Here is a 72,089-nt window from a genome sequence, read left to right on the forward strand (position 1 = left end):
CTGCCGCAGTGCCACCCTTCCACACACACATGCACAGACTGCATCAGTGCGTGCTTCCCCCGCACCCTGAACACCATAGCACTGCCACCCTTCCACACACACACGCACAGACTGCAGCAGTGCGTGCTTCCCCCGCACCCTTAATACGCACAGCACTGCCACCCTTCCACACACACACGCACATACTGCAGCATTGCATGCTTCCCCCGCACCCTGAACACGCACAGCACAGGCAGCAGCAGTGCCACCCTTCCGCACACGCACAGACTGCAGAAATGCGTGCTTCCCCCGCACCTTGACGACCACAGCACTGCCACACTTCCACACACACACAGACTGCCGCAGTGCCACCCTTCCACACACACATGCACAGACTGCATCAGTGCGTGCTTCCCCCGCACCCTGAACACCATAGCACTGCCACCCTTCCACACACACACGCACAGACTGCAGCAGTGCGTGCTTCCCCCGCACCCTTAATACGCACAGCACTGCCACCCTTCCACACACACACGCACATACTGCAGCATTGCATGCTTCCCCCGCACCCTGAACACGCACAGCACAGGCAGCAGCAGTGCCACCCTTCCGCACACGCACAGACTGCAGAAATGCGTGCTTCCCCCGCACCCTGAACACCACAGCACTGCCACCTTTCCACTCACGCACAGACTGCCGCAGTGCCACCCTTCCACACACACATGCACAGACTGCATCAGTGCGTGCTTCCCCCGCACCCTGAACACCATAGCACTGCCACCCTTCCACACACACACGCACAGACTGCAGCAGTGCGTGCTTCCCCCGCACCCTTAATACGCACAGCACTGCCACCCTTCCACACACACACGCACATACTGCAGCATTGCATGCTTCCCCTGCACCCTGAACACGCACAGCACAGGCAGCAGCAGTGCCACCCTTCCACACACACACACACAGACTGCCGCAGTGCATGCTTCCCCCGACACTGAACACCACAGCACTGCCACCCTTCCACATGCACATGCTCAGACTGCAGCAGTGCGTGCTTCCCCCGCACCCTGAACACGCACAGCACAGGCAGCAGCAGTGCCACCCTTCCGCACACGCACAGACTGCAGCAGTGCATGCTTCCCCCGCACCCTGAACACCACAGCACAGGCAGCAGCAGTGCCACCCTTCCACACACACACACGCACAGACTGCCGCAGTGCGTGATTCCCCGCACCCTGAACATGCACAGCACAGGCAGCAGCAGTGCCACCCTTCCACACACACACACAGACTGCAGCAGGGCGTGCTTCCCCCGCACCCTGAACACGCACAGCACAGGCAGCAGCATTGCCACCCTTCCACACACACACACGCACAGACTGCCACAGAGCGTGCTTCCCCCGCAGCTTGAACAAGCACAGCACAGGCAGCAGCAGTGCCACCCTTCCACACACACACGCACAGACTGCCGCAGTGCGTTCTTTCCCCGCACACCACAGTACTGAACACCACAGTACAGCCACCGTTCCACACACACATGCACAGACTGCTGCAGTGCGTGCTTCCCCCGCACCCTGAACACCACAGTACTGCCACCCTTCCACACACAAACGCTCAGACTGCTGCAGTGCGTGCTTCCCCTGCACCTTGAACACGCACAGCACAGGCAGCAGCACTGCCACCCTTCCACACACGCACAGACTGCAGCAGTGCGTGCTTCCCCCGCACCCTGAACACCACAGCACAGGCAGCAGCAGTGCCACCCTTCCACACACACACGCACAGACTGCCGCAGTGCGTTCTTTCCCCGCACCCTGAACACCACAGTACTGCCACCCTTCCACACACACATGCACAGACTGCTGCAGTGCGTGCTTCCCCCGCACCCTGAACACCACAGTACTGCCACCCTTCCACACACAAACGCTCAGACTGCTGCAGTGCGTGCTTCCCCTGCACCTTGAACACGCACAGCACAGGCAGCAGCACTGCCACCCTTCCACACACGCACAGACTGCAGCAGTGCGTGCTTCCCCCGCACCCTGAACACCACAGCACAGGCAGCAGCAGTGCCACCCTTCCACACACACACGCACAGACTGCCGCAGTGCGTTCTTTCCCTGCACCCTGAACACCACAGTACTGCCACCCTTCCACACACACATGCACAGACTGCAGCAGTGCGTGCTTCCCCCGCACCCTGAACACCACAGCACAGGCAGCAGCAGTGCCACCCTTCCACACACACACGCACAGACTGCCGCAGTGCGTTCTTTCCCCGCACCCTGAACACCACAGTACTGCCACCCTTCCACACACACATGCACAGACTGCAGCAGTGCGTGCTTCCCCCGCACACTGAACACCACAGCACTGCCACCCTTCCACACACACACGCACAGACTGCCGCAGAGCGTGCTTCCCCCGCAGCCTGAACAAGCACAGCACAGGCAGCAGCAGTGCCACCCTTCCACACACACACGCACAGACTGCCGCAGTGCGTTCTTTCCCCGCACCCTGAACACCACAGTACTGCCACCCTTCCACACACAGATGCACAGACTGCAGCAGTGCGTGCTTCCCCCGCACCCTGAACACCACAGCACTGCCACCCTTCCCCACACACACGCACAGACTACAGCAGTGCGTGCTTCCCCTGCACCCTGAACACCCACAGCACTGCCACCCTTCCACACACACACGCACAGACTGCAGCAGTGCATGCTTCCCCCGCACCCTGAACACGCACAGCACAGGCAGCAGCAGTGCCACCCTTCCACACACACGCACCGACTGCAGCAGTGCATGCTTCCCCCGTACCCTGAACACCACAGCACAGGCAGCAGCAGTGCCACCCTTCCACTCACACGCACAGACTGCAGCAGTGCATGCTTCCCCCGCACCCTGAACACCACAGCACTGCCACCCTTCCACACACACACGCACAGACTGCAGCAGTGCGTGCTTCCCCCGCACCCTGAACACCACAGCACTGCCACCCTTCCACACACACACGCACAGACTGCAGCAGTGCGTGCTTCCCTCGCACCCTGAACACCACAGCACAGGCAGCAGCAGTTCCACCCTTCCACACACACGCACAGACTGCAGCAGTGCGTGCTTCCCCCGCACCCTGAACACCACAGCACTGCCACCCTTCCACACACACACGCACAGACTGCAGCAGTGCGTGCTTCCCCCGCACCCTGAACACCACAGCACAGGCAGCAGCAGTGCCACCCTTCCACACACGCACAGACTGCAGCAGTGCATGCTTCCCCCGCACTCTGAACACGCACAGCAGTGCCACCCTTCCACACACACACGCACAGACTGCAGCAGTGCGTGCTTCCCCCGCACCCTGAACACGCACAGCACAGGCAGCAGCAGTGCCACCCTTCCGTACACACACGCACAGACTGCTGCAGTGCGTGCTTCCCCCACACCCTGAACACCACAGCACTGCCACCCTTCCACACACACACGCACAGACTGCCGCAGTGCGTGCTTCCCCTGCACCCTGAACATGCACAGCACAGGCAGCAGCAGTACCACCCTTCCACACACACACGCTCAGACTGCAGCAGTGCGTGCTTCCCCTGCACCTTGAACACGCACAGCACAGGCAGCAGCAGTGCCACCCTTCCACACACGCACAGACTGCAGCAGTGCGTGCTTCCCCCGCACCCTGAACACCACAGCACAGGCAGCAGCAGTGCCACCCTTCCACACACACACGCACAGACTGCCGCAGTGCATGATTCCCCGCACCCTGAACACGCACAGCACAGGCAGCAGCAGTGCCACCCTTCCACACACACGCACGCACTGGCGCAGTGCATGCTTCCCCCACACCCTGAACATGCACAGCACAGGCAATAGCAGTGCCACCCTTCCACACACACACACGCACAGACTGCCGCAGTGCGTGCTTCCCCCGCACCCTGAACAAGCACAGCACAGGCAGCAGCAGTGCCACCCTTCCACACACACACGCACAGACTGCCGCAGTGCGTGCTTTCCCCACACCCTGAACACCACAACACTGCCACCCTTCCACACACACATGCACAGACTGCAGCAGTGCATGCTTTCCCCGCACCTTGAACACCACAGCACTGCCACCCTTCCACACACACACGCACATACTGCAGCAGTGCGTGCTTCCCCCGCACCCTGAACAAGCACAGCACAGGCAATAGCAGTGCCACCCTTCCACACACACACACGCGCACAGACTGCCGCAGTGCGTGCTTCCCCCGCACCCTGAACAAGCACAGCACAGGCAGCAGCAGTGCCACCCTTCCACACACACATGCACAGACTGCAGCAGTGCGTGCTTTCCCCGCACCTTGAACACCACAGCACTGCCACCCTTCCACACACACACGCACAGACTGCAGCAGTGCGTGCTTCCCCGCACCCTGAACACGCACAGCACAGGCAGCAGCAGTTCCACCCTTCCACACACACACGCACAGACTGCAGCAGTGCATGCTTCCCCCGCACCCTGAACACGACAGCACAGGCAGCAGCAGTGCCACCCTTCCACACACACGCACAGACTTCAGCAGTGCGTGCTTCCCCCGCACCCTGAACACCACAGCACTGCCACCCTTCCACACACACACGCACAGACTGAAGCAGTGCGTGCTTCTCCCGCACCCTGAACACGCACAGCACAGGCAGCAGCAGTGCCACCCTTCCACACACACACACACACGCACCGACTACATCAGGGCGTGCTTCCCCCGCACCCTGAACATGCACAGCACAGGCAGCAGCAGTGCCAAACTTCCGCACACACACAGACTGCAGCAGTGCATGCTTTTCCCGCACCCTGAACACCACAGCACTGCCACCTTTCCACTCACGCACAGACTGCCGCAGTGCCACCCTTCCACACACACATGCACAGACTGCATCAGTGCGTGCTTCCCCCGCACCCTGAACACCATAGCACTGCCACCCTTCCACACACACACGCACAGACTGCAGCAGTGCGTGCTTCCCCCGCACCCTTAATACGCACAGCACTGCCACCCTTCCACACACACACGCACATACTGCAGCATTGCATGCTTCCCCCGCACCCTGAACACGCACAGCACAGGCAGCAGCAGTGCCACCCTTCCGCACACGCACAGACTGCAGAAATGCGTGCTTCCCCCGCACCTTGACCACCACAGCACTGCCACACTTCCACACACACACGCACAGACTGCAGCATTGCGTGCTTCCCCCGCACCCTGGACACGCACAGCACAGGCAGCAGCAGTGCCACCTTTCTGCACACGCACAGACTGCAGCATTGCATGCTTCCCCCGCACCCTGAACACGCACAGCACAGGCAGCAGCAGTGCCACCCTTCCGCACACGCACAGACAGCAGAAATGCGTGCTTCCCCCGCACCTTGACCACCACAGCACTGCCACCCTTCCACACACACACTCACAGACTGCAGCAGTGCGTGCTTCCCCCGCACCCTGGACACGCACAGCACAGGCAGCAGCAGTGCCACCTTTCTGCACACGCACAGACTGCCGCAGTGCGTGCTTCCCCCGCAACCTGAACACGCACAGGGAGCAGCAGTGCCACCTTTCCGCACACACATGCACAGACTGCCGCAGTGCGTGCTTCCCCACACCCTGAACACCACAGCAGTCCTCCCTTCCACACACACATGCACAGACTGCCACAGTGCGTGCTTCCCCTGCACCCTGAACACGCACAGCACAGGCAGCAGCAGTGCCACCCTTCCACACACACACGCACAGACTGCCGCAGTGCATGATTCCCCGCACCCTGAACACGCACAGCACAGGCAGCAGCAGTGCCACCCTTCCACACACACGCACAGACTGGCGCAGTGCATGCTTCCCCCACACCCTGAACATGCACAGCACAGGCAATAGCAGTGCCACCCTTCCACACACACACACACGCACAGACTGCCGCAGTGCGTGCTTCCCCCGCACCCTGAACAAGCACAGCACAGGCAGCAGCGGTGCCACCCTTCCACACACACACGCACAGACTGCCGCAGTACGTGCTTTCCCCGCACCCTGAACACCACAACACTGCCACCCTTCCACACACACATGCACAGATTGCAGCAGTGTGTGCTTTCCCCGCACCCTGAACACCACAGCACTGCCACCCTTCCACACACACACGCACAGACTGCAGCAGTGCGTGCTTCCCCCGCACCCTGAACACGCACAGCACAGGCAGCAGCAGTTCCACCCTCCACACACACAAGCACAGACTGCAGCAGTGCATGCTTCCCCCGCACCCCGAACACCACAGCACAGGCAGCAGCAGTGCCACCCTTCCACACACACGCACAGACTTCATCAGTGCGTGCTTCCCCCGCACCCTGAACACCACAGAACTGCCACCCTTCCACACACACATGCACAGACTGCAGCAGTGCGTGCTTCCCCCGCACCCTGAACACGCACAGCACAGGCAGCAGCAGTGCCACCCTTCCACACACACACACACGCACCGACTGCATCAGGGCATGCTTCCCCTGCACCCTGAACATGCACAGCACAGGCAGCAGCAGTGCCAAGCTTCCGCACACACACAGACCGCAGCAGTGCATGCTTCTCCCGCACCCTGAACACCACAGCACTGCCACCTTTCCACACACACAAACACACGCACAGACTGCCGCAGTGCCACCCTTCCACACACACACGCACAGACTGCAGCAGTGCGTGCTTCCCCCGCACCCTTAACACCATAGCACTGCCACCCTTCCACACACACACGCGCAGACTGCAGCAGTGCGTGCTTCCCCCGCACCCTGAATACGCACAGCACTGCCACCCTTCCACACACACACACGCACAGACTGCAGCATTGCATGCTTCCCCCGCACCCTGAACACGCACAGCACAGGCAGCAGCAGTGCCACCCTTCCGCACATGCACAGACTGCAGAAATGCGTGCTTCCCCCGCACATTGAACACCACAGCACTGCCACCCTTCCACACACACACGCACAGACTGCAGCAGTGCGTGCTTCCCCCGCACCCTGAACACGCACAGCACAGGCAGCAGCAGTGCCACCCTTCTGCACACGCACAGACTGCAGCAGTGCATGCTTCCCCCGCACCCTGAACACGCACAGCACAGGCAGCAGCAGTGCCACCCTTCTGCACACACACGCACAGACTGCCGCAGTGCGTGCTTCCCCCGCACCCTGAACACGCACAGCACAGGCAGCAGCAGTGCCACCTTTCCGCATACACACGCACAGACTGCCGCAGTGCGTGCTTCCCCCGCACCCTGAACACCATAGCAGTGCCACCCTTCAGCACACACACGCACAGACTGCCGCAGTGCGTGCTTCCCCACACCCTGAACACCACAGCAGTGCCACCCTTCCACACACACATGCACAGACTGCCGCAGTGCGTGCTTCCCCTGCACCCTGAACACGCACAGCACAGGCAGCAGCAGTGCCACCCTTCCACACACACACACACAGACTGCCGCAGTGCATGCTTCCCCCGACACTGAACACCACAGCACTGCCACCCTTCCACATGCACATGCTCAGACTGCAGCAGTGCGTGCTTCCCCCGCACCCTGAACACGCACAGCACAGGCAGCAGCAGTGCCACCCTTCCGCACACGCACAGACTGCAGCAGTGCATGCTTCCCCCGCACCCTGAACACCACAGCACAGGCAGCAGCAGTGCCACCCTTCCACACACACACACGCACAGACTGCCGCAGTGCGTGATTCCCCGCACCCTGAACATGCACAGCACAGGCAGCAGCAGTGCCACCCTTCCACACACACACACAGACTGCAGCAGGGCGTGCTTCCCCCGCACCCTGAACACGCACAGCACAGGCAGCAGCATTGCCACCCTTCCACACACACACACGCACAGACTGCCACAGAGCGTGCTTCCCCCGCAGCTTGAACAAGCACAGCACAGGCAGCAGCAGTGCCACCCTTCCACACACACACGCACAGACTGCCGCAGTGCGTTCTTTCCCCGCACACCACAGTACTGAACACCACAGTACAGCCACCGTTCCACACACACATGCACAGACTGCTGCAGTGCGTGCTTCCCCCGCACCCTGAACACCACAGTACTGCCACCCTTCCACACACAAACGCTCAGACTGCTGCAGTGCGTGCTTCCCCTGCACCTTGAACACGCACAGCACAGGCAGCAGCACTGCCACCCTTCCACACACGCACAGACTGCAGCAGTGCGTGCTTCCCCCGCACCCTGAACACCACAGCACAGGCAGCAGCAGTGCCACCCTTCCACACACACACGCACAGACTGCAGCAGTGCGTTCTTTCCCCGCACCCTGAACACCACAGTACTGCCACCCTTCCACACACACATGCACAGACTGCTGCAGTGCGTGCTTCCCCCGCACCCTGAACACCACAGTACTGCCACCCTTCCACACACAAACGCTCAGACTGCTGCAGTGCGTGCTTCCCCTGCACCTTGAACACGCACAGCACAGGCAGCAGCACTGCCACCCTTCCACACACGCACAGACTGCAGCAGTGCGTGCTTCCCCCGCACCCTGAACACCACAGCACAGGCAGCAGCAGTGCCACCCTTCCACACACACACGCACAGACTGCCGCAGTGCGTTCTTTCCCTGCACCCTGAACACCACAGTACTGCCACCCTTCCACACACACATGCACAGACTGCTGCAGTGCGTGCTTCCCCCGCACCCTGAACACCACAGTACTGCCACCCTTCCACACACAAACGCTCAGACTGCTGCAGTGCGTGCTTCCCCTGCACCTTGAACACGCACAGCACAGGCAGCAGCACTGCCACCCTTCCACACACGCACAGACTGCAGCAGTGCGTGCTTCCCCCGCACCCTGAACACCACAGCACAGGCAGCAGCAGTGCCACCCTTCCACACACACACGCACAGACTGCCGCAGTGCGTTCTTTCCCCGCACCCTGAACACCACAGTACTGCCACCCTTCCACACACACATGCACAGACTGCAGCAGTGCGTGCTTCCCCCGCACACTGAACACCACAGCACTGCCACCCTTCCACACACACACGCACAGACTGCCGCAGAGCGTGCTTCCCCCGCAGCCTGAACAAGCACAGCACAGGCAGCAGCAGTGCCACCCTTCCACACACACACGCACAGACTGCCGCAGTGCGTTCTTTCCCCGCACCCTGAACACCACAGTACTGCCACCCTTCCACACACAGATGCACAGACTGCAGCAGTGCGTGCTTCCCCCGCACCCTGAACACCACAGCACTGCCACCCTTCCCCACACACACGCACAGACTACAGCAGTGCGTGCTTCCCCTGCACCCTGAACACCCACAGCACTGCCACCCTTCCACACACACACGCACAGACTGCAGCAGTGCATGCTTCCCCCGCACCCTGAACACGCACAGCACAGGCAGCAGCAGTGCCACCCTTCCACACACACGCACCGACTGCAGCAGTGCATGCTTCCCCCGTACCCTGAACACCACAGCACAGGCAGCAGCAGTGCCACCCTTCCACTCACACGCACAGACTGCAGCAGTGCATGCTTCCCCCGCACCCTGAACACCACAGCACTGCCACCCTTCCACACACACACGCACAGACTGCAGCAGTGCGTGCTTCCCCCGCACCCTGAACACCACAGCACTGCCACCCTTCCACACACACACGCACAGACTGCAGCAGTGCGTGCTTCCCTCGCACCCTGAACACCACAGCACAGGCAGCAGCAGTGCCACCCTTCCACACACACGCACAGACTGCAGCAGTGCGTGCTTCCCCCGCACCCTGAACACCACAGCACTGCCACCCTTCCACACACACACGCACAGACTGCAGCAGTGCGTGCTTCCCCCGCACCCTGAACACCACAGCACAGGCAGCAGCAGTGCCACCCTTCCACACACGCACAGACTGCAGCAGTGCATGCTTCCCCCGCACTCTGAACACGCACAGCAGTGCCACCCTTCCACACACACACGCACAGACTGCAGCAGTGCGTGCTTCCCCCGCACCCTGAACACGCACAGCACAGGCAGCAGCAGTGCCACCCTTCCGTACACACACGCACAGACTGCTGCAGTGCGTGCTTCCCCCACACCCTGAACACCACAGCACTGCCACCCTTCCACACACACACGCACAGACTGCCGCAGTGCGTGCTTCCCCTGCACCCTGAACATGCACAGCACAGGCAGCAGCAGTACCACCCTTCCACACACACACGCTCAGACTGCAGCAGTGCGTGCTTCCCCTGCACCTTGAACACGCACAGCACAGGCAGCAGCAGTGCCACCCTTCCACACACGCACAGACTGCAGCAGTGCGTGCTTCCCCCGCACCCTGAACACCACAGCACAGGCAGCAGCAGTGCCACCCTTCCACACACACACGCACAGACTGCCGCAGTGCATGATTCCCCGCACCCTGAACACGCACAGCACAGGCAGCAGCAGTGCCACCCTTCCACACACACGCACGCACTGGCGCAGTGCATGCTTCCCCCACACCCTGAACATGCACAGCACAGGCAATAGCAGTGCCACCCTTCCACACACACACACGCACAGACTGCCGCAGTGCGTGCTTCCCCCGCACCCTGAACAAGCACAGCACAGGCAGCAGCAGTGCCACCCTTCCACACACACACGCACAGACTGCCGCAGTGCGTGCTTTCCCCACACCCTGAACACCACAACACTGCCACCCTTCCACACACACATGCACAGACTGCAGCAGTGCATGCTTTCCCCGCACCTTGAACACCACAGCACTGCCACCCTTCCACACACACACGCACATACTGCAGCAGTGCGTGCTTCCCCCGCACCCTGAACAAGCACAGCACAGGCAATAGCAGTGCCACCCTTCCACACACACACACGCGCACAGACTGCCGCAGTGCGTGCTTCCCCCGCACCCTGAACAAGCACAGCACAGGCAGCAGCAGTGCCACCCTTCCACACACACATGCACAGACTGCAGCAGTGCGTGCTTTCCCCGCACCTTGAACACCACAGCACTGCCACCCTTCCACACACACACGCACAGACTGCAGCAGTGCGTGCTTCCCCGCACCCTGAACACGCACAGCACAGGCAGCAGCAGTTCCACCCTTCCACACACACACGCACAGACTGCAGCAGTGCATGCTTCCCCCGCACCCTGAACACGACAGCACAGGCAGCAGCAGTGCCACCCTTCCACACACACGCACAGACTTCAGCAGTGCGTGCTTCCCCCGCACCCTGAACACCACAGCACTGCCACCCTTCCACACACACACGCACAGACTGAAGCAGTGCGTGCTTCTCCCGCACCCTGAACACGCACAGCACAGGCAGCAGCAGTGCCACCCTTCCACACACACACACACACGCACCGACTACATCAGGGCGTGCTTCCCCCGCACCCTGAACATGCACAGCACAGGCAGCAGCAGTGCCAAACTTCCGCACACACACAGACTGCAGCAGTGCATGCTTTTCCCGCACCCTGAACACCACAGCACTGCCACCTTTCCACTCACGCACAGACTGCCGCAGTGCCACCCTTCCACACACACATGCACAGACTGCATCAGTGCGTGCTTCCCCCGCACCCTGAACACCATAGCACTGCCACCCTTCCACACACACACACACACAGACTGCAGCAGTGCGTGCTTCCCCCGCACCCTTAATACGCACAGCACTGCCACCCTTCCACACACACACGCATATACTGCAGCATTGCATGCTTCCCCCGCACCCTGAACACGCACAGCACAGGCAGCAGCAGTGCCACCCTTCCGCACACGCACAGACTGCAGAAATGCGTGCTTCCCCCGCACCTTGACCACCACAGCACTGCCACACTTCCACACACACACGCACAGACTGCAGCATTGCGTGCTTCCCCCGCACCCTGGACACGCACAGCACAGGCAGCAGCAGTGCCACCTTTCTGCACACGCACAGACTGCAGCATTGCATGCTTCCCCCGCACCCTGAACACGCACAGCACAGGCAGCAGCAGTGCCACCCTTCCGCACACGCACAGACAGCAGAAATGCGTGCTTCCCCCGCACCTTGACCACCACAGCACTGCCACCCTTCCACACACACACTCACAGACTGCAGCAGTGCGTGCTTCCCCCGCACCCTGGACACGCACAGCACAGGCAGCAGCAGTGCCACCTTTCTGCACACGCACAGACTGCCGCAGTGCGTGCTTCCCCCGCAACCTGAACACGCACAGGGAGCAGCAGTGCCACCTTTCCGCACACACATGCACAGACTGCCGCAGTGCGTGCTTCCCCACACCCTGAACACCACAGCAGTCCTCCCTTCCACACACACATGCACAGACTGCCACAGTGCGTGCTTCCCCTGCACCCTGAACACGCACAGCACAGGCAGCAGCAGTGCCACCCTTCCACACACACACGCACAGACTGCCGCAGTGCATGATTCCCCGCACCCTGAACACGCACAGCACAGGCAGCAGCAGTGCCACCCTTCCACACACACGCACAGACTGGCGCAGTGCATGCTTCCCCCACACCCTGAACATGCACAGCACAGGCAATAGCAGTGCCACCCTTCCACACACACACACACGCACAGACTGCCGCAGTGCGTGCTTCCCCCGCACCCTGAACAAGCACAGCACAGGCAGCAGCGGTGCCACCCTTCCACACACACACGCACAGACTGCCGCAGTACGTGCTTTCCCCGCACCCTGAACACCACAACACTGCCACCCTTCCACACACACATGCACAGATTGCAGCAGTGTGTGCTTTCCCCGCACCCTGAACACCACAGCACTGCCACCCTTCCACACACACACGCACAGACTGCAGCAGTGCGTGCTTCCCCCGCACCCTGAACACGCACAGCACAGGCAGCAGCAGTTCCACCCTCCACACACACAAGCACAGACTGCAGCAGTGCATGCTTCCCCCGCACCCCGAACACCACAGCACAGGCAGCAGCAGTGCCACCCTTCCACACACACGCACAGACTTCATCAGTGCGTGCTTCCCCCGCACCCTGAACACCACAGAACTGCCACCCTTCCACACACACATGCACAGACTGCAGCAGTGCGTGCTTCCCCCGCACCCTGAACACGCACAGCACAGGCAGCAGCAGTGCCACCCTTCCACACACACACACACGCACCGACTGCATCAGGGCATGCTTCCCCTGCACCCTGAACATGCACAGCACAGGCAGCAGCAGTGCCAAGCTTCCGCACACACACAGACCGCAGCAGTGCATGCTTCTCCCGCACCCTGAACACCACAGCACTGCCACCTTTCCACACACACAAACACACGCACAGACTGCCGCAGTGCCACCCTTCCACACACACACGCACAGACTGCAGCAGTGCGTGCTTCCCCCGCACCCTTAACACCATAGCACTGCCACCCTTCCACACACACACGCGCAGACTGCAGCAGTGCGTGCTTCCCCCGCACCCTGAATACGCACAGCACTGCCACCCTTCCACACACACACACGCACAGACTGCAGCATTGCATGCTTCCCCTGCACCCTGAACACGCACAGCACAGGCAGCAGCAGTGCCACCCTTCCGCACACGCACAGACTGCAGAAATGCGTGCTTCCCCCGCACATTGAACACCACAGCACTGCCACCCTTCCACACACACACGCACAGACTGCAGCAGTGCGTGCTTCCCCCGCACCCTGAACACGCACAGCACAGGCAGCAGCAGTGCCACCCTTCTGCACACGCACAGACTGCAGCAGTGCATGCTTCCCCCGCACCCTGAACACGCACAGCACAGGCAGCAGCAGTGCCACCCTTCTGCACACACACGCACAGACTGCCGCAGTGCGTGCTTCCCCCGCACCCTGAACACGCACAGCACAGGCAGCAGCAGTGCCACCTTTCCGCATACACACGCACAGACTGCCGCAGTGCGTGCTTCCCCCGCACCCTGAACACCATAGCAGTGCCACCCTTCAGCACACACACGCACAGACTGCCGCAGTGCGTGCTTCCCCACACCCTGAACACCACAGCAGTGCCACCCTTCCACACACACATGCACAGACTGCCGCAGTGCGTGCTTCCCCTGCACCCTGAACACGCACAGCACAGGCAGCAGCAGTGCCACCCTTCCACACACACACACACAGACTGCCGCAGTGCATGCTTCCCCCGACACTGAACACCACAGCACTGCCACCCTTCCACATGCACATGCTCAGACTGCAGCAGTGCGTGCTTCCCCCGCACCCTGAACACGCACAGCACAGGCAGCAGCAGTGCCACCCTTCCGCACACGCACAGACTGCAGCAGTGCATGCTTCCCCCGCACCCTGAACACCACAGCACAGGCAGCAGCAGTGCCACCCTTCCACACACACACACGCACAGACTGCCGCAGTGCGTGATTCCCCGCACCCTGAACATGCACAGCACAGGCAGCAGCAGTGCCACCCTTCCACACACACACACAGACTGCAGCAGGGCGTGCTTCCCCCGCACCCTGAACACGCACAGCACAGGCAGCAGCATTGCCACCCTTCCACACACACACACGCACAGACTGCCACAGAGCGTGCTTCCCCCGCAGCTTGAACAAGCACAGCACAGGCAGCAGCAGTGCCACCCTTCCACACACACACGCACAGACTGCCGCAGTGCGTTCTTTCCCCGCACACCACAGTACTGAACACCACAGTACTGCCACCGTTCCACACACACATGCACAGACTGCTGCAGTGCGTGCTTCCCCCGCACCCTGAACACCACAGTACTGCCACCCTTCCACACACACACGCTCAGACTGCTGCAGTGCGTGCTTCCCCTGCACCTTGAACAGCACAGCACAGGCAGCAGCACTGCCACCCTTCCACACATGCACAGACTGCAGCAGTGCGTGCTTCCCCCGCACCCTGAACACCACAGCACAGGCAGCAGCAGTGCCACCCTTCCCCACACACACGCACAGACTGCCGCAGTGCGTTCTTTCCCCGCACCCTGAACACCACAGTACTGCCACCCTTCCACACACACATGCACAGACTGCAGCAGTGCGTGCTTCCCCCGCACACTGAACACCACAGCACTGCCACCCTTCCACACACACACGCACAGACTGCCGCAGAGCGTGCTTCCCCCGCAGCCTGAACAAGCACAGCACAGGCAGCAGCAGTGCCACCCTTCCACACACACACGCACAGACTGCCGCAGTGCGTTCTTTCCCCCGCACCCTGAACACCACAGTACTGCCACCCTTCCACACACAGATGCACGGACTGCAGCAGTGCGTGCTTCCCCCGCACCCTGAACACCACAGCACTGCCACCCTTCCACACACACACGCACAGACTACAGCAGTGCGTGCTTCCCCTGCACCCTGAACACGCACAGCACTGCCACCCTTCCACACACACACGCACAGACTGCAGCAGTGCATGCTTCCCCCGCACCCAAAACACGCACAGCACAGGCAGCAGCAGTGCCACCCTTCCACACACATGCACCGACTGCAGCAGTGCGTGCTTCCCCCACACCCTGAACACCACAGCACAGGCAGCAGCAGTGCCACCCTTCCACTCACACGCACAGACTGCAGCAGTGCATGCTTCCCCCGCACCCTGAACACCACAGCACTGCCACCCTTCCACACACACACGCACAGACTGCAGCAGTGCGTGCTTCCCCCGCACCCTGAACACCACAGCACTGCCACCCTTCCACACACACACATGCACAGACTGCAGCAGTGCGTGCTTCCCTCGCACCCTGAACACCACAGCGCAGGCAGCAGCAGTGCCACCCTTCCACACACACGCACAGACTGCAGCAGTGCGTGCTTCCCCCGCACCCTGAACACCACAGCACTGCCACCCTTCCCCACACACACGCACAGACTGCAGCAGTGCGTGCTTCCCCCGCACCCTGAACACGCACAGCACAGGCAGCAGCAGTGCCACCCTTCCACACACACACACGCACAGACTGCAGCAGTGCGTGCTTCCCTCGCACCCTGAACACCACAGCGCAGGCAGCAGCAGTGCCACCCTTCCACACACACGCACAGACTGCAGCAGTGCGTGCTTCCCCCGCACCCTGAACACCACAGCACTGCCACCCTTCCACACACACACGCACAGACTGCAGCAGTGCGTGCTTCCCCCGCACCCTGAACACGCACAGCACAGGCAGCAGCAGTGCCACCCTTCCACACACACACACGCACAGACTGCAGCAGTGCATGCTTCCCCCGCACTCTGAACACGCACAGCAGTGCCACCCTTCCACACACACAAACGCACAGACTGCAGCAGTGCATGCTTCCCCCGCACCCTGAACACCACAGCACAGGCAGCAGCAGTGCCACCCTTCCACACACACGCACAGACTTCAGCAGTGCGTGCTTCCCCCGCACCCTGAACACCACAGCACTGCCACCCTTCCACACACACACGCACAGACTGCAGCAGTGCGTGCTTCTCCCGCACCCTGAACACGCACAGCACAGGCAGCAGCAGTGCCACCCTTCCACACACACACACACGCACCGACTACATCAGGGCGTGCTTCCCCCGCACCCTGAACATGCACAGCACAGGCAGCAGCAGTGCCAAACTTCCGCACACACACAGACTGCAGCAGTGCATGCTTTTCCCGCACCCTGAACACCACAGCACTGCCACCTTTCTACACACGCACAGACTGCCGCAGTGCCACCCTTCCACACACACACACACAGACTGCAGCAGTGCGTGCTTCCCCCGCACCCTGAACACCATAGCACTGCCACCCTTCCACACACACACGCACAGACTGCAGCAGTGCGTGCTTCCCCCGCACCCTTAATACGCACAGCACTGCCACCCTTCCACACACACACGCACATACTTCAGCATTGCATGCTTCCCCCGCACCCTGAACACGCACAGCACAGGCAGCAGCAGTGCCACCCTTCCGCACACGCACAGACAGCAGAAATGCGTGCTTCCCCCGCACCTTGACCACCACAGCACTGCCAACCTTCCACACACACACTCACAGACTGCAGCAGTGCGTGCTTCCCCCGCACCCTGGACACGCACAGCACAGGCAGCAGCAGTGCCACCTTTCTGCACACGCACAGACTGCCGCAGTCCGTGCTTCCCCCGCAACCTGAACACGCACAGGCAGCAGCAGTGCCAACTTTCCGCACACACACGCACAGACTGCCGCAGTGCGTGCTTTCCCCGCACCCTGAACACCACAGCAGTGCCACCCTTCCGCACACACATGCACAGACTGCCACAGTGCGTGCTTCCCCTGCACCCTGAACACGCACAGCACAGGCAGCAGCAGTGCCACCCTTCCACACACACATGCACAGACTGCAGCAGTGCATGCTTCCCCGCACCATGAACACGCACAGCACAGGCAGCAGCAGTGCCACCCTTCCACACACACACGCACAGACTGCCACAGTGCATGATTCCCCGCACCCTGAACACGCACAGCACAGGCAGCAGCAGTGCCACCCTTCCACACACACGCACAGACTGGCGCAGTGCATGCTTCCCCCACACCCTAAACATGCACAGCACAGGCAATAGCAGTGCCACCCTTCCACACACACACACGCACAGACTGCCGCAGTGCGTGCTTCCCCCGCACCCTGAACAAGCACAGCACAGGCAGCGGCGGTGCCACCCTTCCACACACACACGCACAGACTGCCGCAGTGCGTGCTTTCCCCACACCCTGAACACCACAACACTGCCACCCTTCCACACACACATGCACAGATTGCAGCAGTGTGTGCTTTCCCCGCACCCTGAACACCACAGCACTGCCACCCTTCCACACACACACGCACAGACTGCAGCAGTGCGTGCTTCCCCCGCACCCTGAACACGCACAGCACAGGCAGCAGCAGTTCCACCCTCCACACACACAAGCACAGACTGCAGCAGTGCATGCTTCCCCCGCACCCCGAACACCACAGCACAGGCAGCAGCAGTGCCACCCTTCCACACACACGCACAGACTTCAGCAGTGCGTGCTTCCCCCGCACCTTGAACACCACAGAACTGCCACCCTTCCACACACACATGCACAGACTGCAGCAGTCCGTGCTTCCCCCGCACCCTGAACACGCACAGCACAGGCAGCAGCAGTGCCACCCTTCCACACACACACACACGCACCGACTGCATCAGGGCGTGCTTCCCCCGCACCCTGAACACGCACAGCACAGGCAGCAGCAGTGCCAAGCTTCCGCACACACACAGACCGCAGCAGTGCATGCTTCTCCCGCACCCTGAACACCACAGCACTGCCACCTTTCCACACACACACACACGCACAGACTGCCGCAGTGCCACCCTTCCACACACACACGCACAGACTGCAGCAGTGCGTGCTTCCCCCGCACCCTTAACACCATAGCAATTCCACCCTTCCACACACACACGCGCAGACTGCAGCAGTGCGTGCTTCCCCTGCACCCTGAATACGCACAGCACTGCCACCCTTCCACACACACACACGCACAGACTGCAGCATTGCATGCTTCCCCCGCACCCTGAACACGCACAGCACAGGCAGCAGCAGTGCCACCCTTCCGCACACGCACAGACTGCAGAAATGCGTGCTTCCCCCGCACATTGAACACCACAGCACTGCCACCCTTCCACACACACACGCACAGACTGCAGCAGTGCGTGCTTCCCCCGCACCCTGAACACGCACAGCACAGGCAGCAGCAGTGCCACCCTTCTGCACACGCACAGACTGCAGCAGTGCATGCTTCCCCCGCACCCTGAACACGCACAGCACAGGCAGCAGCAGTGCCACCCTTCTGCACACACATGCACAGACTGCCGAAGTGCGTGCTTCCCCCGCACCCTGAACACGCACAGCACAGGCAGCAGCAGTGCCACCTTTCCGCATACACACGCACAGGCTGCCGCAGTGCGTGCTTCCCCCGCACCCTGAACACCACAGCAGTGCCACCCTTCAGCACACACATGCACAGACTGCCGCAGTGCGTGCTTCCCCACACCCTGAACACCACAGCAGTGCCACCCTTCCACACACACATGCACAGACTGCCGCCGTGCGTGCTTCCCCTGCACCCTGAACACGCACAGCACAGGCAGCAGCAGTGCCACCCTTCCACACACACACGCACAGACTGCCGCAGTGCGTGCTTCCCCCGCACCCTGAACACCACAGCACTGCCACCCTACCACACACACACGCACAGACTGCAGCAGTGCGTGCTTCCCCTGCACCCTGAACACCACAGCAGTGCCACCCTTCCGCACACACACGCACAGACTGCCGCAGTGCGTGCTTCCCCCACACCCTGAACACCACAGCACTGCCACCCTTCCACACACACACGCTCAGACTGCAGCAGTGCACGCTTCCCCCGCACCCTGAACACGCACAGCACAGGCAGCAGCAGTACCACCCTTCCACACACACACGCACAGACTGCCGCAGTGCGTGCTTCCCCCGCACCCTAACACCACAGCACTGCCTCCCTACCACACACACACGCACAGACTGCATTAGTGCGTGCTTCCCCCGCACCCTGAACACCACAGCATTGCCACCCTTCCACACACACACACACAGACTGCAGCAGTGCGTGCTTCCCCCGCACCCTGAACACGCACAGCACAGGCAGCAGCAGTGCCACCCTTCTGCACATGCACAGACTGCAGCAGTGCGTGCTTCCCCCGCACCCTGAACACGCACAGGCAGCAGCAGTGCCACCCTTCTGCACTCACACGCACAGACTGCCGCAGTGCGTGCTTCCCCCACACCCTGAACACGCACAGCACAGGCAGCAGCAGTGCCACCTTTCCGCATACACACGCACAGACTGCCGCAGTGCGTGCTTCCCCCGCACCCTGAACAGGCACAGCACAGGCAGCTGCAGTGCCACCCTTCCACTCACACGCACAGACTGCAGCAGTGTGTGCTTCGCCCGCACCCTGAACACCACAGCACTGCCACCCTTCCACACACACACACGCACAGACTGCAGCAGTGCGTGCTTCCCCCGCACCCTGAACACGCACAGCACAGGCAGCAGCAGTGCCACCCTTCCACACACACGCACAGACTGCAGCAGGGCGTGCTTCCCCCGCACCCTGAACACGCACAGCACAGGCAGCAGCAGTGCCACCCTTCCACACACACGCACAGACTGCAGCAGGGCGTGCTTCCCCCGCACCCTGATCACGCACAGCACTGCCACCCTTCCACACACACACACACGCACAGACTGCAGCAGTGCGTGCTTCCCCCGCACCCTGAACACGCACAGCACAGGCAGCAGCAGTGCCACCCTTCCACACACATGCACAGACTGCAGCAGGGCGTGCTTCCCCCGCACCCTGAACACGCACAGCACAGGCAGCAGCAGTGCCACCCTTCCACACACACGCACAGACTGCAGCAGTGCATGCTTCCCCTGCACCCTGAACACGCACAGCAGTGCCACCCTTCCACACACACACGCACAGACTGCAGCAGTGCATGCTTCCCCCGCACCCTGAACACGCACAGCACAGGCAGCAGCAGTGCCACCCTTCCGTACACACACGCACAGACTGCTGCAGTGCGTGCTTCCCCCACTCCCTGAACACCACAGCACTGCCACCCTTCCACACACACACACACACAGACTGCCGCAGTGCGTGCTTCCCCTGCACCCTGAACATGCACAGCACAGGCAGCAGCAGTGCCACCCTTCCACACACACACGCACACACTGCAGCAGTGCGTGCTTCCCCCACACCCTGAACACGCACAGCACAGGCAGCAGCAGTGCCACCCTTCCGCACACACACGCACAGACTGCCGCAGTGCGTGCTTCCCATGCACCTTGAACACGCACAGCACAGGCAGCAGCAGTGCCACCCTTCCGCACACGCACAGACTGCAGCAGTGCGTGCTTCCCCCCCCACCCTGAACACCACAGCACAGGCAGCAGCAGTGCCACCCTTCCACACACACACGCACAGACTGCCGCAGTGCATGATTCCCCGCACCCTGAACACGCACAGCACAGGCAGCAGCAGTGCCACCCTTCCACACACACATGCACAGGCTGCCGCAGTGCGTGCTTTCCCCGCACCCTGAACACCACAACACTGCCACCCTTCCACACACACATGCACAGACTGCAGCAGTGCGTGCTTCCCCCGCACGCTGAACACCACCGCACTGCCACCCTTCCACACACACACGCACAGACTGCAGCAGTGCGTACTTCCCCCGCACCATGAACACGCACAGCACAGGCAGCAGCAGTGCCACTCTTCCGCACACGCACAGACTGCAGCAGTGCATGCTTCTCCCGCACCCTGAACACCCACAGCACAGGCAGCAGCAGTGCCACCCTTCTGCACACGCATGCACAGGCTGCCGCAGTGCGTGCTTTCCCCGCACCCTGAACACCACAACACTGCCACCCTTCCACACACACATGCACAGACTGCAGCAGTGCGTGCTTCCCCCACACCCTGACACCACAGCACTGCCACCCTTCCACACACACACGCACAGACTGTAGCAGTGCGTGCTTCCCCGCACCCTGAACACGCACAGCACAGTCAGCAGCATTGCCACCCTTCTGCACACACACGCACAGACTGCCGCAGTGCGTGCTTCCCCCGCACCCTGAACACCACAGCAGTGCCACCCTTCCACACACACACGCAAAGACTGCCGCAGTGCGTGCTTCCCCTGCACCCTGAACACCACAGCAGTGCCAACCTTCCGCACACACATGCACAGACTGCCGCAGTGTGTGCTTCACCCGCACCCTGAACACCACAGCACTGCCACCCTTCCACACACACACGCTCAGACTGCAGCAGTGCGTGCTTCCCCTGCACCCTGAACACCACAGCAGTACCACCCTTCCATACACACACGCACAGACTGCCGCAGTGCGTGCTTCCCCAGCACCCTGAACACCACAGCACTGCCACCCTACCACACACACACGCACAGACTGCAGCAGTGCATTCTTCCCCCGCACCCTGAACACCACAGCATTGACACCCTTCCACACACACACACACAGACTGCCGCAGTGCATGCTTCCCCCGCACCCTGAACACGCACAGCATAGGCAGCAGCAGTGCCACTCTTCCGCACATGCACAGACTGCAGCAGTGCGTGCTTCCCCCGCACCCTGAATACTCAGAGCACAGGCAGCAGGAGTGCCACCCTTCGGCACATGCACAGGCTGCAGCAGTGCGTGCTTCCCCCGCACCCTGAATACGCACAGCATTGCCACCCTTCCACACACACACGCACAGACTGCAGCATTGCATGCTTCCCCCGCACCCTGAACACGCACAGCACAGGCAGCAGCAGTGCCACCTTTCCGCATACACACGCACAGACTGCCGCAGTGTGTGCTTCCCCCGCACCCTGAACACCACAGCAGTGCCACCCTTCAGCACACACACGCACAGACTGCCGCAGTGCGTGCTTCCCCACACCCTGAACACCACAGCAGTGCCACCCTTCCACACACACATGCACAGACTGCCGCAGTGCGTGCTTCCCCCGCACCCTGAACACGCACAGCACAGGCAGCAGCAGTGCCACCCTTCCACACACACATGCACAGACTGCAGCAGTGCATGCTTCCCCGCACCCTGAACACGCACAGCACAGGCAGCAGCAGTGCCACCCTTCCGCACACACACGCACAGACTGCCGCAGTGCATGCTTCCCCCGCACCCTGAACACCACAGCACTGCCACCCTTCCACACACACATGCTCAGACTGCAGCAGTGTGTGCTTCCCCCGCACCGTGAACACGCACAGCACAGGCAGCAGCAGTGCCACCCTTCCACACACACACGCACAGACTGCCGCAGTACATGCTTCCCCCGCACCCTGAACACCACAGCACTGCCACCCTACCACACACACACGCACAGACTGCAGCAGTGCATGCTTCCCCCGCACCCTGAACTCCACAGAACTGCCACCCTCCCACACACACACACACACACACACAGACTGCAGCAGTGCGTGCTTCCCCGCACCCTGAACACGCACAGCACAGGCAGCAGCAGTGCCACCCTTCCGCACATGCACAGACTGCAGCAGTGCATGCTTCCCCCGCACCCTGAACACGCAGAGCACAGGCAGCAGCAGTGCCACCCTTCCGCACATGCACAGACTGCAGCAGTGCATGCTTCCCCCGCACCCTGAACACCACAGCACTGCACCCTTCCACACACACACGCACAGACTGTAGCAGTGCGTGCTTCCCCGCACCCTGAACACGCACAGCACAGTCAGCAGCATTGCCACCCTTCTGCACACACACGCACAGACTGCCGCAGTGCGTGCTTCCCCCGCACCCTGAACACCACAGCAGTGCCACCCTTCCACACACACACGCAAAGACTGCCGCAGTGCGTGCTTCCCCTGCACCCTGAACACCACAGCAGTGCCAACCTTCCGCACACACATGCACAGACTGCCGCAGTGTGTGCTTCACCCGCACCCTGAACACCACAGCACTGCCACCCTTCCACACACACACGCTCAGACTGCAGCAGTGCGTGCTTCCCCTGCACCCTGAACACCACAGCAGTACCACCCTTCCATACACACACGCACAGACTGCCGCAGTGCGTGCTTCCCCAGCACCCTGAACACCACAGCACTGCCACCCTACCACACACACACGCACAGACTGCAGCAGTGCATTCTTCCCCCGCACCCTGAACACCACAGCATTGACACCCTTCCACACACACACACACACAGACTGCCGCAGTGCATGCTTCCCCCGCACCCTGAACACGCACAGCATAGGCAGCAGCAGTGCCACTCTTCCGCACATGCACAGACTGCAGCAGTGCGTGCTTCCCCCGCACCCTGAATACGCAGAGCACAGGCAGCAGGAGTGCCACCCTTCCGCACATGCACAGGCTGCAGCAGTGCGTGCTTCCCCCGCACCCTGAATACGCACAGCATTGCCACCCTTCCACACACACACGCACAGACTGCAGCATTGCATGCTTCCCCCGCACCCTGAACACGCACAGCACAGGCAGCAGCAGTGCCACCTTTTCGCATACACACGCACAGACTGCCGCAGTGTGTGCTTCCCCCGCACCCTGAACACCACAGCAGTGCCACCCTTCAGCACACACACGCACAGACTGCCGCAGTGCGTGCTTCCCCACACCCTGAACACCACAGCAGTGCCACCCTTCCACACACACATGCACAGACTGCTGCAGTGCGTGCTTCCCCCGCACCCTGAACACGCACAGCACAGGCAGCAGCAGTGCCACCCTTCCACACACACATGCACAGACTGCAGCAGTGCATGCTTCCCCGCACCCTGAACACGCACAGCACAGGCAGCAGCAGTGCCACCCTTCCGCACACACACGCACAGACTGCCGCAGTGCATGCTTCCCCCGCACCCTGAACACCACAGCACTGCCACCCTTCCACACACACATGCTCAGACTGCAGCAGTGTGTGCTTCCCCCGCACCGTGAACACGCACAGCACAGGCAGCAGCAGTGCCACCCTTCCACACACACACGCACAGACTGCCGCAGTACATGCTTCCCCCGCACCCTGAACACCACAGCACTGCCACCCTACCACACACACACGCACAGACTGCAGCAGTGCATGCTTCCCCCGCACCCTGAACTCCACAGAACTGCCACCCTCCCACACACACACACACACACACACAGACTGCAGCAGTGCGTGCTTCCCCGCACCCTGAACACGCACAGCACAGGCAGCAGCAGTGCCACCCTTCCGCACATGCACAGACTGCAGCAGTGCATGCTTCCCCCGCACCCTGAACACGCAGAGCACAGGCAGCAGCAGTGCCACCCTTCCGCACATGCACAGACTGCAGCAGTGCATGCTTCCCCCGCACCCTGAACACCACAGCACTGCACCCTTCCACACACACACGCACAGACTGCAGCAGTGCGTGCTTCCCCCGCACCCTGAACACGCACAGCACAGGCAGCAGCAGTGCCACCCTTCCGCAAATGCACAGACTGCAGCAGTGCATGCTTCCCCCGTACCCTGAACACGCACGGCACAGGCAGCAGCAGTGCCACCATTCCGCACACACACAGACTGCAGCAGTGTGTGCTTCCCCCACACCCTGAACACGCACAGCACAGGCAGCAGCAGTGCCACCCTTCCGCACACAAACGCACAGACTGCCGCAGTGCGTGCTTTCCCCGCACACTGAACACCACAGCACTGCAACCCTTCCACACACACACACACTCAGACTGCAGCAGTGCGTGCTTCCCCGGCACCCTGAACACGCACAGCACAGGCAGCAGCAGTGCCACCCTTCCACTCACACGCACAGACTGCTGCAGTGCAAGCTTGCCCCACACCCTGAACACGCACAGCACAGGCAATAGCATTGCCACCCTTCCACACACACACACGCACAGACTGCCGCAGTGCGTGCTTCCCCCGCAGCCTGAACAAGCACAGCACAGGCAGCAGCAGTGCCACCCTTCCACACACACGCACAGACTGCCACAGTGCGTTCTTTCCCTGCACCCTGAACACCACAGCACTGCCACCCTTCCACACACACATGCACAGACTGCTGCAGTGCATGCTTCCCCCGCACCCTGAACACCACAGCAGTGCCACCCTTCCACACACACACACACACAGACTGCAGCAGTGCGTGCTTCCCCCGCACCCTGAACAGCAGAGCACAGGCAGCAGCAGTGCCACCCTTCCACACACACGCACAGACTGCAGCAGTGCGTGCTCCCCCCACACCCTGAACACCACAGCACTGCCACCCTTCCACACACACACGCACAGACTGCAGCAGTGCGTGCTTCCCCTGCACCCTGAACACGCACAGCACTGCCACACTTCCACACACACACGCACAGACTGCAGCAGTGCATGCTTCCCCCGCACCCTGAACACGCACAGCACAGGCAGCAGCAGTGCCACCCTTCCACACACACGCACAGACTGCAGCAGTTCGTGCTTCCCCCGCACCCTGAACACCACAGCACAGGCAGCAGCAGTGCCACCCTTCCACTCACACGCACAGACTGCAGCAGTGCGTGCTTCCCCCGCACCCTGAACACCACAGCACTGCCACCCTTCCACACACACACATGCACAGACTGCAGCAGTGCGTGCTTCCCCCGCACCCTGAACACGCACAGCACAGGCAGCAGCAGTGCCACCCTTCCACACACACCACAGACTGCAGCAGGGCGTGCTTCCCCCGCACCCTGAACACGCACAGCACAGGCAGCAGCAGTGCCACCCTTCCACACACACGCACAGACTGCAGCAGGGCGTGCTTCACCCGCACCCTGAACACGCACAGCACAGGCAGCAGCAGTGCCACCCTTCCACACACACGCACAGACTGCAGCAGTGCGTGCTTCCCCTGCACCCTGAACACCACAGCACTGCCACCCTTCCACACACACACGCACAGACTGCAGCAGTGCGTGCTTCCCCTGCACCCTGAACACGCACAGCACAGGCAGCAGCAGTGCCACCCTTCAACACACAAGCACAGACTGCAGCAGTGCATGCTTCCCCCGCACCCTGAACACGCACAGCAGGGCCACCCTTCCACACACACACGCACAGACTGCAGCAGTGCGTGCTTCCCCCGCACCCTGAACACGCACAGCACAGGCAGAGCAGCAGCAGTGCCACCCTTCCATACACACACGCACAGACTGCTGTAGTGCGTGCTTCCCCCACACCCTCAACACCACAGCACTGCCACCCTTCCACACACACACACACAGACTGCCGCAGTGCGTGCTTCCCCCGCACCCTGAACATGCACAGCACAGGCAGCAGCAGTGCCACCCTTTCACACACACATGCACAGACTGCAGCAGTGCGTGCTTTCCTCACACCCTGAACACGCACAGCACAGGCAGCAGCAGTGCCACCCTTCCGCACACACACGCACAGACTGCCGCAGTGCGTGCTTCCCCCACCTCCTGAACACCACAGCACTGCCACCCTTACACACACACACACGCTTAGGCTGCAGCAGTGCGTGCTTCCCCTGCACCTTGAACACGCACAGCACAGGCAGCAACAGTGCTACCCTTCCGCACACGCACAGACTGCAGCAGTGCGTGCTTCCCCCGCACCCTGAACACCACAGCACAGGCAGCAGCAGTGCCACCCTTCCACACACACACGCACAGACTGCCGCAGTGCATGATTCCCCGCACCCTGAACACGCACAGCACAGGCAGCAGCAGTGCCACCCTTCCACACACACACGCATAGGCTGCCGCAGTGTGTGCTTTCCCCGCACCCTGAACACCACAACACTGCCACCCTTCCACACACACATGCACAGACTGCAGCAGTGCGTGCTTCCCCCGCACCCTGAACACCACAGCACTTGCACCCTTCCACACACACACGCACAGGCAGCAGCAGTGCCACTCTTCCGCACACGCACAGACTGCAGCAGTGCATGCTTCTCCCGCACCCTGAACACCCACAGCACAGGCAGCAGCAGTGCCACCCTTCTGCAAACGCACAGAGTGCAGCAGTGCGTGCTTCCCCCGCACCCTGACACCACAGCACTGCCACCCTTCCACACACACACGCACAGACTGCAGCAGTGCGTGCTTCCCCGCACAGCACAGGCAGCAGCAGTTCCACCCTTCCACACACACACGCACAGACTGCAGCAGTGCATGCTTCCCCCGCACCCTGAACACCACAGCACAGGCAGCAGCAGTGCTACCCTTCCACACACACGCACAGACTTCAGCAGTGCGTGCTTCCCCCGCACCCTGAACACCACAGCACTGCCACCCTTCCACACACACACGCACAGACTGAAGCAGTGCGTGCTTCTCCCGCACCTTGAACACGCACAGCACAGGCAGCAGCAGTTCCACCCTTCCACACACACACGCACAGACTGCAGCAGTGCATGCTTCCCCCGCACCCTGAACACCACAGCACAGGCAGCAGCAGTGCCACCCTTCCACACACACGCACAGACTTCAGCAGTGCGTGCTTCCCCCGCACTCTGAACACCACAGCACTGCCACCCTTCCACACACACACGCACAGACTGCCGCAGTGTGTGCTTCCCCCGCACCCTGAACACCACAGCAGAGGCAGCAGCAGTGCCACCCTTCCACACACACGCACAGACTGCAGCAGTGCGTGCTTCCCCCGCACCCTGAACATGCACAGCACAGGCAGCAGCAGTGCCACCCTTCCACACACACATGCACGCACAGACTGCAGCTTCCCCCACACCCTGAACACGCACAGCACATGCTTCCCCCACACCCTGAACACGCACAGCACATGCAGCAGCAGTGCCACCCTTCCGTACACACACGCACAGACTGCAGCAGTGCGTGCTTCCCCCACACCCTGAACACCACAGCATTGCCACCCTTCCACACACACACACACACAGACTGCAGCAGTGCGTGCTTCCCCCGCACCCTGAACACGCACAGCACAGGCAGCAGCAGTGTCACTCTTCCGCACACGCACAGACTGCAGCAGTGCGTGCTTCCCCCGCACCCTGAACACGCAGAGCACAGGCAGCAGCAGTGCCACCCTTCCGCACATGCACAGACTGCAGCAGTGCGTGCTTCCCCCGCACCCTGACACCACAGCACTGCCACCCTTCCACACACACACACACAGACTGCAGCAGTGCATGCTTTCCCCTGCACCCTGAACACCACAGCACTGCCACCCTTCCACACACACACAAACAGACTGCAGCAGTGCATGCTTCCCCCGCACCCTGAACACGCACAGCACAGGCAGCAGCAGTGCCACCCTTCCACACACACGCACAGACTGCAGCAGTGCGTGCTTCCCCCACACCCTGAACACCACAGCACAGGCAGCAGCATTGCCACCCTTCCACACACACGCACAGACTGCAGCAGTGCGTGCTTCCCCCGCACCCTGAACACCACAGCACTGCCAACCTTCCACACACACAAGCACAGACTGCAGCAGTGCGTGCTTCCCCCACACCCTGAACACGCACAGCACAGGCAGCAGCAGTGCCACTCTTCCGCACACACACAGACTGCAGCAGTGCATGCTTCCCCCACACCCTGAACACCACAGCACTGCCACCCTTCCACACACACACACGCACAGACTGCAGCAGTGCGTGCTTCCCCCGCACCATGAACACCACAGCACAAGCAGCATCAGTGCCACCCTTCCACACACACGCACAGACTGCAGCAGTGCGTGCTTCCCCCGCACCCTGAACACCACAGCACTGCTACCCTTCCACACACACACGCACAGACTGCAGCAGTGCGTGCTTCTCCCGCACCCTGAACATGCACAGCACAGGCAGCAGCAGTGCCACCCTTCCACACACACATGCATGCACAGACTGCAGCAGTGCATGCTTCCGCCACACCCTGAACACGCACAGCACTGCTACCCTTCCACACACACAAGCACAGACTGCAGCAATGCGTGCTTCTCCCGCACCCTGAACATGCACAGCACAGGCAGCAGCAGTGCCACCCTTCCACACACACATGCACGCACAGACTGCAGCAGTGCGTGCTTCCCCCGCACCCTGAACACCACAGCACTGCTACCCTTCCACACACACACGCACAGACTGCAGCAGTGCGTGCTTCTCCCGCACCCTGAACATGCAAAGCACAGGCAGCAGCAGTGCCACCCTTCCACACACACATGCACGCACAGACTGCAGCAGTGCATGCTTCCCCCACACCCTGAACACGCACAGCACAGGCAACAGCAGTGCCACCCTTCCATACACACACGCACAGACTGCCGCAGTGCGTGCTTCCCCCGCACCCTGAACACCACAGCGCTGCCACCCTTCCACACACACACGCACAGACTGCCGCAGTGCGTGCTTCCCCCGCACCCTGAACACGCACAGCACAGGCAGCAGCAGTGCCACCCTTCCACACACACACACAGAGACTGCAGCAGTGCGTGCTTCCACCACGCCCTGAACACGCACAGCACAGGCAGCAGCAGTGCCACCCTTCCGCACACACACGCACAGACTGCCACAATGCGTGCTTCCCCCGCACCCTGAACACCACAGCACTGCCACCCTTCCACACACACACGCTCAGACTGCAGCAGTGCATGCTTCCCCCGCACCCTGAACACGCACAGCACAGGAAGCAGCAGTGCCACCCTTCCGCACACGCACAGACTGCAGCAGTGCGTGCTTCCCCCGCACCCTGAACACCACAGCACAGGCAGCAGCAGTGCCACCCTTCCACACACACACGCACAGACTGCCGCAGTGCATGATTCCCCGCACCCTGAACACGCACAGCACAGGCAGCAGCAGTGCGCCCCTTCCACACACACGCACAGACTGCCGCAGTGCATGCTTCCCCCACACCCTGAACACGCACAGCACAGGCAATAGAATTGCCACCCTTCCACACACACACATGCACAGACTGCAGCAGTGCATGCTTCCCCCGCACCCTGAACAAGCACAGCACAGGCAGTAGCAGTGCCACCCTTCCACACACACATGCACAGACTGCTGCAGTGCGTTCTTTCCCTGCACCCTGAAAACCACAGCACTGCCACCCTTCCACACACACATGCACAGACTGCTCCAGTGCATGCTTCCCCCGCACCCTGAACACCACAGCACTGCCACCCTTCCACACACAAACGCACAGACTGCAGCAGTGCGTGCTTCCCCGCACCCTGAACACCACAGCACTGCCACCCTTCCACACACACACGCACAGACTGCAGCAGTGCATGCTTCCCCCGCACCCTGAACACGCACAGCACAGGCAGCAGCAGTGCCACTCTTCCGCACACGCACAGACTGCGCAGTGCATGCTTCCCCCGCACCCCGAACACCCACAGCACAGGCAGCAGCAGTGCCACCCTTCCGCACACGCACAGACTGCAGCAGTGCGTGCTTCCCCCGCACCCTGACACCACAGCACTGCCACCCTTCCACACACACACACACAGACTGCAGCAGTGCGTGCTTCCCCCGCACCCTGAACACGCACAGCACAGGCAGCAGCAGTGCCACCCTTCCGCACACGCACAGACTGCAGCAGTGTGTGCTTCCCCCGCACCCTGAACACGCACAGCACAGGCAGCAGCAGTGCCACCCTTCCGCACACGCACAGACTGTAGCAGTGCGTGCTTCCCCCGCACCCTGAACACGCACAGCACTGGCAGCAGCAGTGCCACCCTTCTGCACACGCACAGACTGCAGCAGTGCGTGCTTCCCCCGCACCCTGAACACCACAGCACTGCCACCCTTCCACACACACACGCACAGACTGCAGCAGTGCGTGCTTTCCCTGCACCCTGAACACGCACAGCACAGGCAGCAGCAGTTCCACCCTTCCGCACACGCACAGACTGCAGCAGTGCGTGCTTCCCCCGCACCCTGAACACGCACAGCACAGGCAGCAGCAGCAGTGCCATCCTTCTGCACACGCACAGACTGCAGCAGTGCGTGCTTCCCCCGCACCCTGAATACCACAGCACTGCCACCCTTCCACACACACATGCACAGACTGCATCAGTGTGTGCTTCCCCCGCACCCTGAACACGCACAGCACAGGCAGCAGCAGTGCCACCCTTCCACACACACACGCACAGACTGCAGCAGTGCGTGCTTCCCCCGCACCCTGAACACCACAGCACAGGCAGCAGCAGTGCCACCCTTCCACACACACATGCACAGACTGCAGCAGTGCGTGCTTCCCCCCGCACCCTGAACACGCACAGCAGAGGCAGCAGCAGTGCCACCCTTCCGCACACGCACAGACTGCAGAAATGTGTGCTTCCCCCGCACCCTGAACACCACAGCACAGGCAGCAGCAGTGCCACCCTTCCACACACACACGCACAGACTGCCGCAGTGCGTGATTCCCCGCACCCTGAACATGCACAGCACAGGCAGCAGCAGTGCCACCCTTCCACACACACATGCACGCACAGACTGCAGCAGTGCATGCTTCCCCCACACCCTGAACACGCACAGCACATGCAGCAGCAGTGCCACCCTTCCGTACACACACGCACAAACTGCAGCAGTGCGTGCTTCCCCCACACCCTGAACACCACAGCATTGCCACCCTTCCACACACACACACACACAGACTGCAGCAGTGCGTGCTTCCCCCGCACCCTGAACACGCACAGCACAGGCAGCAGCAGTGTCACTCTTCCGCACACGCACAGACTGCAGCAGTGCGTGCTTCCCCCACACCCTGAACACGCACAGCACAGGCAATAGCATTGCCCCCCTTCCACACACACACACACGCACAGACTGCCGCAGAGCGTGCTTCCCCCACACCCTGAACACGCACAGCACAGGCAATAGCATTGCCCCCCTTCCACACACACACACACGCACAGACTGCAGCAGTGTGTGCTTCCCCCGCACCCTGAACACGCACAGCACAGGCAGCAGCAGTGCCACCCTTCCGCACACGCACAGACTGCAGCAGTGCGTGCTTCCCCCGCACCCTGAACACCACAGCACTGCCACCCTTCCACACACACACGCACAGACTGCAGCAGTGCGTGCTTTCCCCGCACCCTGAACACGCACAGCACAGGCAGCAGCAGTTCCACCCTTCCGCACACGCACAGACTGCAGCAGTGCGTGCTTCCCCCGCACCCTGAACACGCACAGCACAGGCAGCAGCAGCAGTGCCATCCTTCTGCACACGCACAGACTGCAGCAGTGCGTGCTTCCCCCGCACCCTGAATACCACAGCACTGCCACCCTTCCACACACACATGCACAGACTGCATCAGTGTGTGCTTCCCCCGCACCCTGAACACGCACAGCACAGGCAGCAGCAGTGCCACCCTTCCACACACACACGCACAGACTGCAGCAGTGCGTGCTTCCCCCGCACCCTGAACACCACAGCACAGGCAGCAGCAGTGCCACCCTTCCACACACACATGCACAGACTGCAGCAGTGCGTGCTTCCCCCGCACCCTGAACACGCACAGCAGAGGCAGCAGCAGTGCCACCCTTCTGCACACGCACAGACTGCAGCAGTGCGTGCTTCCCCCGCACCCTGAACACCACAGCACTGCCACCCTGAACACACACACACGCACAGACTGCCGCAGTGCGTGCTTCCCCCGCACCCTGAACACACACAGCACAGGCAGCAGCAGTGCCACCCTTCCACACACACACGCACAGACTGCAGCAGTGCGTGCTTCCCTCACACCCTGAACACGCACAGCACAGGCAGCAGCAGTGCCACCCTTCCGCACACACGCACAGACTGCAGCAGTGCGTGCTTCCCCCGCACACTGAACACCACAGCACAGGCAGCAGCAGTACACGCTTCCCTCACACACCAGGCACATGCACAGCCCAGCAGCACTACACGATTGACACGCACACTTATCATGGACAGCAGCAGTGTGTGTGGCCTTCCCCCGCACATCCCAAACACATACAGCTGTTAGGCAGAATCATATGCAGTACCCTTAGGGAACACTACATAAGATTAAGACTACAAGTGACAGTACAATTTCACCTTTGGTACAAGCCTGTACTACACAGTTAAAGTGGTAGCAGTAGCGGAGCAGCCAGACTTATCTCAAGAGCAAATTAGCAGTAGTAGAGATTACACAAAGGACTACAATTACTGTGACTCAGGCAAACACTGACTCAAGGTTTCTGGTTAAAAAATATAAGTACATATATTTTTAAACCATCGTTCACAAAACACTTCACTTCTATTAAATAGAACCACACTCTAAATATACTACACACAACCAATTCCTCTTGTTCCGGTCAATTCAAAGTAAGTACATTAGGATTTGACAGACCGGTGTTTCGAAACAAAGACGTTACCGTGGGTTAATACGCAATCACTTTTTGACAGTAATGACAGTTCAGTCTTACGAAAATAAAGCGTACCCGCGAGAAGAAAAGCACCCGAAGTCAAACACACTTAGCACCTACAATTAAAACAAGGGAATAGTGGATAAAAATCATAGGCAATACTTTTGTCAAGGCAATAGAATCAGAGGACGTGTTCTAAGAGGCTGATAAAAGTCAATAGGCTTGCGCCAGAGTCAAATGGAGCAGGGCTCTGTTGTCCAGGATCACACGGTTAGAATAGTTCAAGATTAAAGTTGCCAGGAGTACTAGATATTGTCAAAGGGAGGCACCAGTTATAAGACGGAAGGAAGAAAGGACAAGCCTTCGGAAAGGATAAGGGTTCACCCTGATTCCTCAAGGTCGGACGGAGAGAAGGCCCAAAAGGACACAGTACTTTATTCGGATGAAGATGTTCCTGGTAGTTCCTGCAGACTCACGGTTCCTGAAGCTTCAGTCATGGGGACAAGAAGAAGGACGTCTGGAGCAATCTGCACTCAGGGCGTAGTAGACCCATAAAATCTGGGGGGACATGGAACACCTTGGGGAATTTGCTTTTTTTATTTATTGCGTTTTAGTCAAAGAACTGAACTTTTCACAACTTTAAAATAGCAGTACATATTAAATTACATATATCATCACTGTATAAAACAAGAGAAAAGAAGAAAAGAAAACAGAAGAAAATTAAGAAAAAGAAAAGCAGTTCAGAGTATAAAATCCTCCCAGCGATGGACATTTAGAGAGATCTTTTATAATACTCTCACCTGCGCTTTAAGTGCAGATTCTTTATGGAGTTTCGCCAACCCATCCCATCCCATCCCATCCCATCCTATCCTATTCCACTTGAACCCTCAATGACCGAACATGAGTGTGCCCCTCAATCATACCTCGGCACCAGGGTAGTCACTGGATTTACATGGATAGTGGAACAAGTGCTGTTGTAAATCTCGAGGCTCTGCTTTATTTTTTTCTGGGTCACTCAGATGGCTTATGGTGGCCTCGATTAAAACTTGTCTACAACTCATTATTCAGCTGGCGGTGGGTACCAAAAATGCAGTTGCATCCCTATTTTTAAACAAGTGTTGGCAATGCCAATCGTTTGGGCTTTAATGTAGGCATTGAAAAGGCACTTGCCAAGCACCGCCATAGTGGTATTAGGTACCCACTGATGGTGGCAGCTGCAAAATGGTGCAAGTACCTGGACATTTAATAGAAGTGCCTGGCAAATGCCCAATAAGTATACACAAGCAAACACTTGCCATTGCTGGTTTTTAGCAGGACTTCAGTGAAGGAAATGAATAGTGCTAATAGAGTGGCTGAAGGCATCCCTGGATAAGACAGTTGTATTACACCAGTAGTATGTTCCCAGCTCCAATTAAGTTATTAACTACACATGGCTTTGTAGTAAACATCCCTAAGTCAATGGCTTTATCTAAACCAGAACTGGCACGTTACGTGCCCTTTATAGATCATTCTAGTGTTTTTTTAAAGGAATAGGTTATGGCGTAAAATGAGTCTGCGGCCCGCGTGGCATCCATCCACCAAAAACCCATGAAGGTTGCTAGGATAGCCCAAATAACATGATGTTGTGTCGCAAGGCAAGATGCCACGCACCCTGGCACCAGCTCCCACTACAGGACAGGTCAGAGGTGAATATATACCTAATTTAAGGTTAGTCCTGACTTCAGACCTAGGCTGCAGGTAGGATTGAGTGAAAAGGGAGTTGATGCAGGAACAGCCTGCTGTGACTGTCTCTTCCTGGAGAGAAACCAGACAGGAGTGCAGATGACACTGGGGCAATGGGAGAACGCTGAGCCCGAGCTCCCACGTTCCTTCTAATAAATCCTCCCCATGCCGGCCTGCACCTGGGAGAGGGGGGCCACTGTGTGTAGTATCAGCCCCAATCAATGTGCAGACAGATATGGTGTAGTGTATATATCTGCAATTATTTCAACAACAACTTCTAATCGCCCTCGTGCAGGCCTCGTGAGCATGGATCAAGCATTAGAAGAAGACGCATGTGTGACTGCACCCTGTAACTGGGAACATGAGGCAAGGCACCATTCTTCCTTGTACAAATCTCCCCTCTGGACCCTTCGCTACTCCACATTCTTGTCTGCTGTACACCCTTTTCTCCCAAGTCCCTTCCTTGCACCCCACACCAAGTCACTCCTCTGACACACTGCCCTCTGCACTTTCTCACTTGTCTGTACTTCTCTCTCATTTGCAAAACCCGAAGCACCTCCTATGCCATTTCTGCCCTAAACCACTCTCCCCGTGTAATTTGCAGTCCCACACTCTACTGCACACCAGTCCCTCGCTTCCCATTCCCCCATGGCCAGCACCCCACACCACTCTCATCTGTACACTTACTCAGCACTTTCTCCTCAGTCTTCAGAGCACCCTCAATATCCTGGCTTTCATTTCACAGGTTTTCTCTTGCACGCCTTGCATGACCAACCACTCCATATAGCTTCTCAGAATAAGCTGAAACAGGCATGCCAGATCCCTGACCTTAAAAGGGCCCATTGATACCTGCAAGCATCAACTCTTAAGAAATCGTCAGGAGCATGGATATTTGGAAGGGGGGACAGACACAGAAGTCACTAAATCCACGTACTGTCAAGGCTCTACCCCGAAAATCTTATCGCTCTGTAACCATTCAAGTACGCTGACAGAAACAGCCAGGCTGCATAAAAGAGCGTGAAGCTTAGCCAAGACCTACAGAAGATTAGCGCATGATTTCTTTTGAGAGACACGCAGGATGGTCACCAACAAATGGTTTATTTTGGGCAGGGACAAAGTTCAGGTCTGGGCTGGTAATAGTTTGTTTTATGGAATATAATAATACTTTGGTCATAGTGCTTCATGCTAGATGCTTTCAGCTTCTAGGCAATGCAATAGCAGGTATTATTACCCTCATTTGAACGGTACTGAATTTATGAAAGGTTAAGTGGACCTAGCTGCTGCTGGGTTTGAATTACAGAAATGCAGGTAGCCCTCATGTCAGAGACCATGCTTTATGTGTGGTACCATCCAAACTTCAAGCAGGTGTGAGTTGGTGGAAAGAGGTGGAGGGGTGTGCCTTAAGTGAGGCCTACTGATATTAGAGCATGCATCAAGTGTTTTCCCTTGCCTACCTTAGACACTTCTGTGGAAAAGAGCACACATCCCACGTAGCGGCCCTTTTTGAGATTTGCTCATCCTCATTTTACTTTATATGGTATCATGAGGATTTTGTATACAATGTCAGGCTGATATCTCAGGCAGTGTCTGCACTTTGCAAGCCAGGCCTGGGGTACAGGGACATCTTGGAGATAATCCAGTCTTTGCCAGATTGTGTGATCCTGGGTGAATCGTGTGACACCCCACTGTACATTATTTTCTCTATAGGTTTACTTGGGATCACCTAGAAGTAACTCAGTTGGCAGTGTACACTATAACGAAATGCCTCAATCGTAAATGTTCTAACAGAGTTTCTTGTTGCTCCATGTATGCTAAGCATGTTGAGTGAGTGCAAAGAGGGATAAAGTGTCACAGCAATAGATGTCACCTCCAGCTCGGGGACCAGGTCTCATTTTGGGAAGCAGTTATAGATACATTCATAGAATTTGTAATTTTTTTTGCAGAGAAACATGGCAGGTGCAGTCAGCGTGATCCAACTCTAAGGAAATAAACTAGAAGCAATCTCAAAGTAACCTGACAGTTTAGGGGCACTAGTGTAAGCAGCAAAAATATTCGTCAGGCCCTTCTCCTTAAAAAAGGCAATACATAGCATATTAAACAGTGTTGTGCCTGGCATTTGTATAGAAACTGCATGTACATGTCAATACTATTAGGAAAGATTTCCATTTATGTGTAATTTTCCCTCCAGTTGTGTACCCCACAATATGTTGCTGCTGTTTAACACCATAGTCTGACTTGTTGCAACTTTTCTGCAACATGTAACAAGTGCACAATGTACTTTTTCAGGAGTTGTGCAGATGTATCACGGACAGGGCTTATCTTTTCATATAATTGTAACCCTTTCCTGCCAGGTAAACCGCGATTAACACGTTTGGCACAAATGGGTGGCCTAGCTCCAAAATGGCCATGCCACGAGGTTCTTTGTCCTGTCCTTTGGCCATCTTTGGCCATCTTGCCTCTTCGCTTGCCCCAGGTCGAGCCGACCCTGGTCAGTCCTTATTTGGGCATGTATTTTCCTGCGAAACGCCAAGCTTTCGCAGACTTCGGCATGCCTTGTGTGTGTACCTCCAGGATGTGGGCTGGGGTGTCTGTCCCCAATACACATCCTGAGTGATGTGAATGCCTGGGACCACCATGGTCCGTGATTGGTCCACATATGGTATGCCTGAATGTGAGCAGATCTCCGATTGGGTCCTCTTCATTTTGGCGCGAAGGAGATTCTGGATAAGAGAAGCCCCCAAACAGCCATATCAGGTCGATCTCTGGAGTTCTCACTGATCGAAGGATAGGATCCAAGTATCCTGAAGCTAAGAAGCTGAGTCGAGGAACCGCTGGTGACCCGCTGGAAGGTTTGGCACCCTAAGCCTGCTGTTATCCCGGTGGACCTCCCTGCATCTGGTCGTCCTAGACGGTCTGCAAAGACGCTTCGACCCATTGGAATAGTGGGACCAACTATTCTCAGCACCTTCACCAAAACCTGCAAGTAAGCCTTCTCTGAAGTGTTCCTGGGCCAACCAGTGGGCTGACTAGCTTATGCAGGACCTTTGCTCTGTCTCTGCCACCGTTTCGAGGAGGCCCTCTAAATTTGGTATACGGCTAGCTCTGTGTTCACGGCACCCTCACACCGAATTCCGTACACTTGGAGTTCCCATGTCTGAAGTCAGACGAGTGCGTCAGAACCGGAGCATACGCAGTTACTGTGTCGCCCAGCCGTGGTGACGATCTTTGCAGGTGCACTGCATTTGTGCCCCTCTTGCCCCTGAAGCCTGCTGCAGTGAAACTGGTCTGATCCATCCATCAGGAGTGGAGAAATTGCCACTGTCCCGTTTGGGAATCATCACTGTATCTTCGTCGCTGAAAGCCGCAGAGCCGCCAAATTAGCGTACTTGAACTTGCAACCGAAGTGGACTCAACTGCCGAAGTTTGGTCTGCAGTGCGCCGGGGGTCGGTGAGTAATCGCAACCCTAACAGTTGGCCCGTAACGTCTCCATCCACTTTTACGCACGAGTGGCATGTGGGGGCCCCTCTCATTTCCACTGCTAGTGAGAACTAGCAAACTATTCCCAACTTTTGGAATCGACTCTGCCCTCAAGTGGAGACCCTCCTTGAATAGTGGGAACCTATTCTTCATTGCCTCACCCACCTTCCTGAGCTGCTAGAGACCCCTGAAGAAACCCAGTTTTGCCTATTGGAACTACCGCGTGTGCTTGCATTGCCTGTACTTTTGAGCATTAGGCTCCCTCTTCTTATGGATCGGACTGCCTCTTAGTTAGGAGTGTGTTGGATGTAGAAGGGGCTAAAGACTATTTGCACTGCCTGTTTCCTTCCCCTTTAGGTTGTGGACCCATTTCGTGCTTTAACCCTTTAAACCCCATTGGTCTTGTATATATGTATTTTAATAGTATTGTGTTGGTCTAAATAGTATTACTGCGATTTGATTGTGTGTTTGAAACTCAAAGGCCTTGAAATACATGTATATGTATTTTTAATATATCTACTCGGACTGGGGGTGATTTGTAAGTGTCCTTTACTCTGTGTGCTCATTGAGGTCTTTCAGTCACCCTCACCCATCCTGAGACCTAGTCTTGACCGCCGCCATGCTACCTTGATTGGTCTGGGTTGTCCAGAAGGTTGCCCTGTTCCAAGAAACTAGGATGGCATCCTGAACCTCTGCCCACCAGGTCAGAGTTCAGTATTCCATCTTAACAAATACCTGTTCCCATTGTGCACCCTTGATCCTCCGCTGTATTGGTGAATGGCCTCCGTATTTTGTTTGTGCAGCCTTGCAAGCCTGTATTGGCCAATCCTTGGAGCTTAAATGTGAGCCCTGGCTGCCTAACAGTAAGGAAAGAACAAAGAGCTGTTCCAATGTGATGTTCCTCTTTGGCAGAGACACCCTTTCATGAATTGAAAAACCTGAGGGCGGCAGGGCCTCAGGTTTTTCAATTCTTGAAAGTGTGCCAACGTCAGATATACAGTTTCTAAGCACGTGCGGTGTGTTGCAAACTGATCAGGGAATCCTGGCCTCTTAAAGTTTCATCATGAAACATTAAGAGGCCCGGATTACCATCAGTTTTGCAACACGCCGCACGTGTTTAGAAACTGTATATCTGACGTTGGCAGTGGCACATTCCCTTTAATAAATCCTCCCCATGCCACCCTGCACCTGGGATAGGGGGGCCACGCCACTTGACTTACCTTACGGTAGCTGAGGTCTCAGTTGGAGGTCGAGTCGCAGTCGGACTCAGAGTCTGTCTCACTCTATCTCCCTCGATAACACACGCTGTCCCAGAGTCACTGGCGCATGGGTCGCTGCCTGGCTTCTCCTTCATTCTAGAAAAATGAAGGCTGAGGCTGCGCAGCAGTGCACTGCGCAGGCAGGGCACGTGCAGTTTGTTCCCCGGCCTGGGCACGTTAATTATGCGCCGGACCGGGGCACCGCAACAGAAGTTGCAGACAGTCTACTTTTAACTTTTGCAAACTGACATCGGGCCTCATTAGGACCCAGGCGGTAAGGGGTTTGCGCCAGCGTAAACAGCGCCGACCCTTACCGCCTGAGTACGAGATCCCTTAGAGCCATGGCGGATTTAACACCTGCTTTTAGCAGGTGTTAAAATCCATGGCGCTAAGGGACCTTGTTGTTAATTACGCCACCGTAATTTACGGTGGCGTAATTAACGCCTTCCCCACTCCCATTATGCCCTATGGGGCAAAAATGGGAATGGGGAAGGGTAAACGGGGATTGGGGACTTACCGCCCCGCCAAGGTCGGAATGGGGCGGTAAGTCCGCCAACCACCATGGCGGAGTTGGCAATTTAGCGCCATGGACCATGGTGCTAATAGCGCCATGGTCCTCCGCCAAGGTCCTAATGAGGCCCATCGTATTTTACATGCTGCAGATACTTGCCTGGTGTTCCAGGGCCAGCTAAACCACCTGTCCCTTCAAGATGGCCGAATTCAGATTTTGGTAGTGCTGATCCTGTTAAAAGCAAATTAGATCACATATATTCTGGCGGTAATGAGGGATTACTAGTCCGCCCACCTCTTTCTGGATTATGAAAAACCTTTGGCTTTTCGTGAGGGTGAAGCTGATCCCAAGGAGGTTGCCGGTGGCTCCCCTCAAACGAGATTGATGTGAGAGGTGTGGTGCTTATATTTTGCGCTTTGCGTAAACAAATTTTGGAGAAATCTTTATTATATTTTGACCAATTTGTCAGGGGCGCAATGAAGCCATTCTAGTCGGCACCATTTGAGATTGGCCTTAAGTACTACCTTGTAGGAAGCCTGCACATGCTAATCTTCCCCATTTCAATGTCTCTCATTTTACTGTTCTAAGTGAGATAAAGGGCTCCGTTGAGCACATGTGACATGCAATTGACTCCTCCTCTTCTCTACTGGTCTTTAAGAGGGACCTGTGTTTAATAATGGCCACCTGGGTGATCGCCTATGCACATGGGCTGCTTTCCACATAGGTTTTTGCTTTATAAAACCCATGCCTTCATACATTACACAATTCCTTGGCAGACATTTGATGGCCGTCAGAAGAACAGAAGATTATGTAGGCACACCCAACATGTAACTGCCCCAGCCCTAGCACAGTATCAGAAGTACCAGCGTCTATAATACTTCTGAATATTATAAATCAGTTTTTCTTTTACTGCCCGCAGAAAGATACATGGACGCACCCGACCCACCTGACCTGACACACTGCCTCTGCTCCCCCAGCTCTGCCTTTCAAAGACAGCATAGGAAAGGCATGCATTTCAATAATATGCGACCCCCCCTCCACCTACAAGTGCTGTGCTGCAGTTCCATTATCCCCTCCCCCATTCTCTCTCCTGGCCGTGTATCGCCCCCTGTTTGTACGAGGCAGCGTATGCTGGTTCTCCAAATATTGAACTATCTGAGTATTATATAGTGCCAGGAATATACAAAAGCGCTACAATATCGCCACAAGGGGAACATTTTTTATTTTGGGGACTAGGCTCGTCTTTCAAGGTGAATAATTTGTTATCAAAAAGCTTCCAAAAATATCTCACAGGAGGTGACACAGAGTGTCAGCATGGCGACTGATGTGGCCAAGAAGGGACAGCAACGCTGACACAGCGGCCTGGCAACAGAAGTGCACCCTGGCATTGACCAGCCGAGGGAGTGGGGGCATCCGTGGCAGTGGCACACGCAGCTCTCCATGCAGAGGCGATGGAGCGCCCGGCGAGGGCCAAGGTTGGCACCACTGCAGTGGAAGGGAGGTGGAGGGCGCACAGGTGCCGCTGTGGCACTGCATACAGCGGAGAGCGGTGGGTGAGGCACCTTGTGTGGCAGTGCATGCATTGTGGAAAGAAAGGTGGGTTTTGTTGGGGCACTGAATGCAGTGGTAAAATTATAGTGTGGTCTGACACTGCATGCGAGCAAGGAAGATAGCGCGATTGTGAACGGGGGCAGTCAGCAAGGCGCCCCCCTTCCTCGCCACAGCCCTTAACCCAGGACTACAGCGACTAAGACACCAGATGAAATGGTGTGTGTGCTCTGGCACTGCGTGTACTGGGCAGCAGGGAGAACACCCAGTGTGCTCTGTCACTGTGGGCTAGGGGCGGGGGAGTTCTGGTCCTGGACCCAGTGAGGTGTTTTATGGCACCGCAGGACAGGGTCGGACTGGGACAAGAAATAGGCCCAGACACCCAAAATAAAATGGGCCACCCCTCGCCTCAAAAATGTGCTCCACCCCTTGCCTCACGACCTTTGACCTCTGATGACATCACCAGAAATTATGTAATTTGACCCGACGCCAAAGTGACATCCCGGGAAGCGATGAAACACAACCTTTCTCCCCTTGACACCCATTGATAAAACAGGAAGTGGCATCAAATAGCATGATTCTTAAGTACACTACGAAAAAGATGGTTATGATTTACATGGTTGTGATATACATTTCATACAAGAATGGATCACCATATGTATCATTAATATCTGTGTGTATAGATCCATATTGTCAAATTACTGTGAATGCAGCAGGCATCCAAGGCCAAATGATAATATGTTACTGTATAGCACTTACGCTTAAGCTCTTTTTAATAGAACAAATATGCATACAATATCACCCAACCTGTGTTGGTACTCATTTATCGACCTAAGAAGGATGAAAAGCTGAGATGGCCTTGCTGGGATTTGCACCTGCAGATCACACACACATCTCAGCAGCCAGCGTTCAACCCACTGAGCTATCATATCGACTATAGTAAAATGAGCAATTATTCTGTAGTGGATACCATTAAACTGGTAACTGAGATTTAACAGCAGACCAGTTAAGTTCATCTGCAACATAATAGTATTTTTTCAAATCTTTTTTTGAAAATTTTTTTCAAACAGGCCCAGGTGTGGGCAGAAACCAGCCCCCACTCCCCAGGGATGATTTTGGCCCAGCCACGGGCCGAGAGGCCGTGGGGCCATTCCAACCCTGCCGCAGGAATGAAACACACACACGTGGCATTGAGGTGAAGGCACTAGAGACACACATTCTGGGGGGGGGATAAAGCTATTATATCCCCCCACTTAAAATTGTGGGGGGGATTTGTCCCCCCATGTCCTACACCCATGTCTGCACTACCCAGGGAAGAAGCCAGCAGCAAAGCAACGATGAATAAAAGGTGCACTCCTTAAAAACAGGAGAGGGCTCTTCTGATGGCTATCCGTACCACTACATCTCAGTGCAGCAATTACGACCCAGAAGAGGATTGTCTGGCTGTAGAAGGTGAGCTGGTTGATCCCATCAGGCTCAAGGGAAGAAGACTCCGGACTGGATCTTCTCTGTCATTGAAGGATGGATAGCTCAGGACTGCATCAGGGCTTCAGCGGGATCCAGGAGTTGCAGCAGCAGTCTTCTTCTCCACTTCTCTTCGGTTCTTGTTGTTCCAGTGGCGAGCCTGACTTCCAGCCCAAGAGTCCTGCCTTTTATGCCAAAATCGCCAATTCGCACAGCCTGGCTGTCAATCACACAGCAGGGGGGTTGTCCAGCCCCGACAACCACCTCAGCCAATCGACACAAAGTGCGACTTGGGTCTCCAAGGCGAACAAGGAAACCAAACCTGGTTTGGCATGAAACACAAACAACAAGAAAGACCTTTCTAACACGAAATGGAGAAAAACCACGCTAGGACCCACGATAAAAATGATATGGGTAGCAGGTTTTATGTTCACGTCTGTCACCACAGCCAGAACACTAACACAGGAATCTGTGTAAAAATTATAGTTGTCACTGCCACCAGCCATGTCGAGTCGGGAAGGGGGACACAAAGTGCCCCTTGAGGTACAGAAGGACAGGGGAAAGATATTCCCCTCCAGTACTCCATTGTAAGATGGCTTGTACTGGATCTGTATTTTAAAAGAACTAGCAAAGCCAATGATGACTTCACATGTTTCTGGAGGACAGTAGTCATCCCCAGAAATGGAGTTCACAAGGGAAGTCTAAAAGACATCCCTGTGTCACTGCACTATAGGTGCTGTGTGACACACAAGTAAAAAGATGATGCCTAGGGAGTTGGTGACACTCCATAGCCCATGAGCACAAAAAGTACAACATACAGAAAAAATACACTGTAAGAGTGGGAAAAAGGCTCACACTCTTACCAGGTGGAAAAAAGAAACCCCAGAAATCCAGCAAAGCTGCGGAGGGACTCACTAGGGAAGGGAAATTAGCCATAAGTGAGAATTCTCCCTAACACTCGTCCCTCCCCCCCAGACTAAGGGACAGGAGGATTTAATCCCCTCCTGGATGGATCTCTTACCTATAGTCGGTTAAAAACATCCTAGAGAGACCATCAGCATTTTGGTGGTGACTTCCTGCTCTGTGCTCAATGGTAAAATCAAACCCTTGCAGGCAGATTGACCATCTTAGTAGTTTTGGGTTTTCCCCTTTCATTTACATCAGCCATCTCAAGGGTTGGTGGTCAGTCTGAATAAGGAAAGTAGATCCATACAAGTATGGTCTAAACTTCTTCAGTGACCACACAATAGCAAAACATTCACGTTCTATTGTTGCCCACCTTGTCTCAGGATCCCTTAACGTCCTGCTGATGAAACAAATGGGATGTTCCCTACCTTTCTCATCCAGTTGACTAAGGACTGCAACTATACCTGTATTTGAAGCATCAGTTTGCACAATGAAGAGTCGGTGGTAGTCAGGAGCTCTTAGGACTGGAGCTTGACAAAGGGCTTTCTTCAGGCCTTCAAAGGCTTGAGTGCACTCCTCATTCCATCTCACCTTTTTAGGAAATTTGGGAGAGGAGATAACATTCAGGGGAGAAGCTATGGTCCCAAAGTTCTCTATGAAGTTCCTGTAGTACCCAGTGAGACCTAGGAAGGCTCTCACTTGGTTTTGAGTAGTAGGGGTGGCCCAGTCTTGTACAGCCTGTACCTTGCTAGGCAATGGCCTTATTTCACCCCCTCCTACCTCATGTCCAAGGTAGACCACTTGACTCTGACCAATTTGACATTTACTTGCCTTTATGGTCAGATGGGCCTGCTCAAGAGCCTGCAAAACATACCCTAGGTGATCAATATGTTCTTTCCATGTAGGGCTGAACACTGCAATGTCATCCAAGTATTCCATGCAGAAGTCCTCCATCCCATTCAGAACTTGATTGACCATCCGCTGAAATGTAGCAGGTGCATTCATTAATCCAAAAGGCATAACCTTAAACTGGTATAAGCCAACTGGGGTGGAGAATGCAGTTTTCTCCTTGGCTTGGTCAGTCAGGGCTATTTGCCAATAGCCTGATGTGAGATCAAATGTGCTGAGGAACTTGGCTGAACCAAGTCTGTAAACCAGCTCATCTGTCCTGGGCAAAGGATGGGCATCAGTCTTAGTGACTGCATTTAGAGCTCTATAGTCCACACAGAATCTCAACTCCTTGAATCCTGCCTTTGGTACAAGCACAACTGGGCTAGACCATGGACTAGTAGAGGGCTCTATAACCCCGAGATCAAGCATCTTGTTGACCTCATTCCTTATATGGGTTCTTACATTGTCTGACATTCTGTACCCCCTGCTTTTCACAGGCAAACAGTCACCAGTGAGGATATCATGCTGGCCCCAAGGGGTCAAGCCTGGTGAAAGTGAGAACAGGGAGGCAAACTGATTCAACAGTAACTTGCACTCGGCCTGCTGGTCAGATGTTAGACTGGAAGAGAGATTAACTTCTTCCACTTTCTCATCTAAGGGTAAGCCTCTGAGGTGGTCAGGCAGAGGGTCACTCTCCTCCTCCTCCTGAGCTGAAGCTAGAAGGAAAGCTCCTATTTCAGGTCTAGAGACATAAGCCTTAAAACGGTTGGTGTGAAAGACTCTGGGAGCCTCCTTAGGATTGCCTAAATCCACCAGATATTTCACCTCTCCAAGTTTACTCACAACTTTGAAAGGTCCTATCCATTTGTCCTGCAAGGCCCTCTGCCTTGTGGGCACCATAACAAGAACAAGCTGGTCTTGAGTAAACTCAACCATGTTAGCCTTCTGGTCATGCCAATGTTGGACCAGAACTTGACCAGCCTTCAAGTTATCACTTGCCTCTGCCATCATGTGTGACATTCTCCTCCGGAGACCTATTACATAGTCAGTCACTCTGACTAGCTTGGGGGAAGGAGCACTCTCCAACCCCCCCTTAATCAGGGCCAATGGACCTCTGACTGGATGGCCATAGAAAAGTTCAAAGGGACTGTAACCTACTCCCTCCTGAGGGATTTCTCTATATGCAAAGAGAAGGCATGGCAGTAGAAGGTCCCACTTTCTTTTAAGGGGTTCTTCTAAAGCACCTATCATGCTCTTCATAGTTATATTAAACCTCTCCACCAAACCATTGGTTTGTGGATGGTAGGCAGTAGAGAACTTGTAAGTGACTCCGGCGTTTTTCCACATGGCTTGCATGTAATGATACATAAAATTTGATCCCCTGTCCGATATCACTTCCTTAGGAAAACCTACTCTGGTAAAAATACTAAGTAGGGCCTTAGCCACAGCCTGAGCCATAACAGTTCTCATAGGTATTGCTTCAGGATACCTAGTAGCATGGTCTACTACCACCAGGATAAACCTGTTACCTGAAGATGTGGGAGGATCAAGAGGACCAACAATGTCAATCCCTACCCTCTCAAAAGGAACTCCCACCACTGGGAGAGGCACCAAGGGTGCCACATTCTTGGCTCCACTCTTGCCAGAGGTTTGGCAAGTGTGACAGCTCCCACAGAATGTGTCCACTTCTGAACCCATCTTAGGCCAGTAGAAGTAAAGTGAGACCCTTTCCTTGGTCTTCTTAAAACTTAAGTGACCAGCCAAAGGTATCTCGTGGGCTAACTGTAGGAACTGGAGTCGGTTCATGAGAGGTACTACAAGTCTTTTGCAGTCTCCAGGGGTTGACTCAGTCGGCTCACTGTAGAAGAGGCCATCTTCCCATGCTCTTTCCCATCGAGCTGAGAAGCTACCTGTAGGTGAAGACCTTCAAGAGTAGGACACTCTCTTTGTCCTCTGATGTAGTCTGCCCTGTTGGGTCCACCTTCTGTCAGTAAAGACTGCAGCTCAGGATGTTCAACAGGGTCAAGATCTCCAACCAGAGTAAGATCTTCTTCCAGATCTGATTCCTCAGTATCTGGTAGAACCACACAGGGTTGGACCTTACACTCAGCCTCAGCTGGTGGAGGAGTCACAGATGTGACTTTGGACAGTCTCGGTGATGTCCTTGTGGGCACAGGGGTGCTTGCTGTTTTCTTGCTGGCAGACTTGGGATTCCGCCCCTTTTTTTTTCTTGCAATAGCAGTAAGTAAGTCCTGTGGACTGGGGTTGATAGCTTCTTCTATCAAGTCCCCAAGAGCGCCTCTCAAGGTTCTCTCCCTTGCAGGCCTTGTGAGCTCCTGCTTCTTTTTACTGGGAGGTCTGGGGGTACTAGACACAACTCCAAGAGTTTTCAGGTCATTGCCCAACAGAACTCTCCCAGGTACTTCACTCTGCACGCTAACAGGTATTCTGACAGTCATGTCATTGCACTGGATGAGAGCTGGTAACTGGGGAACCATTTGCCCAGGGCCTCCAGCTAACTTGGTTAGGTATTTTGGTGCCTTAGCAATATCCTCTACCTTGAAAAAGCATTCATCAACCACAGTTATGCTGGCTCCAGTGTCTCTGATGGCAGGGGTCTCCTGACCATTCACAAGAACACTATCTTTATAATGCTCTTTAGTATTATCTGGGATTGAGTTATAGACATCTAAATACTGTTGTTCCCAAAGACCCAAGGACACTAACGAAACACTAGCTGAGACTCTTGTGGGTTCATCGGCCAGTACCTGAAAGCTTCCACTTGCCATAGGTACTTCTTCCACCTGGGAGAAGGCTAAGGAGACAGTGTGGAGCCCTGAAGGTTTACCCTTACATCTGGGATCCCCTTTCACATGGTCAGTAGCTTCACAAACAAAACATTTACCAAATGTCCTATTGAATGGAGGCTTACTCTGACTTCCACCTGGTTTAGCACCAGATGGTACACTAGCCCGATTCGGTTTCCCTTGTGGCTTACCCTGGATATGTTTAGGGCCCAATTTTGGATGGGAGGTATTAGAATTCTCCTTGTTATCTTTCTTTGGCTGCGTTCCCTCATCCTTCTTCTGAGTTGCCCCAAAATCCTTGTGAGTAGCCCTGATGGCAACCCAGAAGTCAGCAGCCTTAGCTAACTTCTTAGGATCTATCTCCTTTGAATCAGCCAAGTGCTGTCTAAGCTCAGGAGTGCAGACATCATAAATTGACTCCAACATAACAAGATTCCTCAAACCTTCATAAGTGTTCACTTTGTAACCCTTAACCCAACCATCTAAGTTTTTCAAACAGTCACACACCCAGGTAGCCCAAGGGGTACCCTCATGCTATTTGAGGGTCCTAATCCTCTTAGGGTACTGGGAAGGGGTCTTCCCAAATCTAGCTATCAAAGCTAGCTTCACACACTCATAATCCTGCTTATCCTCCTCCTCCAACTCCATTACACCATCACTTGCAACAGGGGGAAGCCTACAGAAAAGCCAAGGAATCAACTGATTCCCTGAGATACCCTGAATCCCATGATTATATTCAAACATTGCTAACCAATCCAAAACATCAAGTTTACTCTCATACATACCAATCATTTCCTTTTGTCAGGAATTTGGGGTGGTGGAGGCGGAAGAGGTGTCTGGGTCTTCAGAACGCTTAAAAACGTGATAATGGCTAGAAAACTACCTTTCCCGGTAGCCTCTGGGTATTGTGTAGTTCTTACCGTGTGCGCGTTGAGCCAGCTGTCTGTAATTAGTAACAGCTTATCAAGGGCCCAACGGCGCACGGCAGGTGTGGCTTATTTTGGTGCTCGAGGCCAAGCCATGCTCGAGGATCGATAGGAGTCATGCACGCTTGCAGTTCCAAGCAGGCACATGGAACAAGGAAATAGCAGCGCACTGAGGACATGTGCGGTTTCCATGCCGCTCTGCATTCCTTCCTGAAAACTGGCGCGGGGAACGCGAGGCGGCAGAGGACTGACCTGCGCTACGAGTACGGCGGCATTATCATACGTCTGGAAAGGCTTTCGAGCTTCCCAGACACTCAGATAAGTGCTGGTTGGGTTTATCCTTTTCGTTTGCTTTCATCGAGCATTGCATATGGGCAGAACGGAACTCTGTAATTGTCACTAGCAATGGTTTTGAGGGGAACACTTGGTGTCTGTATTGTAAAAAGGCACTAAAACCTGGCAAGAAGTACAGTCTGCATTTGAGTGTTAGGGCTGTTAACTATTCACCCTGTGTGGGTTCTCTTCTTAGCCGGTCAAGTGGCACAGCGAGTAGAGCGCTCGCTTTGACATCCGTGCAGAGCCTGCTAACCCAGGTTCGAATCCCGGCAGGGCCAAACTCAGCCTTTTATCCTTCCCAGGTCGATAAATGAGCACCACACACCGTGGGTAATAATAAGCAGCGCTCAGATACCTGAGGGTTCGTAGCGCTATATAAGTGCCAAATTATTATTATTATTATTATTATTACAGTCCTATGTTAGGTGTTGATACGCAGACCACTTGGTCCTACATGTTTTATGTGTGTAAATGTGCTAATGCTTGCCCATAGGGCCATGTGTGAGGTTCTTCATGTTGGGATACTCTCCCATGAGTTTGTTTCATTTTGTGCTTGCATATATGTAGTCCATGTAATTGTATTAGTACTGGTACCTGTATCAAGGGGGTACTAGGAGGTGCAGGGACACTAGGAAGGTGCAGTAGTGACCTGAGTTGTGTTAGGTTCTATGGTACCCTATCAGATATTAGGCAGTGTAGGGTTTTTTCCCTGTTATGTCCCCCGTCCTGTCCAATTTAGGTGGTTCCTAACCCTTTATCCGGTTTTCCTAACACTCCCTTCCCCGTCCACAACCTCTTCCTAACCCTCTTCCCCCTATTGGCTGCCACGTGGTATCCTGTGTTTATATATATATGGTATCTGTGCCAACCACGGGTAGAGGGTTGACTTCATTCGACTTCTGTGGTTCGGGGGAGAGTGTCGACACACCTTCCTCCAACATTGTGTTTGACATAACAAGCCACCCCCAGATTGGGATTGTTACAACCACCCGGGCCAAATGGAGGCGACCACTCCGGCCTTGGCAGACATGCTTAAGGTGCTTCAGGATATTCAGGTAGAGTTAGTACAGGCAAGACAGGAATCTGATACCTTAAAAACCCAAGTACAGAGTTTGATAGCTCAGCGAACCCCATTGGAAGAGGCGAGAGGTTCTCAGAATCAGAATCCCACTGTCATTGTCCAACCACCTAGTAGTGTGCCATTGGCAGTGCCAGAGCGCTTTTCAGGTGATTCCAGGAAGTACATGACATTCTTGACCCAATGCCGACTTCATTTCTTGTGCAAACCTACTGCGTTCGAATCCATTCAAGCTAGAACAGCATTTGTAATTTCGTATCTGACAGGGGATGCAGCTGCATGGGCTATGCCGTTGGTGCAGAAAGACGATCCTTTATTATACAACTGGGATAGCTTTTTAGGAGAAATTGGTAGGTTATTTGATCACCAAGAGGTTTCATTAGCTCAAGATAAGGAGTTGTTGGGATTGAGACAAGGAGGTTGGGATTTAGTCACATACGTTACCCAGTTTAACAGGTTGGTAATTGAGACCGAGTGGCCAGTGGCTAAACAAATAGTGTTATTCTATCAGGGATTACGCGAGGAACTGAAGGATGCAAGTGCCCAAGTGGAGCCGCAACCAAGCAATTGCACAGCCATGATTGATTTAGCCTTAAGGTTGGATCATCGTATGAATGAAAGGAAAGGAGATAAAAAGAGACCGGAAACAGGGCCCTTTGTGCGTTTAGACAGAAGTAAAGGAGGTCGGATAGGTGAAGTGGAACCAATGCAAATTGGTAGTATAAGGGGACCCTTGTCAGCAGCAGAGAAGAAACAGCGCAAGGCTAACAAGTTGTGTCTCTATTGTGGACAAGCAGGACATTTCATACGTACATGTCCTAATACCCTGCAGAAAGGTGGAGGAGGTGATAAGAGTACGAAGGAAGCGGGAAAAGAGATGGACCGGCCTTAAGGGGAACACAGGTGACAGGCCCGATGGAGATCAGGTTCCCCAGATGGGTTGCGAACACAGTGGGGGGTAAGACTTCTCACTTATACATATTGGTGATGTTATGTTTTGCTTTGACTAAACAGGAGGTTCTGGCAATGGTGGATTCAGGGGCTTCTGGTAATTTCGTGGATATTACTTTGGCAGAGCAGTTAGGATTGCCGGTGTGTGACAAAACCAAGGTGGAAGGGGTACAATCAGTGGATGGTTCACCTTTGGTATCAGGGCCTATAAGAAAGCAGACAGAAGGTTTGGTAATGATTTGTGGACCTGGGCATAAAGAGGAAATCACATTTGACTTAATAGCAGCCCCTCAATTTGGATTAATTTTGGGAACGCCCTGGTTGGTGCTGCATAATCCCAGGATTGATTGGGAAAGGCAAACAGTGTGGTTTGAGGAGCAGAGATGTCAAGAGCATATTTTTTCGGAAGCGGGACCAGCGACCTGGTTAGTGGAAAAGAGGTCAGAAGAGCAGATTGTGGGAGCGGTGACAGAGGGAATTCCTGCACAGTACAGAGAGTTTCGTGAAGTTTTTGCTAAAAGAATTGCTGAACAACTTACTCCGCATAGACCCTATGATTGTGTTATTGATTTGGAGGAAGGAGCAAAATTGCCTTGTAGCAGAATTTACGCACTTACAGAAAAGGAGAATCAGTATTTGCGAGAATATTTGGATGAGATGTTGACTAAGGGTTTTATTAGACATTCCATGTCTCCAGTTTCCTCACCGTTATTTTTTGTTCCCAAAAAAGAAGGGACCTTACGCACTTGTATTGACTATAGGGCCTTAAATAAGGTAACTATCAAGAACAGATTTCCATTGCCATTAATTTCAGTTTTGTTAGACCAAGTGAGGTCCGCCTAGATTTACACCAAATTGGATTTGAGGGGTGCGTACCATTTGATACGGGTCAAAGAGGGGGATGAGTGGAAAACCGCTTTTAGAACTAAATTTGGTTTGTTTGAATATCTTGTCATGCCTTTTGGTTTATGCAATGCCCCTGCCGCTTTTCAGTTCTTTATACAAGAAGTTTTGCAGGAATTCATTGATGTTTTTGTTATTGTTTATATTTACAATATCTTGATTTATTCTGAATCACCAGAGCAGCATGTACAACATGTAAGGACAGTATTAAAACGGTTACAGGATTGTCAACTGTGTGTCAAATTGGAGAAATGTGCATTTCATGTGACACAGGTGGAATTTTTGGGATTTATTTTGACTAATACAGGAATTGTGATGGATCCTAAGAAAGTGCAGGCGGTTAGAGACTGGCCCTCGCCTCAATGCATCAAGGACATACAATCTTTTTTAGGCTTTGCCAACTTTTATAGGTGATTTATCAGCAATTTCTCTAAAATTGCTACTCCAATCACTCATTTGTTAAAAAAGGCGGTGAAATTTACTTGGAGTGTTGAAGCGGAGAACGCCTTTCAGGAGTTGAAGGTAGACTTCACTACTGCTCCCGTGTTAAAACATCCCAACACAGAGAGTATTTCAAGTTGAAATAGATGGTAGTAATGTGGCGATAGGAGCCATTCTGTCGCAAAAAGATGAGAAGGAGGTATGGCACCCAGTAGCATTTTATTCCAGAAAATTGTCAGGGTGTGAACAAAATTATTCTATAACTGATAAAGAGTTGTTGGCGATTCGGTCTGCATTCCTTGAGTGGCGACACTATTTACTGGTAACTGACCACAAAAATTTGCAATATTTCAAAACAGCTCACACACAGTCCTCGACAATTGCGATGGTCTCAATACTTTAATGAATTTGATTTTGTGTTTACTTTTAGGCCATGGAGCAAAAATGGAAAGGCAGATGCGCTTTCTAGACAACAAAATTTGGATCATACAGTAGGTGAAGTTAAAACTGTTATTTCACCAGATAAAATTGTTGGGGCCCTTACCACACAGGTCACTGACTTAGTCCAGAAAGCTTTAAACTCTCGACAAATGTTAGAGTGGCGGAACAGTCATCCAGCACGAACTATACGGGAAGGGTTGCCGTATCATCAGAGGCGACTATATTTACCAACGAAAGAACTACAAGACAAGGCTTTATTCTGGTGTCATCAGTCTCCCTTGGCAGGACACGCAGGATTGAGAAAAATGCAGACCATGTTGAAAAAATACTTTTGGTGGCCTTCTTTAAAACAGGACATGGAAAGATATGTGGAATTATGTGAGAATTGTGCACGTAACAAAGCAGAGCATGTTAAGAAAATAGGCTTACTCCAGCCATTACCCACTCCTGAGCAACCATGGACAAACATTTCTATGGATTTTATCACTGATCTGCCGCCCGAAAAGCAATGTGATACCATATGGGTAGTGGTAGATTTCCTGTCAAAACAAGCCCACTTCATTCCTTGTGAAGGAATACCTGGGGCAGGTAGATTGGCTGAGTAGTTTCTGCAACATGTGGTACGGCTGCATGGGTTGCCAAAAAGTATTGTCTCGGATAGAGGTTCACAATTTAACTACAGATTTTGGCGTGCCTTTTGTCAAATGTTGGGAATTAACTGGGCTCTTTCCACCAGTTATCAACCCAGACAGATGGACAGACAGAAAGTGTGAATCAAACTCTTGAGCAGTATTTACGTGGTTATCTGAGTGATGGCAGGGATTCATGGGTGCAGGCTTTATGGTTGGCAGAATTTACCTATAACAACACCTATCACACCTCCTTGGGAATGGCACCTAATGAATGTTTATATGGTCATGTTACAGGAGCGCAAACAGTTGCTTCTTGAGGTGAGATGGAAGGCACGAGAAAATCTGGAGAGGGCCAAGAGGCAGTACAAAGGGCAAGCTGACAAGCGCTGACAGAAAGGTCCTAAATATAAAGTGGGGGACAGAGTTTGGTTGTCTACTCGAAATGTATCTTTAATAGGGCTACGAAAATTTCTACCTCGGTTCATTGGGCCCTATGAGATTAGTAAATGCATCTCTGCAACTGCTATGAAATTGTGTTTGCCTACATCTTTGCACATACACCGGTATTCCATGTTTCTTTACTTAAACCTGCAGCTCCGGGCATGACTACGAAACGACCTCCAGCTTTCATGAAAGCAGGCCAAGAAGAATATGAATTTCAACGTATTCTGGATGTAAAGAAAAGGAATGGGAAATTTTGGTATTTGATTCAGTGGAAAGGTTATGGACCAGAAGACTGTCCTTGGGAACCTGCAGATGAGGTACATGCACCAAGGTTGGTCAGACAATTTCATCGGCAACATCCGGATAAACCAGGCCCTTGGAAGGGCCCTGGGAGAGGAGGTAATGTCAGGAATTTGGGGTGGTGGAGGCGGAAGAGGTGTCAGGGTCTCAGAACGCTTAAAAACGTGATAATGGCTAGAAAACTACCTTTCCCAGTAGCCTCTGGATATTGTGTAGTTCTTGCTGTGCGCGCGTTGAGCCAGCTGTCTGTAATTAGTAACAGCTTATCAAGGGCCCAACGGCGCACGGCAGGTGTGGCTTATTTTGGTGCTCGAGGCGAAGCCATGCCGGAGGATCGATAGGAGTCACGCACGCCTGCAGTTCCAAGCAGGCACATGGAACAAGGAAATAGCAGCGCACTGAGGACACGCGCGGTTTCCATGCCGCTCTGCATTCCTTCTTGAAAATTGGCACGGGGAACGCAAGGCGGCGGAGGACTGACCCGCACTAGGAATACGGCGGCATCATCGTACGTCTGGGAAGGCTTGCGAGCTTCCCAGGCACTCAGATAAGTGCTGGTTGGGTTTTTCCTTTTCGTTTGCTTTCATCGGGCATTGCATATGGGCAGAACGGAACTCTGTAATTGTCACTAGCAATGGTTTTGAAGTGAACACTTGGGGCCTCATTACGAGGTATGCAGGTAAGTGAAAAACGATGCCGGTATGCTAATACCGGCATCGTCATCCGTTCAGTTGCATTCCGACCCCCAAACCCGGAATGAACGGCACCCTAAACCACGGTTCCGTTAACTGCGGCATAGGCGCGTACATGCGCCCCTCCATTGAGTAAATACCGGCATGCCGGTATAAGGGGGGAATCACAACCTACGCATACATGGAAATACCGGCATCGTGAACCCGGTAATCACGTGCTGCACGATGCCGGCCACACAGGCATCTCAGACCACCCGCAAACAGTAATCATGATACAAGGCAGCTGCCACAGGAGTACAGAATCAGTCAATGTAGGCTGAGCCAGTATAAACTGAGCACACCTACACACAACAACCCTTCCCACACCAAAATGCCCCAACCATGGCAGTTACAACCATGGCACTGTTGGACATGCCTATACTGCTCCAACAACAGCAACTACAGCAACAACTGACACAGCAGCAACAATAGGCAGCACAGAGGAGACGAAGGAGGAGAAGGAGGGTGAGACAGGGCCAGCAATTACCACCAGCGCAGACACCAGTGCCTTGTAGGCAGCCACCAATCCCTCGCACCAGACCCAGCCCATCCAACCAAACCCCTGGCACATCCACACCCTATACCGGTTGGACTGTGACACCATCACCACCATAGTGTACATGATACATTTTCATCCACGTATAAATACGCACTGCCATCCCCCCACCACCAAGGGTGCTGTCTGTGCTACACTACCTGTCTGCAGGCACCTACGGGCCAGCTGCATAGCAGGTCACAACCACCATCTACACGTATGCTGAACCAAGTGCACGATGCCCTCATGAAGCACACAGGCAGCCATGAATCCCCATCATGGACTGGCCAGGATATACCCAAAACCAAAGTATGCTTCCATGCACTGCCATGCATGCCCAAATTCGTAGGTGCCATCAACTGCACCCAAGTAGAATAGTAATATTCCCATAACATAGAGGCTGTGTCCCGCAATCGCAAGCAATACCACTCCCTCAATGTGCAAATGGCATGTGACTCAAGCAAGATCATCACCCATTGCTGTCCCCGAATCCCTGGATCCACACATGATGCCATGGTACTGCGCAAGTCAACCCTACACCATCACATGCCGCAACATGGACCACGTGCCTGGCAGCTTGCTGAGTCGAACCACAAGGCCATGGCCATGCTGTGGGGTACTGATGTGTGCGGATGCAGTAAGAGGGTTGGCCCACTGCACCAGGGTGGGAAAGGTGTGTGTGCGAAAGCACACCTGTGCACCAATAGCCACTGACTTGGGAATGCATACAGAGGCAAACACTCCTCACCTGAACCAGCCGAACGGAACAGGACACATCACTGTGCCACACATCCCAAATGATGCATACGGATGAAAATATGTAAGAGGCACAACCAGGGCACCATGGTGTTGGCAAGCAATGCATGGCTGAATGGGATGGCAACTACGGCAATGCGGCTAGTCTGACCATGCATAGCAAACAATATCCCTCATGAATCTCCAGACTACACATTGTCACAATACCGCAGCACATGACCCTCAGCATGCAGGAATAGACGATCTTCCATTCAATCCCATCCAGTGTACCGCATCCCATTACAGTATACATTGCATCTAGGTGACCAATTCCTACACGTACTGGGACATGTGCATGCCCACATCAAGTAGCTGCTGACATGACTGTGCTCCCTGAAGGTGGTAGTTCTCAGCAACACATACCGATTCGCCTCCACCTGCAGGTGATAGAGGACATCCCTTGAGGCCTTGGATACTTACCCCTGTGCCTAACCCGCAGAACTGCCATGAAGAGGAGTACAGTTGTGTGCACACTCGTACCCATGTAGACATTGAGCCGGCCTTTGGCCTGCTGAAGGTGCGTTTCCGCAGCATAACCAGGCCTGGAGGGGCACTCCCATGTAGGCCGGAGAAGGTGGCACAGATCACCATGGCCTGTGTCATGCTGCACAACATGTGCGTCTGAAGGAATGTAACACTGCCACCTCACATTCACAGGCATGGCCTGGGTGAGGATGAAGGGGATGGAGACAGAGGCGAAGGAGTCCCTCTGCCAGTACGTGCTGCACGGGATAGACATGCTGTACGCCAATGCAAAATATACACAATCCATAGAAATGCATGGACGATGTGAATAATTTGTCTACGACACACTGAATCAGGACATGCACACCTTGTTGTTCCCAATTGGCCCACTGTACACCAAACAAAATGAATGCACATGTCTGAAAAGAATGAAGTCCAAACAATGATATGCTTGCACACTACGGTGTATTTCAATCAAACGTGATGTGGCAGACATAATACCCTCAAAACACTCCTGTGAACTCCCTCTCCCACCCCACAAACCCTCAAAACACCCCTGTGAACTCCCTCTCCCACCCCACAAACCCTCAAAACACCCCTGTGAACTCCCTCTCCCACCCCACAGATGCAAAGTGTCCCCATATGTGCAACGAACAGTGCTCCCTTCCCCAATGTGGTTCTCCACAATGTCATTGTCCGTGCATTCACTTCTTTGGACGTTTTGGTTCGGGGGGTGCCATGGCCGACCGTCGTGCGCTCCTCCTCATCAGACGCACTGGACTGGATTGCGACGAGGTGGTAGGGGTAGTTGTTGCGGAGGTATCTATTGTCAATCCACTGTCTGTGGCAAGGTGTGGCCGCTGCATCTGAGCGTTACCTGCAAGGAGGGCCTCTGTCAGTGACCCCATGCACTCCCTGAAGGCACGCGTAGATGCCTCCACTGCAGCGTTATTGGCTGCAATAGCCGTTACAATGGCACTCATGGCCTCTTTCCCTGCTTCTACCTGCTGGTGCATGATTTGGAGCATGGACTCCTGCCGGGCCTCTACCCTTGTCAGGCGGGACTCCAACGAGGTGTCGTCAGCAGGTGTGCTGGTTGCTGGCCGGGTGGAGGAATGCAGAGTGGTGGCTTGCAGAGTGGTGGCTGGCAGGGTGGTGGCTGGCAGGGTGGTGGCAGGTCGGGTGGAGGAAGGCAGAGTGGTGGCTGGCAAGGTGGTGGCTGGCAAGGTGGTGGCTGGCAGGGTGGTGGCTGGCAGGGTGGTGGAAGGCGCCTATGCAGAGCCCTCGTCCGGGGCACTGTCCTCAAACAGCACATAGTCTGATTCCCCGAGGTCGGAGTCATGTAGACAGGGATCATTGAGGCACTCAGACTCCGCAAGAGGTTGGGGGCTGGCAATGTGGCTTGCGGTGGGTGTGCCAGACATCAAATCTGCATCATCTTCCACCTCTGTGGACACAAAGTCCCTGGTGGCTGGCGGCACGGCTCCCACTGTTGTGGTTCTCTGTTGTTGTACAGTGGGTGCAGGTGTCCCCTGCAGGGTTGATGCCTTGCGTGGCACACTGGCTTTGGCAGATGTCATTTCCTTGGCCTGGTGGGTTGTGGTGGCCCTGGTCCCCTTGCGTGCACTGGACGTGCTTGCACCCCTGTCCAGTGGTCCACCTTCATCATCGGTGCCTGGGGGATAGAAGAGATGCAGGTCATCAGTGATGTTGTCAAATGGCAGCTATGATGAATTGCGGTGGGATATGTTCATGCATTCAGCCATCATTTCATTTCTGGGTTGTTGCTTTAGGTGTACTCAGGGGGTATGTGGGGAATCAATGCATGGCTGGTGGGGTAGCATTAGTTTGGTCTCTGTGTGGTGGGTGCATGGGCATGGTTGGGTCATGTGGCACCTCTGTTGGGATTGGGGTCGTCACTCAGCGTCCATGTGGTGCAGGGAGTGACAATGATTATTCTATGGATATGTCTATGCATCACCTTGCCCACTCTAACTTCCCCATCAGTTGGGCCACATCATATGTCGTAATACGTGGTTGTGATGGTACACTCACCTTCCTCTGTGGTGATTGCTGCGCCGGCCTCCTGATCTCCGATCACCTCAATGGATTCAGGGTCAATGAAACCACTTGCCTTCTCCTCCCATGGCATCAATTTGACTGGGGAGTGTGGGCCACCGCCTGTCGCCATTGCGGCATTCCGGTTCTCCGACAGGATCCTCCGGGCACGGAGGCGGAGGTCGTCCCAGCGCTTCCGGCAGTCACACACACTCCTTGGGGCGCTCCCCACTGCTGACACCCTCTGAGCGACCTCAAGCCAGACCTCTTTTTTGCGGGTTTGGGCCGCATGCTTTAGGTCTGTGCTGCGGATTATGTCAGCATGCTCTTCCAGGGTGTTGGCGAGCATGGTGAGCTCAGCGTCCGAGAAACGCTGCTTCCTCTTCCTCTGGGTGGATTTCCTGCTGGCCTTGGACATGATGATGCTATTCTGACACACAACGACACGGGAGGAGTGGTGGTTGTGGAAGATTGCAATGGATTGTGTTTTTAAAGATGGCCGCCAGCCCATTTCCTGTTCCTGCGGGATGACGTAATTTCTGGGTCCGGTTTTGCGAACACAGTGATTCCGTGCCGGAGTTACCGTGCCGGTTTTTAGTGGCTCATTGAAGGCGGTTACGGAGTGGACGCAAGCCACAATGCCGGTATAGGGGGGTTGGTGGGCCGTTACCGGGATGGCGGTTTTTCCACTACCGGCATAGGGGGAGGCGCGTGCTTGCGCACTCGTGATCGGCCGCTGTTAGCGGGTTCTTGAGTGCACGGACACGCACTTCCCGCCATGCCGGTAATTGAGCCGGATTTTCCGGGCAACTCGTAATGAGGCCCTTGGTGTCTGTATTGTGAAAAGGCACTAAAACCTGGCAAGAAGTACAGCCTGCATTTGAGTGTTAGGGCTGTTAACTATTCACCCCGTGTGGGTTCTCTGGAACACAGTCCTATGTTAGGTGTTGATACCCAGACCACTTGTTCCTTCATATTTTATGTGTGTAAATGTGCTAACGCTTGCCCATAGGACCATGTGTGATGTTCTTCATGTTGGGATACTCTCCCATGAGTTTGTTTTATTTTGTACTTGCATATATGTAGTCCATGTAATTGTATTAGTACTGGTACCTGTATCAAGGGGGTACTAGGAGGTGCAGGGACACTAGGAAGGTGCAGTAGTGGCCTGTATTAAGGGGACATTATTGGTGACCTGAGTTGTGTTAGGTTCTATGGTACCCTATCAGATATTAGGCAGTGTAGGGTTTTTTCACTGTTACGTCCCCCATCCTTTACAACTTAGGTGTTTCCTAACCCTTTATCTGGTTTTCCTAACACTCCCTTCCCCGTCCACAACCTCTTCCTAACCCTCTTCCCCCCATTGGCTGCCACATGGTATCCTGTGTTTATATATATCGGTATCTGTGCCAGCCACGGGTGGAGGGTAGACTTCATTCGGCTTCTATGGTTCGGGGAGAGTGTCAACACACCTTCCTCCAACATTGTGTTTGACACCTTTGGCATACGGTGTCTCTTAGGACTGGAAGACCTAGAAGATCCTGGGAGAGAAGCATTTTCTACAGACAATTTCTTCATCTCTAAAGCATGAGCCATCTCCATTTCCCTGAGCCTTAATTCTTGATGTTTCATGGCAGTTTGTGCATCAATACGTTTCACTTCCAACTCAAGTCTCATTTTCTCCAGTGGAATAAATTCAGGAGTGAGTGTAGGACCTAATGGGGTCCTTGTGGACAGAATTTGTGGTCTCTGGGCAGGGAGAGTAGTTTTAAGGCCTTCTGACATAGACTCATCTACTTCTTCTAATCCAACACTCTCCGAATCAGAAACATCAGTATCCACATTTGCTGGAGGGGTAGGCCCTTCTGACCCACTCTCCAGACTTTGTTTTCCCAATAACTTAGCAACCAGTTCAGATTTATTTTTCCTTTATCACCTACACATGCTTCTTAAAACCTCAGCAGTGTATTTTAAGAGGCTCTCTTCACTGTAGTTTTCCATATTTGACATGATTTTTCAGTTAATAGATTTTAGTGGTGTTCAGCCTTGTGGTTAGTTGACCCAAGGTAATAGCAGCACTCCAAGTGTAATCACTATACTTAAAAATCCCACCGCTGTACACCAGTGTTAGGCAGAATCATATGCAGTACCATTAAGGAACACTACATACAATTAAGACTACAAGTGATAGTACAATTTCACCTTTGGTACAAGCCTGTACTACACAGTAAAGTGGTAGCGATGGCTGAGCAGCCAGACTTATCGGAAGAGCAAATGAGCAGTAATAGGGATTACACAAAGGACTACAATTACTGTGACTCAAGCAAACACTGACTCAAGGTTCCTGGTTAAAAAATATAAGTACATTTATTTTTTAAACCATCTGTTCACAAAACACTTCACTTCTATTAAATAGAACCACACTCTAAATATACTACACACAACCAATTCCTCTTGTTCAGGTCAATTCAAGGTAAGTACATTAGGATTTGACAGACCAGTGTTTCGAAACAAAGACGTTACCGTGGGTTTATACGCAATCACTTTTTGACAGTAATGACAGTCCGTACGAAAATAAAGCGTACCCGCGAGAAGAAATGCACCCGAAGTCAAACACACTTAGCACATAGAATTAAAACAAGGGAATAGTGGATAAAAATCATAGGCAATACATTCGTCAAGGCAATAGAATCAGAGGACGTTTTCTAAGAGGCTGATAAAAGTCAATAGGCCTGCGGCAGTGTCAAATGGAGCAGGGGCTCTGTTGAGGATCACCCGGTTAGAATAGTTCAAGATTAAAGTTGCCAGGAGTACTGGATCTTGTCAAAGGGAAGCAAAAGTTATAAGACAGAAGGAAGAAAGGACAAGCCTTCTGAAAGGAAAAGGGATAACCCCGATTCCTCAAGGTCAGACGGAGAGAACGACCAAATGGATACAGTACCTTATTCGGATGAAGAAAGCTGGTGTCTTGATATGGGCAAAATCTTCCTCGGGGCCAGCCCTTTGAGAGCAAAAATACCTAATTCAGCCCAAAATACAGGTTCTATTGTGCTGAGCAGTGATCTCATGCTAGTGACAAATGACACCCTCAAAGTTTTAGCATATTTATTCTAAGCAGTGAATTTCATATACATTTGGGATTCAAGTTAAAGAATATTACAAAGCATAAACTTAGAACAATGCAAAATATAGTGAAACATGGAACTTAGATAAACATAGAGAAACATAGAGAAATATAGAGAAACATAGAGAAACACAGTCTTACGTCCCTTTAATCAGCACTGGGAGACCTTGGCTTTTCATAAGCTAGCTGTAAAAACAAGCCCCGCTCAGAAAAACAATGCTGGAGGACACCGTGAGAGCCAATTCCGGGCACTTGACCGTGCATGAATCAAGTCCACAGTACGATCTCCCCCCGAGTCATGTGTGCATGGATATTTTATAATCTCTTGCTGTCAGTCACCATGACGCACAGTTCCAGAACTTTCCCTGTGCAACTGGCTCATGGAAAAAACCCAACTCTCTCTGAGAGGCACCCTGCTCGCTCCTACCCCTCCCTGGTTCCCATCTGCGCTGGCTGAGGAATGTCTTATCAGTACCTTCCCAGAGAAAAGGAAGATTAGCTTGGAGCCAGGGCTACCGTTAGTGAGGCTGAATATTCTAAGGGAAGCAGGGATGTATTAACCCCATCTGCAAGCTCTAAAAGGCATGCACTCATAGCTTAGTGTTTATAGCGCTTAAGACTGGCTATCTAAGCGCTATATAGGTGCCATGATGTTCCAAACACTCCAAAAATACCTATTAGCTACATAGCTAGGGGCCCTCTCCCTGCCTGTCTATCAACAATGCATAATGTGACCTATTTCATACTAGGCCTGCATATTCCTTGTAGCTCACTACTGCATAATGGAAGTGCTACAACAGACTACTGTCAGCATTTTTAGCACATACTTTGAATACACTATTGGCTTTCAGCGGCTAATGCTGTCATCTAAAGCCCTGATTGGCAAGGCTGCAATTTCGTGTATCACTACATTCCACCCCTATTCAACGTTTGTGCGACAAATGCTGACTAATACCTATCAATATAGTATTTAGTGCAGTGATAAAGACCTAGGGGCTTTGCAAGAGGTTTAAGCAAACTATCTTCTAGCGGTTAGTTAGCGTGGCATGCAAGGTAAAACACTACCTAAACAAAAATGTACACAAAGTGAACAGTGACATATACCCTTGCCAAAACCTGGCCTACACAAAAAATACCTACACCAAGTGAACATGGACATTTACTCTAGCCAAAACATGGCCTACACAAAAATACCTAAATCAATTTTGTATAACTGATTGTCAGTTAAAAAGCAGCATGCAGTTAAAATGTCAAGGCAATCCAGTGTAGTCTAATCTACAATGCACTATTGCATTTATGTATGGTTACCAATTCTAAAACCTGGCAGCCTTTCACTCTAAGGGCCTACCTCCCCCTGATCCCAGGGCATTCAAGCGTGACTATGGGCTGTGTGACTAGACACTTCCCCCAGGTAGGTGGAACCCAACCAGAAACCATCTAATTTCGTGAACAAGGTGAACCCATGGGCACCAGGTTGTCTAAATAAAAACAATTCTACTAATTTACATCAAAGCATGGCATGTGTTATTCATGCAATCAAAAGCAAGCAATTCAATCCATATGTATGCTGGTAACTGTAGCTCTGCGTGCCAGTGTGTGGAGGATGGTCGCCCCCACCCAGTAAAAAGCCAACACCTGCTGATCAAACAATGTTTGCCATACAATGCATCGTGTGTATTTAGCAGTCTTGTTGACCTGCCCTATGGCAGACAAAAATGTCTTCATACCTAAAATTCTGCCATCTTCAGTGGTTGTCAATACTTGTAGCAGTGTTGGGCGTATCAATGGGCCCCACCAGGCCAGAAGTTCTATAGCAGAGCTGGCATCAGAACCCATAGTGGCTAGCTTATTGTGCACAGTTTCTATGTCACAAGCATATAAAGCTCCTGTTACTCCCCGCTGCTCCTGCAATTAATGAATCTAGCTCCCTAGCTACGCGCACTCTAGTGATGGGCCATAGAAATGGACTCCATTTGTAGCAGCTTGGTAGTACTAAGGAAACATTGCCTCATGGTAAATCTATGTCTAAGTGTATCACTGTAATTATGGAGGTGTGCATTACCAGCCTGCAATTGTGACTTGGAGAATACTCTTCTTCAAGTGGGATATCTACCATATACAATATTAACTTTAGCCACAAACACCATACTACTATCCGGCAGTGGCTGTTTCATCACACCATGGAAAAAATTCATTTAGTCAAGTTATAGTCCATAAAATCTTGGCGAGAACACTCGGTGCAGTTCTTGGTCAGAAAAACATCACATTAGACAAATTAAACAAATGGTATCCATTCAGTGACAAAAGATGCCCGACAATGTGCCAGGCCAGTACACTAGCAATTCCATGTGGATACTCATTTGTAGCGCTTTTCCAAAGAATTATTCCAAATGTCTACAATCAAAAGGTGACTCTTTGCATTAGTGTGCTGGAGACAGCTGTCCCCACAAAAACATGAAACTGGTTGGTTTAACAAAAACCGTGTCACACTCTGTGTCATAAAATCAAACATCAAGTCAGTCATGGTTTCATTTACCTGCCTTAAGCTGGCTGTAAAAGTATCCAGTGTTTCAAAGATTACCATTTCAAATTATAGCTCATACACTTGGCAGCATTACTTCAATTAAGAATCTTAACTTACGCACAGGTGACTTTGATGTGCGCACTCATCTTATCTCAAAATAAATGACGCTCCTGCTTGCATAATTCTGCTGCCCCAACAGTTCATAAATCATTCTCCTGCCTACGTGCAATGTAGAATATTTTTTTTTTTCTTCAAAAAACAAAACATCTCTGGTTAAAGCAATTCAGTTGGAAGAGTAAAACCATTTCGTTTTTTCAGATTCATCTCAACAGTGCATTTAAAAACCATTTTTCAATGTGTTAGCATTCAATTGCTGTGTCACACAGCTGTTTGTGGTGCCTGATGTTACAGTCCACAATTCATTGTCCATAGTCCTTTAAACAAGAAAGGGCAAGTCATGTCAATTAAGTTATTTCCAGCAACTGAATCATTTGAATGTGTAGCATCAAATATTTGATAATTAGCCAAGTCTGCACCGTGCCAGTTCAGCAGAAGTTATTACTCTGTTGGACACCTTTCGCAGGTTGCAGCATTGAGTGCGGTGCAGGGCACGTTTAAAGTTGAAATAGCATGTCGCAGTGGCTCGCTTTCTCTGAGAATGCGTCTGTTTCCTTGATCAGTGTCACCCGGCATTTGCACACGTCTACCCCCCAATCTATTTCTTGGTTATTTGCCTAGGCAAGATACAAACAGAAATGTTAGGATTTCATCAAAAGTTCAATATCATTATTCTTCATGTTAGGATGTCATCAAAACTTCAATATCAGCGTTATCCACCCCTTCCCATAATACCACCCCCATCTTCAAAAAGTCTCATCAGGTAACTACACACTTTATCATTGCTACTGCAATTATTTATCACCTTTCTGCATGTTTCTGGGGGCTTATTTACACTCAACCATACGGGGTGTAACTGCCTAATCACAAACTCATTTGTGCAATGCAATCATAGTTGGTCAATGGTACCTCAGACTGATCTGTGCTTTTACAAAGCCATATAGTAAGTACCCAGGTCGCACAATGCTTTTCTTTTTCACCAAAGCGATCACAAATGCCAGGCGCCAACTTGCTTCCAGTGTCTCATGATCTTGATTTAGTTTGCCCTGCTGGCATCACTCCATTTTTCAAAGGTAAAGTCTTTCAGTCCAATACCGCTTACAGTTGCACAAGCAGCTGTTTATTTTATTCTTCATACAGGCAGTGTCTTTCAAGCCTCTGGTTTTTTCACTTGTCATTTTTTCAAAGGGGGTTTGCTGTTTCTTGAACCACCCCTTTGAGTGCGATAGTCTAAGTCAGTTTCTTTTGTTGCTTCAACAAATCATTCATTCTTGCACTAAGCCATGAGGCTTCTGGATCATGGCTAATGTGCAGTGTTCATGTTATACTTCAAAGCCCCGCTCTGCATGTTGTCTTTTGCAAAACGGCTAAGCACTTTTGTCAGTTTTGCTTCCATCTGGAATGCCATAATGTCTTTGTCAGTTACTCCAGCCCTGGCAATGTAGCTTGCAGTTTGCCAGATGTGTATTTTCTCTTCTCAAAGCGCCTAGAGGTTTCTTCTCCAGTGCACAGCGCTTTACTTCAGTTCACATCACATGGAGCACTGGAATGCAGCTTGCACAGCAATAGCGTTTCACTTCACTTCACATCACATCACATGGGAATGCGGTTTGCACAGTAATGTCTGTTGGAATGGGCAGCTGTCTTTTCTTGGCCCATTCACAGATGCATAGGTAAATGTTCAGATGTGATGTGCCCGTCTGCCATCCTGCATGAAGCCTTTGTTTCCCTACCACAGTTTACTGGGCAAATTCTTTACTTCTGAACAGCTCTCTGTCTTTGCTCCCCCTTCCTCAGGAATGCAGGCATTGTTTATCTTTCGTGTGCACCTGGCAGCGCCATGAGCACGCAGCTTATCTCTTTTTGCTCTATAACTCTTACACTGTGGCGGCTTCAATGGAAAGGCACTCGTTTCAAACAGTTCATCCAGATTAACTCTTTCTTGAAGTGCAGTATTCTGTCCAGCAACTCAGAAAAGCATCATTTCACTAAACAGAAGTGCAGTATTCTGCTTTTGTTTGCCTTCCTTTCGCGCACCTCGCCCAAAACAGCTTCAAGGCACAAGCTCTGCACACACAGCAAGACTCTTGTTTTCAAAAGCGGCACTTTTCTTGTCATCAGATTCTACTCCATGTAATTTTGCAAAATGTCAAAGCGTCTTTTTGCCTGTTTTTAAACTGATTAATGTCCCATTTAAAAGCATACGTTTTCTTTTCTTGTAATGTGCGATCTTTCAAGAGAACTCACAACCCACTAAATCTTTGTGCTATCTTATCACACACAGATGTTTCATTCTGTTGTACCATTGCCAAACTATAACCACTCAGTTCAGTGCATTTAAAAAATAAAAATGCCAATGTTTAGTGCAGCTCCCTGCACGTTTTCCTGCAAGAGCAACCCACACTCTATTGCTTGTGGGCTGTTTAATGTGTCAACAACATTTTTTCATCATGTATCACAGTCAACAGGACACTATTTCTAAATCATACATCACTTATAAGGCAACAGCACAAATCCATGGCATAGCATGTGAACAAAAATACTCCAGGGGCAATTTAGAAAAATATAAATTGTTTTTCCCCCCAACCATTGCAAACTGATTCTGCAAATTCAAATCAATACACAAAAATCGAAAATCCAAATAACATTCACTCACTTTCCTTTTAAGTGAGTCTCTCACCCATTAAAAGCATGGCACAGCTTAAAATGCAATATAACCATTTTAGTGTGTTTCCTTTAAAACAGAATTCGCCACCACCAGCACATGGAATTTTACAGTTGCCAAAAGAAAAACACAAACCCTTTAGGCTCTCAGCACAGATGTTACTCATTCTCCTAAGCATGGCTCCTCATTATTCAGGAATGCCAACATTCAAAAGCATACATCAAAAAAGCGAACCTTCGCCTCCGAACATTACAGCCCCCACTCGCTAGCACACTGGGGCTGAGTCAATGGTTAAATCACTATTCACAATTTGCATGTCAAATCCTTGCAATTATTTTTTCTCTTTTCCCTCATGACAGAATAGAGATGAGAACTCCGTCTCACTATGCATTCCAAATTACAACTTTAAACTGGGGAAACCGCATGATAAAATTCTTTTCTAATTGAGCATACATCTTTCTTGACCATTCATCGGAGCGCTTTAAACAAAGCCATTTCCCGCTCGTTTATCGCCTTGTACTCCCTGGCACCAGTCCCATGCAATAAGTCAGTCACGACTGATTTACTGAAGGGAGTCTTAACCACACAAGCTATTGGCCACGGCAAGCCGACACAACATTGCTGCCTTTTGAAGTCTCAGAGCTGCAGTGAGACCACCAAGGAAATGCGACAGCCTGCTCCCCACTCTACACTGTGTTCTCTCACACCATTTGTCATGTCAGCATGGCACTGCTCTTCACAAATCCCACAAAGCTGCCACCAAATGTCTTGATATGGGCAAAATCTTCCTCGGGGCCAGCCCTTTGAGAGCAAAAATACCCAATTCAGCCCAAAATACAGGTTCTATTGTGCTGAGCAGTGATCTCATGCTAGTGACAAATGACACCCTCAAAGTTTTAGCATATTTATTCTAAGCAGTGAATTTCATATACATTTGGGATTCAAGTTAAAGAATATTACAAAGCATAAACTTAGAACAATGCAAAATATAGTGAAACATGGAACTTAGATAAACATAGAGAAACATAGAGAAATATAGAGAAACATAGAGAAACACAGTCTTACGTCCCTTTAATCAGCACTGGGAGACCTTGGCTTTTCATAAGCTAGCTGTAAAAACAAGCCCCGCTCAGAAAAACAATGCTGGAGGACACCGTGAGAGCCAATTCCGGGCACTTGACCGTGCATGAATCAAGTCCACAGGACGATCTCCCCCCGAGTCATGTGTGCATGGATATTTTATAATCTCTTGCTGTCAGTCACCATGACGCACAGTTCCAGAACTTTCCCTGTGCAACTGGCTCATGGAAAAAACCCAACTCTCTCTGAGAGGCACCCTGCTCGCTCCTACCCCTCCCTGGTTCCCATCTGCGCTGGCTGAGGAATGTCTTATCAGTACCTTCCCAGAGAAAAGGAAGATTAGCTTGGAGCCAGGGCTACCGTTAGTGAGGCTGAATATTCTAAGGGAAGCAGGGATGTATTAACCCCATCTGCAAGCTCTAAAAGGCATGCACTCATAGCTTAGTGTTTATAGCGCTTAAGACTGGCTATCTAAGCGCTATATAGGTGCCATGATGTTCCAAACACTCCAAAAATACCTATTAGCTACATAGCTAGGGGCCCTCTCCCTGCCTGTCTATCAACAATGCATAATGTGACCTATTTCATACTAGGCCTGCATATTCCTTGTAGCTCACTACTGCATAATGGAAGTGCTACAACAGACTACTGTCAGCATTTTTAGCACATACTTTGAATACACTATTGGCTTTCAGCGGCTAATGCTGTCATCTAAAGCCCTGATTGGCAAGGCTGCAATTTCGTGTATCACTACAGCTGGTGCTACGGCAGTTGTTCCTGCAGACTCATGGTTCTTGAAGCTTCAGTCGTGGGGACAAGAAGGACGACGTCTGGAGCGATCTGCTTTACCTGTCACGACCCTCGCCCAAAACCCCCTCTGGCAAACCCATTGGCCAGGTGGAGTCAGGACTCGGCCTCTAGAGCCTGGTATCCTCTTCAAAAGCCCTCATGGGGCCAGGCTCATACACCATGAAAAACAATGTGCTTGGGAACTACTTTATTGTATTGTTAGACAACATGGAGACATCCACATAGCTTGGTTCCCAAGAACCAAGCTATGCGGTCTAGTGTTTTGGGTGTGATAGCCTAGGGACTACTTTACCTGGACTATTTTGTTGGGGCTATTTAAACCACACCCAAACAAGACAACACGCTTCGTGTTACTTTACAGCTTGCAACGTGACGCTCACCGTGTCCAGCTATTCCCTCGAACCTCGGAGAAGCAGAACCTGCAAGCAGACAAAAGGAACATCATTAGCAGCAGCATCTTACCTGCAGTCTTCATCTTTAAACACTCGCAGCTTCTGAGAACAGCTTCCACGAATCTACACGCCTCCCGGACAGAACGACCTGAAAGAGGAAGATAGAGGCAACATTAAAGAAAGCAGCCACTTTAGCAAAAGTGTTCCTGGAGGGCGTGGTTAAGCTACATGCTTCCCTTCGGTTCTGGTCTCTGATCGAGGCAGCCAGTTTATTTCAAACTTCTGGAAAAAATGTTGTGCAATGGCGCAGATCGACGTTCGGCTATCTACCAGTCACCATCTCCAAACGGACGGCCAAACCGAGAGAACCAATCAGACACTCAAGCAATATTTACGGTGCATGCTGCACCACGAACAAAGGAATTGGAAAGACCTACTATGGATAGCCGAATATGCATATAACAATTCTTTGCATTCAAGCACGGGACAAACACCCTTCTATACCCTTTATGGCAGACATCCACGTACCTCTGAACTAGACCTTCCAGCCAGCTTGGGAATGCCAGCGGTAAAGACTCTACACACAACCATTACTCAGGCTTTCAAAAGGGCAAAGGAACACCTTATTCATACCAAAGAAAAACAAAAAAGATTCGCTGACCAACACCGGAAAAAGGCCCCTGATTATGAAGTAGGAGACAAAGTTTGGTTAGCCGCTAAATTCGTACCCATCAAGGGAACCCAGACCTTTCATCCCAGATTCTTAGGACCCTATACCATTAAGGTAATTATCAACCCAGCAGCCGTGAAACTGGATTTACCACCTAATCTACACATCCACCCGGTATTCCATGTGTCCCTCCTGAAACCAATGCAACCTGGCACACGGATTGGGACACCACCTAAGCCCATACTTGTTGACGGAGAACCAGAATTCGAAGTCAAAGATATCTTGGACTCTAAATACTCTACGACCAAGCTATATTATCTCGTCGATTGGAAAGGATTTGGACCACAAGATAGATCCTGGGAGCCCAGTGAGAATATCCACGCACCACGTCTAATCAGGAAATTCAATCAGAACTTCCCAACCAAACCTGGGCCAGACAGAAGGAACACCATGGGAGGGGCCTTAAGGGGGAGTGCTGTCATGACCTTCGCCCAAAACCCCCTCTGGCAAACCCATTGGCCAGGTGGAGTCAGGACTCAGGCCTCGAGAGCCTGGCATCCTCTTCAAAAGCCCTCATGGGACCAGTCCTGGCGCCTATGGCGCCAGGCTCATACACCATGAAAAACAATGTGCTTGGGAACTACTTTATTGTATTGTCAGCCAACATGGAGGCATCCACATAGCTTGGTTCCTAGGAACCAAGTTATGTGGTCTAGTGTTTTGGGTGTGGTAGCCTAGGGACTACTTTACCTGGACTATTTTGTTGGGGCTATTTAAACCACACCCAAACAAGACAACACGCTTCGCGTTACTTTGCAGCTTGCAACGTGACGCTCACCGTGTCCAACTATTCCCTCAAACCTCGGAGAAGCAGAACCTGCAAGGAGACAAAAGGAACATCATTAGCAGCAGCATCTTACCTGCAGTCTTCATCTTTAAACACTCGCAGCTACTGAGAACAGCTTCCTCGAATCTGCACGCCTCCCGGACAGAACGACCTGAAAGAGGAAGATAGAGGCAACATTAAAGAAAGCAGTAGAGACATTTACAAATTACGAACTGCTCAAAAGGCTTACCTGGCTGGTCGCCTCTCGGCTGGCACCACTCCGGACATTCCACTCGCGCTGAAGAACACCGTGACCTACA

The sequence above is a fragment of the Ambystoma mexicanum genome, chromosome 7p (genome assembly GCF_040938575.1).
Source record: "Ambystoma mexicanum isolate Mex_15411 chromosome 7p, UKY_AmexF1_1, whole genome shotgun sequence".
In the NCBI taxonomy this organism is placed as follows: Eukaryota; Metazoa; Chordata; class Amphibia; order Caudata; family Ambystomatidae; genus Ambystoma; species Ambystoma mexicanum.